This window comes from Pinus tabuliformis, chromosome 8 (genome assembly GCF_031772625.1).
Source record: "Pinus tabuliformis cultivar Carrire ecotype Pingquan chromosome 8, CPIR1, whole genome shotgun sequence".
Taxonomy (NCBI): domain Eukaryota; kingdom Viridiplantae; phylum Streptophyta; class Pinopsida; order Pinales; family Pinaceae; genus Pinus; species Pinus tabuliformis.
Window position 1 is genome coordinate 1898339546 of NC_142294.1, and position 72089 is coordinate 1898411634.

Genomic DNA, 72089 nt, shown 5'->3' on the forward strand with positions numbered 1-72089 from the left:
AATTTAAAATACTTTATTCTTTTATCAATAAAGAAATAAATTCAACAAATTATTTTTATAAGAGATTTAAGATTTAATTTATAACATATTAACTTATGGTAAACTTCATCATAGACCTCATTTAAGTCGTTTAGAAGAAATAATAATAATAACAACAATGAACTTAGATTATGAGCCGAATTGGCCGAGGACTGTGAGTAGTCGGGAGTGTCTAGAGAAATCATTCAAACAACAATGCCGACCTTCAAATTGCTTTTAGTAGGAACCACAAAATAAATATATGCATATAGTTACACATGTTTACAACAACCACCTCTCACTTCATACTCAACATGACCTCCACCTTGCTTCTACGAAGGCCCACAAAACAAACATGTCTCTATAATTTATTATTTTGTATTTTTACATAAGAAATTATTTAATAAATGTAATTTAAAATACCTTATTCTTTTATGAACAAAAATAAATTCCTTTTTTTTATAAGACATTTATTTAAAGAAATTTTAAATAAAGATTATTATTCTTCCTATCTAAAAGTTTAAGATTACAAATCCAAAAACTCCCTACAAATTAAAAGAAAAGTAGGATTAAAATGCTTAAAAGATATGAACATGCCAGCCCTCATCTAAAGAATAAAACAATTTGAATATGGTTCATAAATTACAAAAGCCAAAAATAACTAACTTAAATGTCAGTTGCAACTTCAAGACTGCTCGAACCTAAGACTTTTCCAAGATAGCTCGGAGCTCGGTCTTTTCCTTATGATTCTTCTCCAAAGAGACATTGACTGCCCGACCATGAAGTCGGTCCCGACCTCAGCTATGGGTTTCCTCTGACTCCAAAGAAAATGAAAAAACTGAGATGGAGACAAATGCCCCTATAAATACTCACATACATGAATCTAGAACATAAAAGGCATATAAAAGACTCACATACATGAGTCTGCTAAAACGCAAACATGCGTCAACTTCCTACATCGCAAAGCATTGCGCCCAACTAAGATCAAACTTATCTTCTTCCCGGGCTAATTTTTTATATCAATAGAACTCTGACCCCCCTTGACTATCTAAAACAACACAATGTGCAGTTGGAGTTTCCACCTTTCTCACGAGCCTTCTGAAAATTTAAAGATCCCTATACTCCCGACTTCGTAAGTTTTAGAGTAAATTTTGGGAAATCTTCTCTGTAACCGCTACAGAAAATCATGGAATTGGGGTTAGAAGACCATTTAAAACCATAACATATGGAATCGGGGTCGACACCTTTCCCACGAGAATTTTGCAAATGCAAAGATGAGCTGACTTGCGACTTAGCTTTGGTTAGTGAATATTGGTTTATTCCTAGAACATTGCACCCAAACCATAAGAACTTGAGTTGGAAATGTATTAAAAACTTCTGACCCATTAAACAAGTGTTTGTTGATAGAGAGAACTCAAAAAATTACCAGGTTTCTGTCGTTAGATTCTGACAATCCACTTACCCAAACAACTCTTATGCTCTAAATTTTAAAGTCTCACCTATAAATTATGTGAAACAACGAACCAGTAGAACTCCAAATTAAGCACCATGGTCATTAAACAAGAAAATAATGTTCATACATGAATCGTCGTCGAGAAGGATGGAAAACCTATGTCCTGCCACGTAGCCGAACAAATTCAGCATTCTGCACAAAAAGTTTACTGCTCGCACCTAACAAAGTAAAAAAAACTCACCTTGTAACAAGGAAAACTTGACAATGAAAAGTAATGCCGCACAGAAAACACAGGCACAAAAATAAGAAATCTAGCCTTAATGAGCACCACAACACCAAGAAAAAAATAAAACAACCACTTTGAACAACAAAAACAACCAAATTCTCTTCTTGATGATCCATCAACCATAATAATAAATTCTCCACCAGCACTCTTAAAACGAAATTAATACCACCAAAGCTCAAAGTAAGCCAAGTTAACTCCCAACTATACGAAAGATTTCCCTTCCTTGTACCTACACTGTTAGATCTGATCTACCGTGCATGGTACGATGACGTCAACACTCGAAATCCCAAGTTGGGGATGTGGCTGCACCCTCACATGATGCAAAAAAAATCAGCCAAAAGCCTAATGTTAACTATGGAAATTTGAAAAATTACGTTAGTAGAGACAAACTAATAATTTTAAACGAATAACAGTGACATAATAAATAAAAATTTGGTATATATATATATATGTAATTTTGAAATTTTATGTTACTTCAGATGTGTTTTGAAAAAATTATAATATTAATATTAATATAATATAGATTTTACAATTGAAACATGTTATTTTTATAAATTTAAAATATTTTTATAAATTTAAATATTATATGTTAGATAAAATTAATTTAAAAATTATATTTTAGTTAAAATTAATTTAAAAAATATATATCTATAAAACCAAAATTTAAATTAAGATTTTGAATTTGTTAGAGAGTGTTTGGTGAAAATTTGAGTTGGGAAATAAAAATGCCAAAAATCCGTAGAAGATGGGGTTCACAATGATCCTTGAGGATAGAACTCATAGGTGATGAGAGTTTCGAAGTTTTTTTAGAATATTTTTCTCCAACTAAACTAGGAATTTTCCGTATTGTTATTGCCACGGATGAATGTACGTTATCAGTTATTTTGGATTTATGGAATACTATTAGAAAATAAAAGCACGGTCGATAAAAAAACAAAAGTTGTCAAATTCTAATCTTACTTTTCACAATAAAAACACGCCTCTATCAACTTTTAAAAACATATTTTAAGCGACTGGGTTTGAATTATTGTCAGCTTATGTCGATTCAAAATAACCATCAATTTTGACACTTGGTAGGCCCGAGAGAAGAAAAGTGGCTGATATTTAGTTCAGAATAAAGAGATATTAGGCGACTCAGATCTGTCTTTTAGCTGAATCTTTATGTGCATGGTATATTTAGAAATCTTTTGATGGAATGGGCAACAACGTAACGGTAATATTGTAAGACCACTTCAACAAAATTTTCAATTTTCATTACGACCAAGTCATGGCAGTAATTCTAGAAAAATGCTCGGTGATATTGTGAGACCACTTCAACAAAATTTTCATTTTCCATGAGGACCAAATCATGGCAGTTATTCTAGAAAAATGCTCAGCAGCATTGTTCGTCTACTATGGTACCTAACCCAAGAGACTATGACGATGGTGGTTTTTGATAGGGGTATTTAATTGGGTAGTTTCTTATCATTAGGTTAATTACAATTAAAATTAATTATAATGTTAAATGGAAGCTTAATTTTTCTAATTATAGAATAATATTTTGTAAACTGATGTTATCAAAGTTGCCAAAGGTTTCATTGAATTTGAAAATAAGTAGAATTTTTTTTCTCACAATTGGCTTTAACTCTTCATTCTTCCCAATAAAATTTAAACCCATAATTTTCAATACATTCACACTAAAAACTTTGATTTAAACTAATTTTAATAAGCACTAAATTTTATAGACATTTAAAAAATAATGTATAATCTCGATTTTAATAAACATTAAATTTTATAAACATTTAAAGGATTATATATAATCTCCATTAAATGTTTGTTAATAACATTTGTGATAAATGTATAACATGCATATGCATTTTAATTATGCATATGAAATGTACAATATATATGAATATTAATTATGGACAATAAAAGGTTGGTTGAATTTGAAAAAGGTGAGATTTTTATCCTGCAACTAGATTTCACAATTTCTTGTTCCCAATAGAATTTAAAGATCAAAAGTATCTCTCTATTTTAACGAGCTGAAAGAAAAAAATTAATATAGCAAAGATTAGAACGAATTCTCATGAGCTCCATAGTGAAACAGGTCGTTGGGCAGTTCCTAAAACGCCATGGATGGAAAGGATCTGCCATATATGTGAGAACATGAACATCAAGGATGAAAACCACTTCCTCTTAGAGTGCCCGGGTACAACCATATTAGATCTCAGTTTCACAATCTTTGTTACAATACTGACCTTCCTAGCCTTTTACAATGTCAAAATTATAGTGAGCTCAGGAGGCTTCTCTCCAAGCTTTTTGAGCATAAGAATAAAATCTTAAATCAAAATAAATAATTTGTTTCTTTAGGTCCGATAGACCAATGTTTGGTCTCAGTGAAACCAACCTCAGGACATCGAGGGCCTCAACAGTCTGGGGTGTTTCGATATCGTCATCAGATAGATCATCATAAACCCATGGCTACGAAATATCAACTGCGATAGAATCATGATCTTGATCGAATATGGGAGTAAATGGATCACGACAGCCACGATAAGAAAAATCAATGATTTCATTGAAATTCTCATGATCTGATAAATCAAACAGAGGGGTAGATGAGAAGTGAACAAATTCATCCTCTGTGTTTCCAGAAAAGGCACATGAAAGGTCAAGTGGATTTTCAATGAATAACTTATCCTCTCCATTTTCAGATGATGGAATGATTTTTGGTGTATCCTTCGAGTGATCAACATTGGGTGCTTTCGTAGATGAAGATACACATGCGGAATCATGGATGGCAGGCTCACTAGAGATGTCAAGAAAGAACGGAGGAGGCTCAGACATAAGGGAGTCATCCTTCGTTGAGTGTTGATGCTCAAGCTCCCAGTCATACTCTTCATAAATGATAGCACATGTTGGTTGCCCAACACCAACTCCATCGATGTCTTGTTCCTCATTCACAACAAGTGTAGAGACTGGAATGGAAGAACACAAGACAATATCATCTAGAGGAATAACCGAGTATGAAGACGGAGGTTGTGGTACAAAATTCATATGACAACTCGATGGACTCACAACCAAATATGCGCAAAAATTAAGCGGAGTCATGTTGGGAGGATGTGACAGCTAAACAAATGTGTGAGCATGATCTCTCGCATCACTCTACAGTGGTGGAGCTGTTTGATGAGGGGACAGTAGAAAGTCACTTGTGATAGTGACCGCATTCATCTATGATTGCGTAGCTCCATCAATGAAGAATACTAAGCGAGGCTTGAGTTCAAACTTCTTCTTGGGATGGGAAAATTTCTTCAGACAATACTCAAATCTATCCTAAAGATAGAAAAATTTAATCTGGCTCTTCAGAGCGTGAAATTGAAAATCACGGAAGCATTGCCAAAAATCCATTCGTGACTCATGCAAAGCCTTTCATTGTTGTAACAGTTTTTGGTCAAGATGTTCTGGATCAAATGATAGAAAGTGTTTTCAATGAGATCACAAAAGTTCTCGAGTGTATGTTGTTAGCTGGTAGAGCGCACAACCACCATTGTGGAGATTCGCGAAGTGTGTACAAAAACAACAAACTGGACTGTTCATCACAACATCCATCTTCCTCATGAAGCATGGAAAGGAAGTCATGTAAGAACTCAGGAAAGACCACTTCGCCTTCACCATCATACACGTATGTGGAAAAGAGATAAAAAAAGTCCCTTGTGATGGTAACGGATTCAACATGCAAAAAACATCATGGAGGGAGGAGAGTTCAAGACTCCATGATAGATATGCAAAGGTTCAAAATAGGATGAGAGGAAAGAGCTTGTCATCTGGCCCTCCTTCTTATGCCAGAAATGTTGATGGTGTTGGACCCACCAACATGTCAGGGGATCTCCTAAGTAAGAATTCCCAATTAGACCTCAAATTGTTTGGTGTAGGAGTCCCAGTAGTGGGTCGTATGGTAATTCCTTGACTGCGGTTTCGCACAGAGGCAAGTAAGATGTCCCTATTAGTAGCAATGGTGTGACAGCTGCAGTAAGTTAAGGAAGGCGCATGAGAGGTTCTAACACACTAAGGGTAAGGTGAGTGTTGGTGGGCTCCATTATTATAGCAATAATGCTACAACTCCTGGAACTCCCTTCTTTAATTTTATCAACTCGGCAGTTCGTAACAAACTTGGAAGCGACAGTGCTGTATGCACAAGTACTAGCTCTTGCCGCAGCTGTCACTTGGTCAGCTGGCACAAGTCCGCTAGGGGCTTAAGCCAACTTCTATGAGCTCTTAGAAGAAGCTTGTTAACTGATGGATGAAAGCTAACTCAAAGGAAGTTGATCTACTTGCGGAAAGAAACTGAAAGCCAAAAAGAAACGCAAACCCTAGCAAACCCTAATTCTACCAGCTAGTCCTACTGACGCAAAGGAGAGCATGCAAACTACTAAAAGAGATGCCATTACTTCTATGAAGGTAAAATACATGTGTCTAGACTACCTCTATCTGAAGAAAACATCTTTTTTTTATTTTTGTTTAAGTTGTTGGAATTATCATGCATGTTCTTCTAACTGTTTTTCACTGTGCAGAGGTGGATCAAGGAGGAGAAATGCTTGGGAAAGGTTGGGAAGGTTCAGAGAGGGTCTAAGGGGTCACTAACACCCTTCCAGAGAGTCTCACAAAGTTTGGCTGCCAAGAAACCGTGTTTATGAGCTTCTACAGGAAGTCTGCAGGGGTTCTACAGGATGTTCAGGATTTCTACAAGATGTTCTGTAATTCTTATACAGGATTTTTCGAAATGGGATTTTGGAGCATGGATGGAGGGAAAAAGATGGAGGAATGAGTATGGAGGTGAAATAGGGCTGTGAAGAGGTCTAGGACTTGGTGGATGAGGCTAAGGAGCGATTGGATTTGTTCAAGGATGGAGGAAGCGATGATGCACAAGAATGTAGGAATTAGGGCAAGGTGGGGAAAGTATGGCAAATGAAGGGTACGAATCATGGACTAAGGGTTGGAGCAGATTATCTGATGGATTATGGGTAGATAGAGAGGGATAACAGGTGCTCTGCAAGTTATTTTTCGAATTTAACAAATGAAGACTTGGAAAATCAAGAACCTAATTACCTTGACCTAATCTGACCTAGATAATAGCAAAAGAAATGGAACAGAAGTTTATTTGCACAAAATCAGATGAACTAACTATGCAACTAAGCAATCATAACCCTAAGCATGCAGTCAAAACTGATATCAAGTTTGAAAACTAAGAATCCAACACTAATACTTGCATGGTGAAGCAAAACAACGTTTTTGTGGGCAGCAAGGTCACCTTTGTCCCAACTCACGATCCCACTGAGGGAGAGGTAAGATCAGAGGTGCTCGAGCCCCTTTTTCCAAGGATCCTTTATGTTATTAATCTATCCAAATCAATCTGAACATGAAAATCTACTTTAATCATCAAAAGCAACCTAAATAACACAACAAGTTTTAAATCTAAATAGTAGATTTTACTCTAAGAATGCAGCAAAGACACATGAAAGTAAACAAAGGAGGTATTGGGTGCTTGAGATGGGCCCAACCCCAAGAGCTATAGCCTCCTAAGAGAGATTTTAGAGCTGGTGCAAAGCTGAATTCATCTTTATTGAGCAATAAAGGAAGAGTTACATCAAAACTGTCCACAAGGGAAACTTGAAAAATGAGCTGAAAGCAAAGCTAATCTATTGCCTAAAAATCGAACTACAAAATGACTAACTACTGGCTAACTACCAGCTACAAAAATGACTAACCACTAGCTACAAAATGACTAACCACTAGCTAACCCAAAATGAGGCCCTAAGCCTTCTTATTTATACAAATTGAGGACCCCAACAGTGCTCCTAAACTTTAGGGACTCGGCTACCCAAGACTTGTAGTTAACAGCAGTCCTACTTGACTTGCTTGGCTGCCCTTGTGCTGATTGATTTGGTGGCCCTTGAACTCCGAGCTGATGGTGGAGAATTCGAGGTAAGGGCCCATAAATGAAGGGAACACCTTCCTAAAAATACTCTCCACGAATTTGGCTACCAAGTGCTCATTTCAACCATTGACTTTGTCTCCAAATTAACCAAAAAGGCTACACAAAGCACACATTAGACTTGTTGGCATAATGACTAACCCAATTCACTCTATTAGCATAAATATAATCAAAAACATGCAATAAACTAATGAGAATGGTTGATTAAGTCGAATTAGGAGGTTGAATGAGCCCAGATAATTATCCATTTTTGGGGCTCATCATCACCCCCCTACTGAAAGTGTTGCTCATCCTCTGAGAAACCAATATATCTCCTCATCTTTGATGGCCCTGGTGGCCTCCCTGTCATGCCAAGCTTCTGAAGTGATGCCCTCTTCTTAGTCATGAAACCATGCTTTTCTCTTTGCTTCTTCCCACTGCCTGTGCTTCTTTTCCTAGAGAATTCTCAACTTTGGTATGATTGTGCAAGTATATTCAATATGATGGTGGCAATGGTGGTGAAAGGAGATGAAACCAGTGGAGGATGGAAGAAAAGAGTGGTTGCATGCCTCCTCAACAAACTTCAAGCTTCAAATCCCTCTCCATAATTGATTCTGGCCTGCCCAAAGGCTTCTACAAGATGTTTCTGGTAAAAATACAGAACTTCCTGTAGAAAGTCCTGTAGCTTCCTGTAGAAGGTTGAACCATGACCAGATTGTGTCCAAACCTTGAAAAAATGAGTGTTCACGGAGGGGATGGATGTGCTTAGGGTGGCTAGCATAGGTTCTGTCTCCCTAGCTAAAATCTCGGCCAATTTCTCCTTCTGCTGCCCTCTCCCCAAACTTCCTTGTATGCTAATCCCAAACAACGCAAAGCCTTTGAACTCATTTGATGAAACTTCCTCAAGAGTAATTCCCTTGATGCATCATCTAATTAAACAACTGATCCATCTGCAAGTTGTTGAAAAGCACTCCTTTCAAGCAAATTTTCCATGGTGCCCTTCACTAGCAGATGACTTTGTCCCATTAGTTCCATGACAATAACACCCATGGATTTTCGATCACAATCAAACTCCAATAAAGCCCGCCTCTTTGATCTTTGTATCCACCAATCACAATTGCCCAATTTCACTGTGCCACTGTTGAGAATGGAACTTGTATCACCTGCCATTGGGTCTGTAACTCCCATTTTTTTCAACCAATACCTTCAAGGCTGCCTTAGTGCGAATACCAGTAGCACGGAACTGGTGACCTTGACAAGATATCCCTGCATCATTGCAAACTGCAGCAACTTCTGCCAGAGTTTCTAAATTTTCCCCCATATTATGTGCAGGCCAATCCAATATTTTTCCATCCTCAGGATTATATGTTGTTCCTTTAATAGTAAACTCTCTAAGTGAACCAACATTGTGCCCTATGGCTATATACTCACTGACAGACATCTGATTAGTTGTAAGAGTACCTGTCTTATCAGAGCAAATCACTGTGGTGCAACCCAAAGTCTCCACGCTCGGTAACTTATGCACAATAGCATTCTTTTGTGCCATCTTACAAGTGCCAAGAGCCAAACATGTAGTAATCATAGTAGGCAATCCCTCTGGTATAGCAGCAACTGCCAGAGCAACAGCAATCTTAAAGTAGTACGTACATTTCTCAAAGGAAAACCTGATATTTTTTTGGCCACCCATCTATGACTTCCCATGAAAGAAAATATTTGTAGTTCATGATCCAGACAAGAATACAAATGGCACCAATCACTGTTGTCAGTCTTTCACCAAATTCATCTAACTTTCTTTTCAAAGGGGTATCATGACATTCCATTGAAGCTTCCTGAATTTGTGCCTGAATTTTACCTATTTCTGTAAACATGCCAGTGCTCACAACAATGCATGTGCAGCAGCCATTGGTAACTGTAGTTCCTGCAAACACCATGCATTCTTTTGACTGCAACTCACAGTCACACAAGGTGGCTGGATATGTTCTTTTGACCACAGGCATGCTCTCTCTGGTCAGGGAGCTCTGCTCCATCCTAAAGGTGGATGTCTTGAGGGACACAATTCTCATGTCTGTAGGAACCTTGTCTCCCACCTTCAGTTCCACTATATCTCCTGGAACAAGTTCTCTGGAGGGAAGATCTACAACATAATGTCCATCTCTCAAGACCTTTGCATGATCAGATTGCATTTCTTTGAGAGCTTCCAAAGCCTTCTCAGAATTATTCTCCTGCCATACTCCAACAATGGCATTGAGGATGAGAATCAGGAGAATGACCAGGGGCTCTACATAGGCTGTTATTCCCTCCTCAGAAGACACATTATCACGAAAGTGTTGGAAATAATACTGAGAGGGGGGGTGAATCAGTGTTATCAGATCAATAAAACTTTTTCAATGCTCAGAAACATATACGCTACTTCAGTTAAGTGAACCAGTGTGTACACGCTACTGTGGTATATAGTGAACCTGTGTATACGCGACTTGGTATATAGTGAACCTGCTTGTATACATGACTGGGTATATAGTGAACCAGCGTGTATATATTTTTCTTCATACTTGTAGATTGATCATCAATTCCTTGCTGCTATCCTTCTGCACTATGATTTGTTATCAGTGTGATTTGCCATCAAGGACAATACTTGTCTCATAATGCCAACAATCTCCCCCTTTGGACTTGATGGCAACAACACCAAATCAAATCACTCTCCCCCTTTGTCATCAAGGGCAAAGGGCTGTGCTCCCCCTAAGTACATGCTGATATCCTTGCTTGGCTGTGCTGAAACATGCTCCCTCTGACTGTAGACAAGATCTGCAAAAGATGTTCTTCAAAAGAACCAAGACTTATATACCATTAGGGACCTTCCTATCACCAAAAGACTCAATACATACATCCATACACCCAACCAAGAGGGGATACATCAGAACCAACCAATTATATTACATCATTCATCCCAGGCATAGTGGGGAAACCAACATAGGCCGTTACATGACCTTGACACCATAAAAGAGATATCACAGAAGAGATACATGACATAGAGACAACAAATCTAGACCAAGACTTATGAAAGTCACAAGCAGCATCTGATACACATCTTTTAGATCAGCAACCAAGATTTCCTTCTGAGCTCCTTCTCCTGAAACCAACAACAGTTGTGTACTAGAACCAAAAGCATCTAAATGCCAACAATGCTTTATGATACTTTAAGATGCTCCCCCTGAACCTGTGCCTGCTGCACCCCCTGAAACTGTGCCTGAAGAATTCTGGCATACCCATCTCAGACCTTCTCCAACCGGAGTCTGCCCTTGCTGTTCAGAACTCCATATACGCGACTTCTCCTGCATAAAACAACGTATGCACGCGGATATGATTTCTGCAACACGCGTACAACATACACACGACTTTCCCAGCATAAATCGGCGTATATACGCGGATATCCCTTACGTAACTTGCGTATACCAACTTTTATGTAGAACAGACAAGCTTCAACAGCAGGATGATGCATCAACTACTCCCAGCTTTTGTCTGAGATATTCAAAAGTTTCCCTGGGCAGTGGTTTTGTGAGAATATCAGCAACTTGTTCCTTAGAAGGAACATACTCCAGCTTGACCTTCTGCTCAAGCACTTGTTCCCGAAGAAAATGGTATTTGATTGGTATGTGCTTGGTCTTTGAGTGCATGACTGGATTCTTTGAAATGCTGATTGCACTTGTATTATCACATAAGATAGAGACTGGTGGAGTGCAAGTGATTTGAAAATCCTGCAAGGTCTGCATCATCCAAAGAATTTGTGTGCAACAAGATGCCGCAGCCACATATTCTGCTTCAGCTGTAGATAAGGCAATCGAACTCTATTTCTTGCTGAACCAAGATACTAATCTGGAACCCATGAAGAAAGCACCACCACTTGTGCTTTTCCTATCATCCACACTTCTGGCCCAATCTGCATCTGTGTAAGCATGAAGAGTGAGATCTGTATCTCTAGGATACCATAAGCCATAGTTTTGGGTCCCTTGAAGATACTTGAAGATTCTTTTGACTGCCTGAAGATGAGTTTCCTTTGGGTTGGCTCGAAATCTTCCAACAATTCCTACTGCATGCATAATATCTGGTCGGGTACCTATCAAATAAAGTAAACTCCCAATCATGGATCTATAAGTGGGTTGGTGAACTGTTGCTGATTCGTCATTTGCACTGAGGCTGCAACCTGTAACCATGGGGGTACAAACTGGCTTTGAATCTTCCATGCCATACTTCTTCAAGATCTGCGTGAGGTACTTGGTTTGAGACAAGAAAATACCTCCTTCATTTTGTTGGATTTGCAATCCAAGAAAGTATGTCAATTCTCCAAGTAATGACATTTCAAATTCTTTCTGCATAACCAAGGCAAAGTTCTGACTCATAGCCTCTTCATTGCTACCAAAGATAATGTCATCTACATACACAACAAGTATTAGCAATTTGTTATTTTCAACTTTCATATAGAGATTGCTATCTGCTGATCCTTTTGAAAAACCTTGTTTGTGAAGATATTTGTCCAAACGATAGTACCAAGCCCTTGGAGCTTGTTTGAGACCATAGAGAGCCTTTTTCAATCTGCATACAAGGTTTGGATCATTCCCAAGAATGAAACCATCTGGCTGCTCAATATATACTTCTTCTTCTAAGTCTCCATTCAGAAAGGCTGATTTCACGTCCATTTGGAATACCTTGAAGTTTTGAAAGCTTGAGAGAGCAAGGAACATTCGGATGGCCTCAAGTCTTGCAACAGGAGCAAAGGTCTCTTCAAAATCTATTCCTTCTTGCTGCGCATACCCTTTACAAACAAGTCTGGCCTTGTTTCTAATTACTTCTCCATTTTCATTCAATTTATTTTTGAAGACCCATTTAGTCCCTATGACATTTTTATCTTTTGGTCTAGGAACCAATTCCCAAGTATTGTTCTTTTCGATCTGATCAAGTTCTTCATCCATTGCTTTGACCCAACATTCATCTTTGCATGCCTATTTCACATTTTGTGGTTCAGTGGAAGAGAGTAATGCCGAATAGCTTGAAGCTTCTGCAATTCTTCTTCTTGTTTGTATTCTGGATTCTTTCTGCCCCACAATCTGAGATTCTGGATGATTCTTTTGAACATATCTGGATGGAGTCTTCTCTTCTATTCTTGTCTGCTCCTCTGGTTCTTCTTGAGGTTCTTCTTCTTCTTGGGGTTCTTCTTGAGGTTCTTCTTCTTCATCATTCTGCCTTTGAGGGTAGCCTTCATCTTCTTCAATGTCTTCACGATGAACTTGCCTAGGAATATATCCCTTCTCATCAACCACTACATCAATGTTGTCAACAATTCTGCCAAGTCTTTTGTTGTAGCACTTGTATGCTTTGCTATGTGGAGAATAACCAAGAAGAATGCCTTCATCTGCTCTTGGTTCAAGTTTTCCAAGTTGCTCATCAGTATTCTTAATATAACATTTTCTCCCAAATATTTTGAAATGCTTCACCGAAGGAGTCTCACCACTCCAGAGCTCATGAGGTGTTTGAGTGTTGTTTACTCGGACATTTGTTTTGTTAAGAATAATAACCGCAGCATGTGCAGCCTCACCCCAGAAAGTTGCGGGAGTACCTGATTCATCAAGCATAGCACGAGCCATTTGTTGGATTGTTCTGTTCATTCTTTCCACAACCCCATTTTGCTGAGGAGTTCTAGATGTAGAGAATTCTCTTCTTATCCCATGTTCTTCACAGAAATCGAAAAATTCGTTTAAGGTAAACTCCCCAACTCTGTCAGATCCGAGGCACTTAATTTTGTGTCCTGATTCATTTTCAACCAAAGCTTTGAAGTATTTGAATTTTTCGAATGCTTCATCTTTGTGCTTCATAAGCCCTAACCAGACAAACCTGGAGAAATCGTCAATGAATAATATCAAATATTCTTCTCCTCGAGGTGTCCTTTTCCTAAATGGACCACATACATCTGTATGGACTAGCTCAAGAGGTATGCTGGCTGATCCTTCCTTCTCTGGAAAGTTAGTTCTGGTTTGCTTTCCAAACAGACACGATTTGCATATAGTGTTGTCTGGAATTTTGATATCTGGAAGACCACGAACTGCCTGATATTTGCATGCTTTCCTTATTTGTGAAAAGCTTAGATGCCCCAACCTCCGATGCCATAGCCAGTGTTCATCATCCTTGCTCAAATAGCATTGTTGTGGTCCTTCTTCAAATATGTATAGATTATTTGGAGTCCTTCTTCCTTTGATCACTGTTTTACCTGTATCAAGGTCACGAACACAACATCCATTTGATCTAAATATTACCTCTGTTCCTTGATCGCACATCTGACTGACACTGAGAAGATTATGCTTAAATCCATCAACATACAAAACATTTCCAGCTTTGACCTTATCTTTCAATGGAGCAACACCTTTTCCTTTTATGGCTGCAGAGATATCGTTTCCAAAAGAAACTTTCTTCCCCTTTTCTAATGCGGTATACGACTCAAGCTTTTCTTTGTCCCCTGTCATATGTTTCGAACATCCGCTGTCAATGTACCATAGACTTTCTTGACCTTCTGCATAAAAGGCTATCCCACATCTTTCTGTTGCGGTTCCTTTATTCTCCATGTTCTGACATTTGAGGTTTGTTCCTTCTGAGTTGTCTTCCGGAACCTGCTCCTGCATTCAGAGTCTTCATGACCAAAGTTATTACAAATAGAGCATTCAACTTCATTTTCAAGAACCGAAAAGTTTTTATAAGTCCTTTTCATGGTTCCAGTCATTCTCCCTTGCTTTTGAGCTTCTCTAGTCATGATTGTCTTGTAGGCAACACATTGAGCTGCTTTGTGACCGAAGTTATGGCAAGAAAAGCATTGGCCATTAAAGAAATTTCTGCGATAATCAGATCTATCATCCAACCGATTGTAGCTTCTATTCACATTCATTCTTGGAGCAAATTGGGAAGATCTTACCTGAGGCTGATTGTAGCTTTTGTTTGTCCTTAAGGCAGTTTGTCCCCGAATTTCTTGATGGTCTTTATTTGTTCTTGAGGTAAACTGTCCCTGATTCACCTGATGACTTTTATTTGGCCTTTGCTCGCTTCTCCTTGCTGCATCAAGATAGCTTTTAGAGGTAGAGGCTTGAGATGTTTCTCCATTATATCCAAGACCTGTCTTGATCAGAGGAGATCGCTGCACATTGATAATCTCATCCAAGGTTTCAGATCCTTTAACAAATTTAAGATTAATCGCTTTTGTTTTCTCAATCTCCTTTCTAAGACAAACAATCTCACATTCCAATTTTTCAAGATGTTTTTCCTTTTCAGCTAGTTGACATTGTAGAGAATCAATAATAGCACTCTTCTCTTCTAAGCAAACTTTGAGATCTTTCATTTCTTCACAAAAGCCTTCTACATGTATAGCATCCATATAGTCATCATCTCCAAAAGCCATTAAAAGTTTATATCTATTACCTTGTTCATCTTCATCACTATTTGAAAGACCATCACTATCTTCATGAGTGTAATAGCTTTTCTTCTTTTCATTTTGTTTCTTGTTCCATTTAACAGGTTCCTTTCCCTTGTCATTCTTATTTTTGTGAGGACATCTGGCAGCATAATGACCTACTCTTCCACAAGTAAAGCATTTAAAAGGTAACTTACCTCTGAACCTTCCAGAACCCCTTTGAAGATTTCTGACAAAATTTGATTCCTCTTCTTCATCTTCTGGCACGTGACTTGCTTCATAATAATCTTCTTTGCCTGAAGCCTTGAAGGCAGCTTCTCTTCTGTCTGATGGACCTCCCTTTCTCATTTCATAAGCGGTTAGAATTCCGTGAAGCTGAGACATAGTAAGAATTTGCAGATTTTCCTTTTCTTCTATGGCAGACACTTTAGATTCAAACTTGGGGGACAAAGATCTTAGAACCTTTTCAACCACAATAGCCTCTTTTATTTCTTCACCCAAGTTTTTCATGTAGTTAACAATCTCATCTACCCTAAGGAAATAGTTAGCCACACTTTCATCATTATACATTCTGAGAGTCTCATACTTAATCCTGAGAGTTTGAAGTTTAGCACGCTTTACCTGTTCGTCTCCTTCATAGCTCGTGACAATTTCGTCCCATATTTCTTTTGCAGATTTATAGTGCATTACCTTCTTGAATTCTGATTGAGATATACATCCCAATAGAGTATTGACTGCTTTCGCATTTGTTTCATATTTCTTTTTCTCGGCTGCATCTGTAGGAGTAGCTGAAGGAAAATTGTAGCCTGTCTCTACGATGTCCCAAACTTCTGTACCAAGAGATTGAAGATAGGCAGTAACTCTTACCTTCCAATAATTGAAGTTTGTCCCATCAAAAACCGGTGGCCTGATTGATGCTTCTCTCTCGTAGTTTCTCATGATGAACGATCTACCTTCAAGCGATCAAGCTTCTCTGAAGGACCTGCTCTGATACCAAATTGTTGGAAATAATACTGAGAGGGGGGGTGAATCAGTATTATCAGATCAATAAAACTTTTTCAATGCTCAGAAACATATACGCTACTTCAGTTAAGTGAACCAGCGTGTACACGCTACTGTGGTATATAGCGAACCTGCGTATACGCGACTTGGTATATAGTGAACCTGCTTGTATACGCGACTGGGTATATAGTGAACCAGCGTGTATATATTTTTCTTCATACTTGTAGACTGATCATCAATTCCTTGCTGCTATCCTTCTGCACTATGATTTGTTATCAGTGTGATTTGCCATCAAGGACAATACTTGTCACATAATGCCAACAGAAAGTAGGCGAGAAGAAATGAAATGCCAGCTGCCAGCCGAAGTATTTTAACAACTGTATCATCAAATTGCTCCACTACCAGCTTCCACAAAGGTGTACCATTTTTCTTCTGGAGCTCATTCCATCCATATATTTGACGGCGTTTTTCCACTTCATGAGAATTTAAACCATTCTCTAAGCTCACATCATATTCTTCTAAGCATTCTTCGACAGTTTTAGACCAAGCAGGGAATATCTTATCCTCCATGGACTATGAAATAGATGATCAGATTCTGAATTCAAACAGATTGCTCCACCATTAACAGATCTATAATGCGTTTGAAAAACTCCAAAATCAATACTTTCAAGAACCCTGGTAACCTTGGACACGAGCTTTAACTACTTTTCTCATTTCAAGCTTGAATTTTGACAAAAATCTCGGGTTTTCCTTCTGCAGAGCTGTTTTCTGTGTTTCCTGTAGACGACTTCCTGTAGAAATGCCTGTAGAGTGCCCCTGCACCTCTAAGTGAGCCCGATACGTTGGAGAATTGTGAACCAGGCCACAAAGCTCAATGGAGGACGATGGGTTAATCATTTTGTGGAATCAAAGGATGCATACTTCAGTTGAAAATGTTGCAAGTGCAAGTTAACAGCAGTCTGTGAGTTTCAGCTGAGCGTTCGTCAATTGCTGCGTGATTTGTGGTGAAGGAGTGAGGTGGCCAAGTGTACATGGCCACATGCAGACGACAGTGCTATAATGAGCTGCATGTCCTCTTCTTGTAAATCAGTTGCACTGGAGTTAAAGCCTCTACCACTGTCTGTTTTTTTTTTTTTTTTTTTTTTTTCACGTGAGTTGTCTAACACGTACGTTGCATGATTCCTGGCTGATTAATGGAGAATTGGACAAGGAACTATCAGCTTAATATTTCTATATTCATGGCTCAATTCCACCATTCCATTCATTCATGCAGTTTTTAAATTAGATTTGTGCAATAGAAGAACGAGTTGCAGTCACGTACCTGAAGTCAAATGGCTACTGTGAGGTGCTGAGGCTAGTCATTGCTGCATGCACTGGTTTCTTTGGTTGCATGAGGGATTGGCTGATGATTTTTGCTTGTTTTCCTTGTGCAGGTGTCCTCTGGCTAGATGCATGCTGCAGGAGTTCATTTCCACGCTCAGATCTGCACCTTCAAGCTGCTGCGCTGAATTTTCATAGGACCGAAACTTGTTTTCACCATTGCTCCCAAACGGTAAACCGGATTGATCTGAAACTTGCTGAGCGCATTCCTATCATCATGATGAACCTCCCATAGTAAAATCGTGATCAATGGATGCGCAGATTTCGGGAAAAATGGAAAATGGCTGAATATTTCAGAGATCAATTTCTCGGAAACCGTGCATCGGAATCGGCTGAAACTGCTTGGATAGGTTACTATCACCCATATGCATATCCCCATGAAACAGGTTTTGAAATGGATGCACGGATATGGAGAAAATGCAAAAATGACTGATGGTGATGGAGGCTGATTTCTTGGAAACCGTGCACCGGAATGGCCTGAAACTGCTCGAGCATGTTGCCATCATCCCTATACAATTCTCTGTAAAACAGTTTTTCAAATGGATGCATGGTTTTCAAGTTATGGCAAAAACAAATTTTGTTCTATGTATTTTCTCTTCAAAGCATTTTGCAAGTTTTTGCATGGAAAGAAAAACTGAGCTTGGGCTGTGATGCAGGTATGGAGATGATGGAGGAGGAGTTTGAAGATTGCAAGAGGACTTTTGAACCCTTGAGGAAGCTACCATGTTCGCCAAACCACCTTTTTGAAATCCATTTCTAGCTTCCTACAATTTCTACAGGAACTTCCTGTAGAAGCACAATGAGAAGCACAATGAGGTGGAAAAGATGATGGAAAAGGGTGAGAAATGGTAACATGGATGCTTGCAGGCATAACCAATGGATTCCAAGCTTTAGACCCGCTTCCAAAATCGAATCTGGCTCGCTTGAAGGTTCTATAGGATGTTTCCTGTAGAAATATAGAACTTCCTCTAGAAGGCTCAAAAATTTCTTTGTCTTTGTTTTGAGTGATCCTTCTGACCTGCAATGTCCTTCTTACAACCTACAATTGTTCAATGGAAATTAGCTTTCTTCTTCTTTTTCTTTTTCTCTTTTTTTTTTGAAAAACAACTAGGGCGCCTCATGGAGGTTTTCACCCTAATTGCCTGCCCTGGGCGCCTCCAAGGGAGGTTTTCACCCAGAGATCTTATTCTCTTTTCTCTCTTTTTTCCCAACCCATTGACCGCCTCATGGAGGTTTTCAATCAATGAGCCAATCTAAGGCGCCTCTGAGGAGGTTTTCACCTTAGATTTTTATTTCCCTCTTTTTTCGTTTTTTTTCTTTTTCTTTTTTCTCTTTTTTCTTTTTTTTTTCTTTTTTCTTTTTTCTACCCTACCCTACTTGAAAAACAAAATCGTTCTCAAGTATAAGAATACTTCCAATGGAGCCATGTGCACATTGAGATTAGAGATAAACTGACGTGGAGGCTTGAAATGCATGCTTTGACAACTATCGGGATCTCAGAGACCAAATGATTTGACTTTGAAGGGATCAAACATAGCTGAAGAAGAGAGCACTGCTGCAACTTAGTGACCATCTGAAACCATATCTCAATATAGCTCTGATATCCTTGGTTCTTTTGCTGATCTGGATCATGTTTCATGTCACCTTCTAACATGACTTTCTCATCTTCCTCTTTTTGCTGATCTTTCTCTTGAGTACATGGAGGATTTGATGGTAACCATGAGGGAGCTCTCTCGATCTCTGATTCTGATCTCTTCTCTTCATCAAGTGCAGCCCATGGTTCTTTGATCTCCTCTTTTGAATCTTCTTTTGTCGGATGTGGTCCTTCAATGCTTTCAAGATAATCTCTGCTTTGCAACACTCTTCCTGAGCTATGGTGAAGATCATTGAGCTCAAGAGGAGTCATTTGGACATGTTGTGTCTCAGCATTGCAATTTTGTTGAGCTACTCCATGGTATGGTTTTGGAAATGGTGGTACGGGTAGTTGAGTGGAGGTGTGTATTTGAGATGGATGCGGATGGGGTTGTGGTTGGGTAGGCATTTGGGGTTGCCTTGGTGGAGGAGGAGGCGATGGTTGTGGATGAGCAGGTGGTGGAGGAAAAGAAGCGGGAGGAGTGTTGTATTGGGGCCTCCACCCCTGATGAGGTGCATTCCACTGAGGTTGTGGCTGAGCATAAGAGTGAAATTAATGAGCACCTGGTTGGGCATAAGATGGATCTGTGAAGGAACAAGGAGGAGGTGTGAACCAGGAAGGATGAGTAGGGGGACCCCAAGAAGGCATGAAAGTGGCTTGATAGGTGTCATAATAGGTCTCGGATGTCCCTTGCAGTTCCTGCTGATAAGATCTAGGTTCATGTGGCATCCTTTGGTTCATATAGTAGAGTGATTCAGTAGCTCCTTTTTCCCTCTGATATGCAGCTTTGATTCCAGGCAAGGAAGGGCACTGATTCGTAGGATGGTATTCTTCACAGACGAAACACACCTCTAGGGAGTGCATTGGACATTCGTTCCTAGGATGCTTTCTAGTGCACCTAGGACAAAAAATGGCCAAAGCCCTCTTGGCTTCTTCTTGCTTCTTTTGGATCCGCAAGGTATCCAGTTGCATGGCAAGAAACTGCCTCATATCACTCTTGAAATCTTCGATCTGATTTTCAAATTTGTCTTTGGACAAGGTGCTGCTCCCAACATTTCTGCTTGTAGCCATTTGCTCTAGAGGAATGGTTTCTTCTTCTTCTTCCCTTGAGGTTCTTCAAATATGTCTTGCTGTCCACCTAAGGGTTCTTTAATCACAAGCATCGAAGAAGAGAGAATGTTGGCTGTGTGAAGCAGTGGGGGTGTTGTGAAATCATTTTTCTAACTTATCTCTACTCCTACAAGGCATGAAATGAAATCTTTTTGGTTGATTTTTGTTTTTTCTACTTCTACCTGCAAAACTGAAATAGATTGAACTGCAACTAACTATCTTACTAAAATGAAAATGCGGAATTGAAATGAAAGCAGGAAAGGACTAATCTATTTTGCTCAAATGAAATTGCAGGAATGAAATGCTAGTCTACACTTGCGGAATTGAAATGCTAATCTACGCTTGCAGAAATGAAATTGCGGAATTGAAATGATAATATATGAAAGCGGGAAATGCTAATCTACTATTTCATAAACAAAATTGCATAATGGAAATGAAATAAACTACTTAGCAAAAGATTGTAGTGGAAAATAGAAGAAAAGCGGCAATCACCAATACTCTGACGCTTCCCCGGCAACGGCGCCAAAAAGATGGTGGGCTCCAGTATTGTAGCAATAATGCTACAACTCCTGGAACTCCCTTCTTTAATTTTATCAACCCGGCAATTCGTAACAAACTTGGAAGCGACGGTGCTGTATGCACAAGTACTAGCTCTTGCCGCAGCTGTCACTTGGTCAGCTGGCACAAGTCCGCTAGGGGCTTAAGCCAACTTCTATGAGCTCTTAGAAGAAGCTTGTTAACTGATGGATGAAAGCTAACTCAAAGGAAGTTGATCTACTTGCGGAAAGAAACTGAAAGCCAAAAAGAAATGCAAACCCTAGCAAACCCTAATTCTACCAGCTAGTCCTACTGACGCAAAGGAGAGCATGCAAACTACTAAAAGAGATGCCATTACTTCTATGAAGTTAAAATACATGTGTCTAGACTACCTCTATCTGAAGAAAACATCTTTTTGTATTTTTGTTTAAGTTGTTGGAATTATCATGCATGTGCTTCTAACTGTTTTTTACTGTGCAGAGGTGGATCAAGGAGGAGAAATGCTTGGGAAAGGTTGGGAAGGTTCAGAGAGGGTCTAAGGGGTCCCTAGCACCCTTCCAGAGAGTCTCACAAAGCTTGGCTGCCAAGAAACCTTGTTTATGAGCTTCTACAGGAAGTCTGCAGGGGTTCTACAGGACGTTCAAGATTTCTACAGGATGTTCTGTTTTTCTTCTACAGGATGTTTCGAAATGGGATTTTGGAGCATGGATGGAGGGAAAAAGATGGAGGAATGAGTATGGAGGTGAAATAGGGGTGTGAAGAGGTCTAGGACTTGGTGGATGAGGCTAAGGAGAGATTGGATTTGTTCAAGGATGGAGGAAGCGATGATGCACAAGAATGTAGGAATTAGGGCAAGGTGGGGAAAGTATGGCAAATGAAGGGTACGAATCATGGACTAAGGGTTGGAGCAGATTATCTGATGGATTATGGGTAGATAGAGAGGGATAACAGGTGCTCTGCAAGTTATTTTTCGAATTTAACAAATGAAGACTTGGAAAATCAAGAACCTAATTACCTTGACCTAATCTGACCTATATAATAGCAAAAGAAATGGAACAGAAGTTTATTTGCACAAAATCAGATGAACTAACTATGCAACTAAGCAATCATAACCCTAAGCATGCAGTCAAAACTGATATCAAGTTTGACAACTAAGAATCCAACACTAATACTTGCATGGTGAAGCAAAACAACGTTTTTGTGTGCAGCAACGTCACCTTTGTCCCAACTCATGATCCCACTGAGGGAGAGGTAAGATCAGAGGTGCTCGAGCCCCTTTTTCCAAGGATCCTTTATGTTATTAATCTATCCAAATCAATCTGAACAGGAAACTCTACTTTAATCATCAAAAACAACCTAAATAACACAACAAGTTTTAAATCTAAATAGCAGATTTTACTCTAAGAATGCAACAAAGACACATGAAAGTAAACAAAGGAGGTATTGGGCGCTTGAGATGGGCCCAACCCCAAGAGCTATAGCCTCCTAAGAGAGATTTTAGAGCTGGTGCAAAGCTGGATTCATCTTTATTGAGCAAGAAAGGAAGAGTTACATCAAAACTGTCCACAAGGGAAACTTGAAAAATGAGCTGAAAGCAAAGCTAATCTATTGCCTAAAAATCGAACTGCAAAATGACTAACTACTGGCTAACTACCAGCTACAAAAATGACTAACCACTAGCTACAAAATGACTAACCACTAGCTAACCCAAAATGAGGCCCTAAGCCTTCTTATTTATACAAATTGAGGACCCCAATAGTCCTCCTAAACTTTAGGGACTCGGCTGCCCAAGACTTGTAGTTAACAGCAGTCCTACTTGACTTGCTTGGCTGCCCTTGTGCTGATTGATTTAGTGGCCCTTGAACTCCGAGCTGATGGTGGAGAATTCGAGGTAAGGGCCCATAAATGAAGGGAACACCTTCCTAAAAATACTCTCCACGAATTTGGCTACCAGGTGCTCATTTCAACCATTGACTTTGTCTCCAAATAGACCAAAAAGGCTACACAAAGCACACATTAGACTTGTTGGCATAATGACTAACCCAATTCACTCTATTAGCATAAATATAATAAAAAACATGCAATAAACTAATGAGAATGGTGGATTAAGTCGAATTAGGAGGTTGAATGAGCCCAAATAATTATCCATTTTTGGGGCTCATCAAGTGTGCCCCTTGGAAACCTATAACAATACATGGCTTGGAAGGGAACACACAAGAGAAGATGCATCACAAGCTAGAAAGAAAGTCAGAAAGGAATCCAAAGTGATGGTTAAACCAACAACACATTTCAGAAAGATTCATACATGCTTATACAGAATAGTCCATACATGCATACGTAAGGAAAAAATACATATATCATTTAGAGTAAACAAGATAGCTAGAATACAATACAACATATGCATGAAACATGTTGGATCTTTTATATTAAAAAATGTAAGTACCAGTCATACAATACATCCATGTCCAACCACTAGTTTCGATAGTGGAACGTTACAGCCACGACCACGTGCTCCTCTAAAGAGATATACCAGCTCTGCACAATGGAGAAGCCAAGGCACGTTATAATATTGCCCAAGATTTCTCTAAGATACTCCTATCGAAGCTTGGCTGACCAAAAGCCCTTACAATGAGTTATGAGGGACTATTTATAGCAAAGGGTTGGGTGGCCATTGACATTCCCCTTTGTGACAATTCATCTACCCTCATGATTCTTCATCTACTCTATGACTATTACATCCAACTATCGACACTTGAACTTACCATTGACAAGACGTTACATTACAATGCACATGTACCCATGTGAGAAAAAATGGCTTTAGCAAGCTATGAAAGACATCACTATGACTTGGAAAAATATTGGAAGACCAACTCTTCCACATCCTCACGGTGGTCGACAATAGTGAATTGATGCCAAGAGTGGTAGTCTGTGATGGTTTCCATGTAATCCAAGGTGACATATTTTTGGAACCTGACTCTTGCCTCCATAGCATCTGGGTACACTTCTCAGGCTCCTCTGTCCAACTCGTCTGATAACATGCACATCATTGTCTTTAGTGCGGCCAGACCAACAACATATTTGTGCATGGTTTCTACACTGATTGACAAGTCTGGGTTGGTGGCTATGCACATCAACTCGTCAAAGTATGAGTTAAGGTCTAGTTGGACCTATGCCTTTGTCTTCCCCTGGGTGAGAGTCCCAATAGATGGGATCACATCTGTGTGCACCACGACATCCATACTCTTGAATACACGTGCATGGGAAGCCTATAGATTAGTGATGAGCTGCGAGAGCTCTTCATAGTTTTGGATCTGACTCCAGATGCATGCCTTCAGCTCAACTGGTCTGGGCTTCATAATCTTAGGCAAGTGAACTTGGGCTCCATTGTATCTCATCATCCATGTTTGCATGTAATCCACAACAACATGCACGTTTGAGAAAATACATGCTCTTCTAACACATCACTGTTGTCGTCCGTTGAGATAGACGACTGCCTTATGCATGGTACCAAACTTGGAATACAATGCCCACATGACTGTGTCAAGGGAAAATACTTCATCCAATATTTCCTTCTTCAATTCCGCTCAGGCGAATGTTGTAATGAATTCTCCTCCTTGCTTGGTTGTTTGCAACTCCTTAGCCATTTGCTCGTTCTCGGCTATCAAAAAGCAAACACTCAAGCTAGTGGCTTCAGCATATGCTCTGGTAGCATCAGCCAATGCTACTGGATGTTTACACATATCATACACGATCACTCATTCCTAACACTATGCAGGAGATGTATGATCTTCTAGAGTTTAAACTCTGCGAGATTGCACAACTCTATGTTGAGACTCGTTGAATGAGATGTTGTGCATTTCTCCTTCTGGTTGATCTCCAAGGATCTCAGTGTCTCCTTGGTCGCTTGGGACTCGCTCATCTTCTAGATGTGGTGAAGCTGGTTGGTTGACCTCTTTATGGTGAGGCATTAAGTCAATGTCTTGCTCTAACTCCCACCGCTCCATATCCATATCCATTTGTTCAAGTGCTCGCTCTATCTCCATAGCGAAGTCTTGCTCTTGCGATGGTTCACCCTATTTTCCTCATGCTATCTGTTCTGATGAGTCCACTAACTGTATAGGTGCAGTTTCATCTATCTATACAAGTTTCACCCCCTGTTGTACATATTCTTGTTGCACTTCCTACTCGTGTTTGCGCAGCTCTTGTTCCTTCCGGAGTTTCTCCTTCAGCTCATGCAACTCGTTCTCTGTTTCCACCATTCTTCATTTCTGTCTCTGCCTTTATACGTTTCTCTTGTTGTGTGTTGTCTCTTTGCCTCTATTTCCATAGCTGCTTTCTCCATAAATGGGTCTTCTAGGAACTTGCATCTTTTCTCTTCCTCCATGCGATCGACAACCTTCCTCTTTCCCTTGTCATGCACTGGTTTGTTCACCTCTGCTGCTACTTTTGGTGCTCTCTAGGATGCTGCTTCGCTATCCATTCCACAACGAGGCCGACCATTTTATTGAGTCTGCAGGAGTTGTAACAATATCTCCATGGGTCCTCCTCCGCCCAATGACATGCCCCATGGATCCAGTTGAACTGTACTCTTATGCAGTGAGCTTTCACAAGATAATGCAGGTCATACTGATTGTAACTTCAGAGGTCGAATGGATACTTCTTCATCTACTCTGCTTTGACATCCGCATGATTGGAACTCTATATCTCATATAACTCGATCTGCAAAGGAAGAGCGGGCCAAGGTGCCTTCTTCTTAGGATCTTTACAAAGATACATTGTTGAATTCGATCCATGGAATATTGATTGGAAATAAAAATGAACCCAATAAATATAATGTCCTAGTTACAAAGGTTTTTGAAAAAATGGAACAAACTAATAAATCATATATCTTAGAAATGGGTATATCAATATAAATGACAAAAAAGTCACAAAGGAGGGTTTCAAGTCAATATGTCATCAAAAAGAAATGATTGAAGGTACAATTAACAACTCCAAAATAGAGAAGGGGGTGTATATTGGTTAGACAATAAAGGTATTTTCCTCTATATCTCCTCATCTCCCTTCTATATCCCTTCCTTACTATGGAAAAGATGCTCTTGATTGGTGGTGTTTTGATCACTAAAAAAATACAAGAATTTTGTTTAGGCCACTTCCAAACCCAAAAGCGTCTTCATATAACTTTTTATATATTATAAATTCAGGGTAGTAGAATCACGTATATCTGAGATGGAAAGAGAAACTAAGTAATGTTGGGGATGTATATAGTTTTTACACAAGGAAAAAAATCCATTGATATGTAAACTTCCATGGATATTCCACTTTAATAGTTCATCATAATAATTTTATAATATTCTAAAATCTTAGATTATACAAAATATTTCCTTAGATGAGGGATTAATTAATTATTATACTCATGAAAATTTATGAAATAACTGAAATAGAAATGGAAAGTGCATGATCATAAAAACACCATCCACAAAATAAACAACAAATTTATTTTGGGAAACAAATATTAGGGAGAATGCAAGTGTTAGTTGATGCATATCATGTTCTATCTTTTCTTCAGTTATAAGAATGAAAATATAAAGGAATGAGAAGTCCTATGGAGTTACCTTTCATGATGTGTGCTAAGCGACTACTATATAATATTCTTATCCTATATTATATTTAGAAGATGCCACTCCACACTACAAGGAAAAGACCCTCTAGTGGAAGCTTTTGCAAAAGCCCCTATAAAAATAGCCCAAAAATCCATTTGTAGTAGAGGTCACTAGCAGAGTTGGGTAGGTGGATGTTTTTTAATGATGCGTCTATAATATACTAATGTGCTGGTGTGTTACTATAACTAGATGCACCAATTCTTAATATCATATGGTGCTCCATAACAGATTTATTCTTTATAAAAATAAAAAATATAAACAGTACGCTAATAATATAAGGAATTCAATGTTGGCATTTTGGCACAGGTGTGGCGCTTTGATACAGGTGTTGTCCTTGATGGCAACTCTCTTTGATGACAGATCTCCGTTCAGACTACAGAATAAAGAGAAATCTAATATACGCCGGTTAATCAAGTCCAAGTTGCGTATACACGCTGGTGATATGCATACTAAGTCGCGTATACGCAGGAGAGCTAAATACGAAGGCGCGTATACACGCAGATGCATGAACATAAAAGGGCGTATATGTCGGGAAGTTTCCTTTTGGTCCATGGTAGTTAGTCCTCGGTACTTGTGCCCATGTCTTTGGACCAAAGTACCTCGACAGACGTGTAGATCTCTAGTTTTGAAGTTGATGGTTTTGGATTTCTATGGTTTTGGCTCTTGGTATTGAGCTAGGCCTAAGGCTATATAAGGAGGAGAAGATCATTAGGCAGATCATCAAGAAAAGGCTTGAATATCTGAAGAAGAAAGAGATCTGGTATGCAGGTTCTGGGTTGCTTGATCTAAGCTAAGGAGAGATCACTTCGGTTGATGAAAGACTAGATCTAAAGGATAGATCGGGATCTAATGATTTGAAATGCACTATTATGATATGGTTGATTATGCGTATTTCTAGATCTGCATACTGACGCAATGTTATGTTCTAGGTCTAACTGATGTCTGGTACAGCTGCAAGTTGATAGAATTTATTTTTAGATCTGTACGCAGGTTGGCTTCGGTAAAAGCGCATGTATACGCGGGTTTCTCTCATTGAAGTAGCGTACATATTTTGGAGCTTGATTTTTTTGAGTTACAGTTGGGTCTGACTGTTATTGCAGAGTTCTGTAGTCTGCTCTGTGTTCTGGTAACTGGTGATTGACAGGGTTCAGTGGTTCAGTGATTCAAAATTTGATGATGCTAGTATTTGTTGTTTTATGCTTCAATGATCTGTTGTGAAAGTTGAATGAATTATGGTCTACAGATTGTAATGTTGTGCTTCAGGAATATCCAGTCTGAAAATGTATGAAAGGTGGTACCTGAAAGAAAGAAGATTGTAGGTCAGCACCTACGTACTAGTATCTTAGCTAGTACAAGAGCAAAGGGGGTTGGAGCTCCCTTCCAAGGAAGTTTGGAGAACAAGAGAAGGTTGTAGCCTTCTGCAGGTTGTAGCCTGCGTACTGGTATAAGGCTGCACCAGTACAAAAAGATTGTAAACTGAAGTTTCATATTAAAGAAAGATAGAGACGACTTGCAGCAGGTGGTTTTCACCCACATTGGGTTTCCACCTTATATCTTGGTGTTCATATGTGTGGTTTCTGTGTGATCTGTTCTACTGCATCTGTTTACTCTTAATATGGTGAATAATGTCCTCATGCACTTAACTGAAGATAAACTGACTGAATTATAAGATTTCTAGTTATACGCTGTTTTCTTTATTCACAGTTGCGTGTACACGCTGGTTCACTTAACGAAAGTAGCGTATATGTTTCTGAGCATTGAAAAAGTTTTATAGTTCTGATAATACTGATTCACCCCCCCCCCTCTCAGTATTATTTCCAACAATTGGTATCAGAGCAGGTCCTTCAGAGAAGCTTGATCGCTTGAAGGTAGATCGTTCATCATGAGCAACTACGAGAGAGAAGCATCAATCAGGCCACCGATTTTTGATGGGACAAACTTCAATTATTGGAAGGTAAGAGTTACTGCATATCTTCAATCTCTTGGTACAGAAGTTTGGGACATTGTAGAAACAGGCTATGCTTTTCCTTCAGCTACTCCTACAGATCCAGCTGAGAAAAAGAAGTATGAAACAAATGCAAAAGCAGTCAGTACTCTATTAGGAAGTATATCCCAAACAGAATTCATGAAGGTAATGCACTTCAAATCAGCAAAAGAGATATGGGACAAAATGGTCACGAGCTATGAAGGAGATGAACAGGTAAAACAAGCTAAACTTCAAACTCTCAGGATTCAATATGAGACTCTCAAGATGTATAATGATGAAAGTGTTGCTAATTATTTTCTTCGGGTAGATGAGATTGTTAATTGTATGAAAAATTTGGGTGAAGAAATAAAAGAGGCTATAGTAGTTCAAAAGATTCTAAGATCATTATCCCCCAAGTTTGAATCTAAAGTATCTGCAATAGAAGAAAAGGAAAATCTCCGTGTTCTCACTATGTCTCAGCTACATGGAATTCTAACTGCTTATGAAATGAGAAAGGGAGGTCCATCAGACAGAAGGGAAGCTGCTTTTAAGGCATCAGGCAAAGAAGATTACTATGAAGCAAGCCATGTTCCAGAAGAAGAGGAAGAAGAATCAAATTTTGTCAGAAATCTTCAAAGGGGTTCTGGAAGGTTCAGAGGTAAGCTACCTTTCAAATGCTTTGCTTGTGGAAGAGTAGGTCATTATGCTGCAAAATGTCCTTATAAGGATAAAGGAAATGAACCTGCTAGATGGAACAAGAAACAAAGTGCAAATAAGAAAAGCTACTACACCCATGAAGATAGTGATGGTTTATCAAACAGTGATGAAGATGAACAAGGTAATAAATATAAGTTGTTAATGGCATTTGAAGATGATGATTATGAGGATGCTGTAGATGTGAATAACCTCTATGATGAAATTACTAGACTCAAGAGATGTATAGAAGAAAAGAATGTGATCATTGATACTCTACAATTTCAAATTGATGAAAAAGAAAAACATCTTGAAAATCTAGAAGGTGAAATTGTTGGTCTCAGAAAAGAAATTGAGAAAACAAAAGCTATTAATCTTAAGTTTGTCAAAGGATCTGAAACTTTGGATGAGATTATCAATGTGCAGCGGTCTCCTCTAAACAAGACAGGTTTGGGTTACAATGGATAAACCTCTCAAGCATCCACCTCAAAAAGTTATCTTGATGCGGCAAGAAGAAATGAGCAGAAGAATAATGAAGATAATCAGGTAAAGCAGGGACAAAATACAAACAGAAACTATCAGGGGCAATCCATCTTAAGGGTGAACAAAAGCTACAACCAGCCACAGGTAAAATCTTCTCAGTTTGGTTCAAGAATAGATGAAAATAGAAATTACAATCAGTTGGCAGGTAGATTCAATAACCGCAGAAGCTTCTTCAATGGACAATGCTTTTCTTGCCATAATTTTGGTCACAAAGTAGCTCAATGTGTTGCATATAAAACAATCATGACTAGGGAAGCTCAAAAACAAAGAAGTATGACAGGGATGACAAAAAGGACCTATAACAACTTTTCGGTTCTTGAAAATGAAGTCGAATGTTCTATTTGCAATAACTTTGGTCATGAAGAATCTGAATGCAGGAGCAAGTTTCAGCAGAAAAAGGAGCAAGCCTCAAGCACCAAAACATGGAGAATAAAGGAACCTCAAACAGAAAGATGTGGAATAGCATTTTATGCAGAGGGACAGGAAAATCTATGGTACATTGATAGTGGATGTTCGAAGCATATGACAGGTGATAAAGAAAAACTTGAATCTTATTCTGTTCTAGAAAAAGGAAAGAAAGTCTCTTTTGGAAACGATACTCCTGCAACTATAAAAGGAAAAGGCATTGCTCAGTTAAAAGGAAAGGTCAAAGCTGGAAATGTTTTGTATGTTGATGGATTGAAGCATAATCTTCTAAGTGTCAGCCAGATGTGTGATCAAAGAACCGAGGTTATTTTCAGATCAAATGGATGTACTGTTCGTGATATTGATACAGGTAAAACAGTACTCAAAGGCAAAAGAACTCCAAATAATCTGTACATATTTGAAGAAGGACAACAACAATGCTATCTAAGCAAGGATGAAGAGCACTGGTTATGGCATCGAAGGTTGGGACATCTAAGCTTTTCACAAATAAGGAAAGCATGCAAATATCAGGCAGTTCGTGGTCTTCCAGATATCAAAATTCCAGACAATACCATATGCAAATCTTGTCAATTTGGAAAGCAAACCAGAACTAACTTTCCAGAGAAGGAAGGATCAGCTAGCATGCCTCTCGAGCTAGTCCATACAGATGTATGTGGTCCATTTAGGGAGAGGACACCTCGAGGAGAAGAATATATGATATTATTCATTGATGATTTCTCCAGATTTGTTTGGTTAGGGCTCATGAAGCACAAAGATGAAGCATTCGAAAAATTCAAATCCTTCAAAGCCTTGGTTGAAAATGAATCAGGACACAAAATTAAGTGCCTCAGATCTGACAGAGGTGGGGAATTTACCTCAAACGAATTTTTCGATTTCTGTGAAGAACATGGGATAAGAAGAGAATTCTCTACAGCTAGAGCTCCTCAGCAAAATGGGGTTGTGGAAAGAATGAACAGAACAATCCAACAAATGGCTCGTGCTATGCTTAATGAATCAGGTACTCCCGCAACCTTCTGGGGTGAAGCTGCACATGCTGCGGTTATTATTCTTAACAAAACAAATGTCCGAGTAAACAGCACTCAAACACCTCATGAGCTCTGGAGTGGTGAGACTCCTTCGGTGAAGCACTTCAAAATCTTTGGGAGCAAATGTTATATTAAAAATACTGATGAGCAACTTGGCAAACTTGAACCAAGAGCAGATGAGGGCATTCTTCTTGGTTATTCTCCACATAGCAAAGCATACAAGTGCTACAATAAAAGACTTGGCAAAATTGTTGACAGCATTGATGTAGTGGTTGATGAGAAGGGATATATTCCTAGGCAAGTTCACCATGAAGACATTGAAGAAGATGAAGGCTACCCTCAAAGATGGAATGATGAAGAAGAAGAACCTCAAGAAGAAGAAGAACCTCAAGAAGAACCAGAGGAGCAGACAAGAATAGAAGAGAAGACTCCATCCAGATATGTTCAAAAGAATCATCCGGAATCTCAGATTGTGGGGCAGAAAGAAGCAGGAGTACAAACAAGAAGGACACTTGCAGAAGCTTCAAGCTATTTGGCATTACTCTCCTCCACTGAACCACAAAATGTGAAAGAGGCATGCAAGGATGAATGTTGGGTCAAAGCAATGGATGAAGAACTTGAGCAGATCGAAAAGAACAGCACTTGGGAATTAGTTCCTAGACCAAAAGATAAAAATGTAATAGGAACGAAATGGGTCTTCAAGAATAAATTGAATGAAAATGGAGAAGTAATTAGGAACAAGGCCAGACTCGTTGTAAAGGGTATGCACAGCAAGAAGGAATAGATTTTGAAGAGACCTTTGCTCCTGTGGCAAGACTTGAGGCTATCCGAATGTTCCTTGCTCTCTCAAGCTTTCAAAACTTCAAGGTATTTCAAATGGATGTGAAATCAGCCTTTCTGAATGGAGACTTAGAAGAAGAAGTATATATTGAGCAGCCAGATGGTTTCATTCTTGGGAATGATCCAAACCTTGTATGCAGATTGAAAAAGGCTCTCTATGGACTCAAACAAGCTCCAAGGGCTTGGTACTATCGGTTGGACAAATATCTTCACCAACAAGGCTTTTCAAAAGGATCAGCAGATAGCAATCTCTATATAAAAGTTGAAAATAACAAATTGCTAATTCTTGTTGTTTATTTAGATGATATTATCTTTGGCAGCAATGAAGAGACTATGAGTCAAAACTTTGCCTCGGTTATGCAGAAAGAATTCGAAATGTCACTACTTGGAGAATTGACATATTTTCTTGGATTGCAAATTCAACAAAATGAAGGAGGTATCTTCTTGTCTCAAACCAAATACCTCAAGCAGATCTTGAGGAAGTATGGCATGGAAGAGTCAAAGCCAGTATGTACACCCATGGTTACAGGATGCAGCCTCAGTGCAAATGATGAATCAGCAGCAGTTCACCAACCCACTTATAGATCCATGATTGGGAGTTTGCTCTATTTGACAGGTACCCGACCAGATATTACACATGCAGTAGGAATTGTTGGAAGATTTCAAGCCAACCCAAAGGAAACTCATCTTCAGGCAGTCAAAAGAATCTTCAAGTATCTTCAAGGGACCCAAAACTATGGCTTATGGTATCCTAGAAATACAGATCTCACTCTTCATGCTTACACAGATGCAGATTGGGCTGGAAGTGTGGATGATAGGAAAAGCACAAGTGGTGGTGCTTTCTTCATGGGTTCCAGATTAGTATCTTGGTTCAGCAAGAAACAGAGTTCGATTGCCTTATCTACAGCTGAAGCAGAATATGTGGCTGCGGCATCTTGTTGCACACAACTTCTTTGGATGATGCAGACCTTGCAGGACTTTCAAATCACTTGCACTCCACCAGTTTCTATCTTATGTGATAATACTAGTGCAATCAGCATTTCAAAGAATCCAGTCATGCACTCAAAGACCAAGCACATACCAATCAAGTACCATTTTCTCCGGGAACAAGTGCTTGAGAAGAAGGTCAAGTTGGAGTATGTTCCTTCTAAGGAACAAGTTGCTGATATTCTCACAAAACCACTGCCCAGGGAAACTTTTGAATATCTCAGACAAAAGCTGGGAGTAGTTGATGCTTCATCCTGCTGATGAAGCTTGTCTGTTCTACAGAAAAGTTGGTATACGCAAGTTACGAAAGGTATATACGCGTATACACGCGGATTTATGCTGGGAAAGTCGCGTGTATGGTGTACGCTTGTTGCAGAGAGTATATCCGCGTCCATACGCAATTTTGTGTAGGATAAATCGCGTATATGGAATTCTGAGCAGCAAGGGCAAACTCTGGTTTGAAAAGGTCTGAGATGGGTATGTCAGAATCCTTCAGACACAGTTTCAGGAGGTGCAGCAGGCACAGGTTCAGGGGGAGCAGCTTAAAAGTCTCATAAAGCATTGTTGGCATTTAGATGTTTTGGTTATTGGTTTCAGGAGAAGGAGCTCAGAAAGAAATCCTGGTTGCTGATCTAAAAGATGTTTATCAGATGCTGCTGATGACTTTCATAAGTCTTGGTCTAGATCTGTTGTCTCTATGTCATGTATCTCTTTTGTGATATCTCTTTTATGATGTCAAGGTCATGTAACGGCCTATGTTGGTTTCCCCACAATGCCTGGGATGATTGATGTAATATAATTGGTTGTTTCTGATGTGTCCCCTCTTGGTAGGGAGTATGGATGTATGTATTGAGTCTTTTGGTGATAGGAAGGTTCCTTATGGTGTAGAAGTCTTGGTTCTTGTTGAAGAACATCTTTTACAGATCTGGCCTACAGTCAGGGGGAGCATGATTCAGCACAGCCAAGCAGAGGTATCAGCATGTCCTCAGGGGGAGCATAGCCCTTTGCCCTTGATGACAAAGGGGGAGAATGATTCTAAGGATCTTGAGGTTGCCATCAAGTCCAAAGGGGGAGATTGTTGGCATTTTGGCACAGGTGTGGCGCTTTGATACAGGTGTTGTCCTTGATGGCAACTCTCTTTGATGACAGATCTCCGTTCAGACTACAGAATAAAGAGAAATCTAATATACGCCGGTTAATCAAGTCCAAGTTGCGTATACACGCTGGTGATATGCATACTAAGTCGCGTATACGTAGGAGAGCTAAATACGAAGGCGCGTATACACGCAGATGCATGAACAGAAAAGGGCGTATATGTCGGGAAGTTTCCTTTTGGTCCATGGTAGTTAGTCCTCGGTACTTGTGCCCATGTCTTTGGACCAAAGTACCTCGACAGACGTGTAGATCTCTAGTTTTGAAGTTGATGGTTTTGGATTTCTATGGTTTTGGCTCTTGGTATTGAGCTAGGCCTAAGGCTATATAAGGAGGAGAAGATCATTAGGCAGATCATCAAGAAAAGGCTTGAATATCTGAAGAAGAAAGAGATCTGGTATGCAGGTTCTGGGTTGCTTGATCTAAGCTAAGGAGAGATCACTTTGGTTGATGAAAGACTAGATCTAAAGGATAGATCGGGATCTAATGATTTGAAATGCACTATTATGATATGGTTGATTATGCGTATTTCTAGATCTGCATACTGACGCAATGTTATGTTCTGGGTCTAACTGATGTCTGGTACAGCTGCAAGTTGAGAGAATTTATTTTTAGATCTGTACGCAGGTTGGCTTCGGTAAAAGCGCGTGTATACGCGGGTTTCTCTCATTGAAGTAGCGTACATATTTTGGAGCTTGATTTTTTTGAGTTACAGTTGGGTCTGACTGTTATTGCAGAGTTCTGTAGTCTGCTCTGTGTTCTGGTAACTGGTGATTGACAGGGTTCAGTGGTTCAGTGATTCAAAATTTGATGATGCTAGTATTGGTTGTTTTATGCTTCAATGATCTGTTGTGAAAGTTGAATGAATTATGGTCTACAGATTGTAATGTTGTGCTTCAGGAATATCCAGTCTGAAAATGTATGAAAGGTGGTACCTGAAAGAAAGAAGATTGTAGGTCAGCACCTACGTACTAGTATCTTAGCTAGTACAAGAGCAAAGGGGGTTGGAGCTCCCTTCCAAGGAAGTTTGGAGAATGAGAGAAGGTTGTAGCCTTCTGCAAGTTGTAGCCTGCGTACTGGTATAAGGCTGCACCAGTACAAAAAGATTGTAAACTGAAGTTTCATATTAAAGAAAGATAGAGACGACTTGCAGCAGGTGGTTTTCACCCACATTGGGTTTCCACCTTATATCTTGGTGTTCATATGTGTGGTTTCTGTGTGATCTGTTCTACTGCATCTGTTTACTCTTAATATGGTGAATAATGTCCTCATGCACTTAACTGAAGATAAACTGACTGAATTATAAGATTTCTAGTTATACGCTGTTTTCTTTATTCACAGTTGCGTGTACACGCTGGTTCACTTAACGAAAGTAGCGTATATGTTTCTGAGCATTGAAAAAGTTTTATAGTTCTGATAATACTGATTCACCCCCCCCTCTCAGTATTATTTCCAACATTCAATGCCTATACTACTCGATAACATCGAAAAAGGGTTAAATTTAAAAAGATGTTGGTCGTAAAATTAATTTTTTTGAGTCTTGTGCTATATTGTCACGACATCCCAATGCTAAACATGTATGCAAATGCCCTAGTGCATAAACAATATTGTGCACTGTTGTGGGGTTTTTAGTTTAAAAATAGTGGTGTGCTTCTTATGTCATAGCATTATTTTTGTTAATTGAATTGAAGGCTCCAATTCTTAATATAAAGTGGTGCATCGTTGTAGGGTTATTTTCTATACAAATACAAATAATGGGGTGCTACATATATAAGGTGCACCGGTGCATGTACTATTTGATAGCACCAGGAAAGGGTTAAATTTAAAAAAAATTGTTGGTCGTAAAACTTTTTCTTACCATTTTGGTGCTATACTCTCACAAATTGTGTAATAAGTGTTTACGAAATCCCCAGTGCATAAAAAACATAGTGCACCATGGCATGGTTTTTAATTTTAAAAATGTTGGTGTGCTTCTTAGATAATACACATTGGTGTCGTTAGTAGAATTGTACAATTTGGTGCTTAATATACAATTGTTCACCATGGAAGGGTTATTTTTCTTATATATAAAAAAGACAATGCTCTGAATAGAATAGGTGCACCGGTTCACTCGATAGCACTGTGCAAGGGTTAATTTTTTTTTTTTTTTTAAATCAGTCGTAAAATTCATTTTCACTATTTCAGTGTTATACCGTCAAGAAGCATTGGTGCTACCCCTATTTATGAAAGCCCTCATGCATAAACAACATGTTGTACATTGAAGAGATTCTAATTTAAAAATGGTGATCCCTTCGTATAAAATAAGCATTGGTACAATTAATAGAATTGTATTCCTGGTGCCTAACAGAAAATAGTACATTGTGGCAGGTTATTTTTTATAAAAAAAAAAATGGCGCGCTTAGTAAGTTGGCCAACCCGATGTGTATATTAATTGGTAGCACTAGAAAAAGGTTAAATTTTTAAAAAATAATGTCAGTCGTAAAATTAATTTTCACCATTTCGATGCTATACTCACATAAAGCACTGGTGCTTTCCCTTTTTATGAAAGCTTCGGTGGATAAACAACATGGTGCACCATTGTAAGATTTTTAATTTTAAAAACATTGGTGCACTACTCATATAATAAGCATCAGTGCCAACAATAAAATTGTATATCTTGGTGCTTAATAAACAATGTTGTACCTTTCAAGGGTTATTTTTTTAAAAATAAAAAATTACGGTGCACTAAGTAACTATGGAGCACTGATGCATATACTACTCGAGAACATCAGACTAGTGCTAAATTTTAAAAAATGTTGGTCGTAAAATTCATTTTCACCATTCTGGTGCTATAATCTCATGGAGCCTTGGTGCTATTGCATTTTTCGAATGCCATGATGCATATACAACATGGTGCACCATTGTGGGGTTTTTAATTTTGAAATAGATGTAAGTTAGGTGAATCTAGAGCACCGGTGCGTATAATACTTGATAGCACTAGACAAGGGTTAAATTTTAAAAGAAATCGGTCATAAAATTCATTTTCACTATTTCAATGCTACACTCCCACAAAGAACCGATGTTATTTTTTTTTTCTCTGAATGACCTGATGCGTATAAAACATGTTGCACCGTGGAAAGGTTTTTTTATTTAAAATTAGTGGTGCTCTTCCTACATATCTAGTGTTGATGTTGTTAATGAAATGATATCCCCTGGTGCTTAATAAACAATGTTGCATTGTTAGAGGGTTCATTTTTAGAAAATTAGAAAAGAAATGGTGCACTAAGTAAATAGGAAGCTTCAGTGTGTATACCACTCAATAGCCCCAAAAAATTGTTAAATTTAGAAAAATGTTGGTCGTAAAATTCATTTTCACCATTTCAATGCATAAATTCCCTTTAGATTCAAACTGCTAATTGTATTACTAAAACAATAGACTTGAATCTACTCTAATCATCAACATACTTAATTAATCAATCAAGAAATCATGAAGCATACAAGAGAAAGGATTCAATAAACACATTACAAAATTATTTTTTGGTGAAAGCCACAGCTAAAAACCCCCACTATATGTGTATTGCATTAGTCTGAAAATATGAGACGATTACAATGCTTTTCTCAAGCCCGAGCCACCTCTACACTCTCTTTATCTGTCTCACTTCTTCCTAGACAAGCCTAGGCTAATACTTAACCAATTTTTGGCTTGCCCAAGTCCCTATTTCCTTGTGTTGTTTCCTTGGAATTAGCCCCCTATTAATTGGGGAAATTCCTCAATTGGAATTTTGCAATCCATCATAGGCCTTCCTGTTACGACATGCATCACTTGCACAATTTGGATTATCATCCAATTGATAGTACACTTCCCTTGAACTCTAATCTCAACTGTTTAAATCTTAGATATGACATGTATGAGTTATTTATGAGTGAATAATCAGTTAACTGGTTGAACACGTTAAGGAGCACCCCATTGTTTGACCTCCTACTAGTTCCTACATTAGTTGGAACTACTTTAATTGACTTTAACTAAATTAATCTAAATTAATTAATTACAACTCAAAATAAACTCAACCAGAGGTCCTATAAAGTAGGAGACACTCTACATGACTCTAGTTAGACCCTCAACTTGAATTAACTAAGCCAACTAAGTCAAATTAACTTAGTTAACTCATACAAGTTGTATTGCGATGTGGAATTAGAATTTTTTCCTAATTTAATTCAAGTGAGAATTAAATCAAGATTTTTCTTGTTGCATTTTCAACGCTCCCTATCAATAGGAAAGAGATTATCAGATACCCCAACCCTGCCTCTATGGAACTCAAATTTTCCTCTTAACCATGCCTTAGTCAAGAAGTCTATATCTTGTTCCTCTACAAGAATGTACTCGAGCAACATGATTCTCTTATGCACACAATCTCGTAGATGGTGATACCAGATGTCGATATGCTTGGACCGATCATGAAAAATAGGGTTCTCAGAGATTTTAATACAACTTTGATTGTCAAAATAAATCATTGTAGGATCCATCTGCTGACGAAATAGGATAACAAGGATCTTCCTCATCCATATAGCTTCACAAGATACTTGACTAGGAACCATGTACTCTGCTTCTGCTAAACTAGGTGCAACTAATTTCTACTTCCTGATGTACCATGAAACTATTGTTGACCCAATAATAAATATTCCCCCTTATGCTCTCTTCCTGACTCATGGAATCCCCACCCAATTTGTAAATGTGAATCCTTGCAACTTCACTCCCTCTGTCCATTTGTACCAAATACCAAACTGAGTTGTGCCTTTGAGGTATCTCAACACTTTTTTAGCTGCCTTCCAATAGAGTTTGGTTGGCTTAACCATTGCTTGACTAAGCTAGTTAACTGTGAAACATATGTCCAGTCATGTGTTCACCAAGTACATAAGTGAACCCACAAGCTAACTGTAAAAAGTAGCCTCAAATACTTCACCTAAAGTAGCATATTCCTTCCTCCAATTCTCCGCTAGAGGAGTCTCCAGGGATTTTCTACTCTCCATGTGGAACTTCTTCAGTATCATGTTGGAATACTTTCCCTGAGAGAAAAATAGTTCCTCATCTCCTTGCCATACTTCCATATTGAGGAAATAATGCATGAGCCTCAGGTCCATCTCGAATTCTCTTGCAAGATCCTCTTTGCAAGATTTTACTAGCTTCTCATCACCTGTAAGAATTAAATCATTCACATATAATATTATGATCAATAATTTACCTTCAACCACAATATGGTAAAGGTTTGCATCTGCTTCACTTTTCGTGAAGCTGAAACTCATGAAATAGTTGTCAATCCTAGTGTACTAAGCACGAGGTGCTTTTTTCAATCCATACAGTGCTCGCTTGAGTCTGCGCACATGCAACTCTCTGTTAAAGGTCTGAAATCCTTCTCATTGTTCAATGTACACCTCTTCCTCAATCACTCCTTTGAGGAATGTATTCTTCACATCCATTTGACGTATCGTCCAGCCCATCTGCATTGAAAGTGTTAGAATATATTTGGTTTAGGAGTACACTTCTAATATATTTGATTTAAGAGTACATTTCTACTAGAGAACAAGTCTCCTTGTAATCAATTCCCTCCACCTGAGAGAACCCTCTAGCCACAAATATAGAATTGTGTTTCTTGACACTCCCATATATTACTTTCTTTACCTTGTAAAGCCATTTGGAACTCACCACTGACTTGTCTGCTAGTCTTGGGACCACTTCTCAAACAATGTTTCTTATAATAGAGTCATACCTCTCTACCATGGAATCAACCGATATTGGCTTCTACACTGCTTCCTCAAATGAGGATGGCTCAATCTCTACACTCTCGTTGATCATAGCCATGTAGGCAGTGTACCAATCTAGTGACCTCCTCTACCTGCGTTGTGATGTGGGTGATCCCACATTCTATATAGTATCATGCATCAATATGTTAGCTTCTCTGGTGTGCTTCCTTTCATCTCTCGAAGTCTCTACATGAGTGGGTCATTCCACTCTCTGCTCCTCTGCATGTGGCTGCTCCACATCATCCTAAGGTTCTTCCTTTGGAGATAAAATATCCTCATCTACATGTAACTGAAGATCCCTCTCAAGGGAACATGTCATGGCCTTCTCTTCATCAAACTTCACATATCTACAAACCAATGTCATCTTATGAGATCGAAGGTGCACCCAATAGTTGTGAGGTGTATCCATGTACCCCATAAATATGCCCAACTCAACAGTTGGCTCTATATTTTTCCTTACGTCCTTGTTACCATGACAGTAAACTGGTAAACCAAATATTATGAAGTGTGCCACATCTGGTTTCTTACCTGAAAAACCTTATTCTGGTGTACTTATCCTGAGAATCCGATGAGGATTCATATTCTGCACATATACAGTTATGTTGCATGCTTTAGCCCACAAGTGCAATTGTTGGCCCTGATCATGTAACATTACCTATGTAGCTCCCACAATAATTATGTTCTTCCTTTCATCCACCCCATTCTGTTGTGGGTTAGGGGGTGTTATTAACTCTCGTCGAATGCCTTATGATGCATATAACTTCTTGAATTCATTTGACACATATTCTCCACTTTTATCGCTCCTAAGAACCTTCACTTTCATGCTAGTGTGTTTCTCAACAAGTGCTTTATAATTACAAAATTTAGACAACATTTGATCTTTCTTTTGCATGAAGAAAATCTAGCACTTACATGAGAAATCATCTACAAATATTACATAATACATTTTCTTGGTCCTGGAGGCTATCAAGAACGGTCCACACACATTTGAGTGAACTCTTGCAAGGATTGCTTGCGCTCGACTCTCCTTATCATGAAAGGTGTCTTTGGTGTACTTTCCAAATGTACACCCTTTGCATATATCTCTCTTCTCTACTGCACCCTTGGGAAGTCCCGTAGAAATCTTCTACATGATCTTCAAAGATCCAAGGTGAAGATGGCCCAATCTTCTATGCCATAATTCACCGATGTCTCGACTCTGCACCTTATCTGCTTTTGTGCTCAAAGAAACATAGTCTTAGACATCCAATTTGTAAAGGTTCTTCACCTAAACCCGGTCCACTTCACTTGTCCTGTGGCTATGTGATGAAGGAAAGCCTTTCCTTTGATAAATATCACATCGTAGCCACAATCTTCCAACATGGCAACTGAAACTAAATTCTTCCTCAAACCCAAAGAATACATGACATCTTTTAATATGAGAGGAGAACCATAATCCCTCTAAAAATAATAGTAGGGATCTCAATCATGCTATACCTTCCATCACCTCCTATCTCGATGTGCATCTGGAGGTCATCTTGTCCAAGTCGCTGAAAAATTCTTTAATGCCCGTCATATGGAATGAGGCTCAACTATGAAGATACCAGACACTACCCATCACTGATGTCACCATGCATGCAATGAGGTTTAAATACAACTCAAATTGTTAAAATCTTCATCTACACTCTTCATGCGGGCTTCGTGTCGTCCTTCTTGTGCAAACACTTTGTGGCATAGTGTCCTAGCTCATGATAGTGAAAACATTTAATATTCGAAAAATCCTTCTTCTTACCTCCCTGACTGGAATCTCCTTTGGATTTTAATTTCTTTCCTTTCCCTTTCTTTGTCTTTCTAGCTAAGGCACAATTCTCCTCATCATCATGCTTGGATGAGGTTCCATCTTTGGTGCTTCGCCTTATCTCTTTTTTCACCAAGTCGGACCAAAAACACTCCCACTTTGGTAGATTCTCTCTCCCATTTACCAAATCCTAGTAGTTGTGCCAGTTCTTGGGAAGACCTATAAGTGCTAGGATGACCATGTCATCTTTTGAAACTAAAATACCAACACTCCCAATCTCATCCCGAAATTGGGTGAACTTGCTCAAGTATTGTGGTATTATGTCGCCCTTATCCATCTTGATCTTCTAAATCTTGCCCTTCAGTTCCAACTTCCTATGGTTACTACTATTCTGAAACAAGTTGATTGAGGCTTGCCACATTTCATATGGTGTATCCTTCCCATGGAGGTTTAACACAATATGATCTTGAACTCCTTCTAGTATGATCCTTGTCACCTTTACAACACATTTCTTCCACTCTACCATATCTTAAGCATCTATTGTTGCAGGCTTAGGAATATAATTTTCTATGATTTCCTTCAGCCTGTTGTTGTTATATACCTAGGGGAGATTTTTCTTTTTATCTTTTGAAGGATTTTGGGGGCAGCAAGTTTGCAGATCAGATCTGTACATGTTGGTGTGAGATCTACAAAATATAATTGTAGATCTAGATTCTGTGTGAAGAAATACCCAGTTTCAAAAAAGAAATCAGTCGAATCGGAGTTCGAATGAAGGAGATATCGTTGATTTAAAAATCAGAGGGGGTGCAGACAATTTATCGGGGCAGCGAGTTTGCGGCGCAGATCTGGATGTCTTGGTGCAAGATATGTAAAATCTAATTACAAATCTGGATTTTGTGTGAAAAGATACCCAATTTCAAATAAAAAATCAGTCGAAACGGAGTCCAGATGAGGGAGATATCGCTGATTTAAAATCAGCCATTTTTCAGCAATTTTTTGTGATGGCGGGACAATTGCATCATGGATCAGCAATTCCAGTGCCTAGATCGGGATTTCTATCACATGGGCAGACGCAGAATGATTGTTCCATTTCTGAAAATAGGTCATAATAGGGATTCTGAGCAATATTTACTAAACTGTGACAATTTCAAATTTTCGCCCAGTAAGTGAACTTTTTCAAAACCCTCTTCATGGCGGGTTCTATCTTTTACAGGAAAAGATAATGGTCCTACTATTGAAGAATACATAAAATCACAAAAGTCATTATGGGCACATCATTAGAGATTTTTTGTAGTGGGTAATTCTGAAGATGAGGCGGCCACATGGTGGGGATTACTTAACCAAAAGAAGTGTTCCAACCTGCCCGATGAAGAATTTGAAAAATTACTTTTAGACAGATGGTCTCATCCCAGAAAACAAGATAAGGAGAAACCTAAAGGGTTATTTTCTACTGGTATCTCCTTATTACAGGTTCATGGATTGATTCAGAAAGAGAAGATCGTTGTGTCTATAGATCCTAGATACAACCATAATTTTATCAATGTTAATTTGGCAAAAAAATTGCAAGTTCCAGCCAAACACATTGAAAATACACAGGTTGATGATGAGGATGTTCAAGTTTATAAGGATTTGAAGATTTCGGTGGATAAGTATGTGTTGCATTGTGATTTTTATACTTCAGATATGGATAACATGGATGTTGTTTTGGGATACTCTTGGATGTAATTAGTGGGTACTATCAATATTAATGTGCAGAAGAAATTCTTGAAGCTCTGGTATAAATAGAAGAAAATTACATTACAGGATATCTCCATTAATAAAAAGGTAGAGTACATGGAGGCTGAAGCAGAAGATGTTCCAGGGACTGGCATATCAGATGATGAGCCTATGATGATTGACAATCAAACACAAACAGAGGCTGAAGCAGAAAAGGTTACAGGTGCTGATACATCAGATGAGGGCTCAGTGGTTGAAGTAATATTAGAAGATAAGACACCACAACATGCACCACAACAGGCACCACAACATGCACCAGATAACAGTCAGGCTCTAGTAAGGGGTGAATTAAAGAAAAAGACATCGTGGGTTAAAACTTCAACATATCATCACCCACATCACCCCGCAAGGCAACAACCAACAAGATGGCAACCAATTAGCCACAAGGACAACAACCCCCACATGACAGATAGAGTGGAGCGAAGATCCACCTACTACACATCAACACAGAAGAGCTGCCATGGTCAACTTCCATCTCAAGCGAGCGAGGCACCAGCGAGATCGAGGGTTCACCTTTCTCTTGGATGGCTAGATGCACGTACATGGTACCAGTGGACTAATCTTTTGAGTAGATGTTATTATTTGTGTTCTTCCCATGTTTCAGGGATGAAACATGCTAAGGGGGGTGGAATTTTATATACCTAGGGGGGATAATATGGGGTACAAAGGGGGGTACCCAAGGTAATAATGTAATAATGGGATGGGCCATAGTAATAAATAAGGTGGTTAACCCATATCATGTAAGGGACCACAAGTAGTCTGTAAAAATGTAATGGGCCCATGGTTTTAGTTCGATGGTATGAGGGAACCATGGTAATGACCCATGGTATTGTATGTATGAGGCCTATATAGAGGCTAGAGACTCCACATGGAGAGATGTCAAGGAATAGTGTCAAGGATTATTGTATGAACATGCATATAGCTTGTGGAGTGTTCTCCTTCCTTAAGGAGTGAATGTACGGTGTTGCCCTACCCTAAGGGTTTTGATCAATAAAGAGAATCATTTCTATCTATTTCTATCTTATTGTTTCTGGGTATAATTACATTATCATATATTTTCATATCAAATCTATAACAATTGTCTTCCAACACTGCCTCCATCCTGTCCTTCCATGGAATAAAATTTTAACTACCCTTAAGGGCATATTCGAGTCTCAATCCGTAGAACGACATCCTACTGGCTCTGAAGAATGATCCTGCAAATTTGATTTCACTTGAAAATAAAAAATCATATTCTCCTCTTCTAGTGTGATTTTTTCTCTGATACCATGCATAAATTACTTGTAGATTCAAACTTCTAATTGTAATTTACTAAAACAATAGACTTTAATTTACTCGACTCATCAGTGGAAACAATTAATCGATTGAGAAATCACGATGCATACAAGAGAAAGAATTCAATCAACACATTACACAATCATTTCCTTAGTAAAGCCACAAATAAAAAGCCCTTCTATCTGTATATTTCATTAGTCAGAAAATATAAGAAGATTGCAATGTCATTCTCAAGCTTGAGCAACCTCTGTGCTATCTCTATATGTCCCACTACTTCTTATACACGCTTAGGACAACAGCTAACCAATTTTTGGCTTTCCCAAGTCCCTATTTCCTTGCATTGCTTCCTTTGGAATTATCCCCCTATTAATTAGGGAAATTCCTCAATTGGAATTGCGCAATCAATAATAGGATTTCCTTTGACTGCATGCACCACCTGTGCAATTTGGATGACTATACAACTGATGGTACATTTCCCATGAACTTCAATCTCAACTGGGTAACTCTCAGATTTGACATGCATGAGTTATTTATGAGTGAACCATTAGTTAATTGGTTGAACACATGAGGAAGAACCCCACTGTCTGACATCCGACTAGTTCCTCCATCAGTTGGAACTAGTTTAATTGACTTTAACTCGGTTAAACTGAATTAATTAATTACAACTCAAAATAAACTCAATCAAGTCTCCTATAATGTAGGAGACACTATAGATGACTCTAGTTAGACCCTCAAATTGAATTATTTGAGTCAACTAAATCACATTAACTTAGTTAACTGGTACAAGTTGTCTTGTGATGTGGAATTACAATTTTATTCCTAATTTAATTAAAGGGAAAATTAAATCAAGAATTTTCTTGTTGCATTTTCAACATTTAGTGCTATACTCAAATGAAGCATGAGCGTTATTCATTTTTTGAAACACCCTTATGCATAAATAACATGGTGCACTGTGATATGTTTTTTAATTTAAAAAATGGCATTGTGATTCATACATAATCTGCATTGGTGCATCGGGTACTTGAGCGCATCGGAAAAGGGTAAAAAAAAAAAAAAAAAAAACCGCTATAAAATTCATTTTTACCATTTGCAGTGTTGTAGACCTCTCAAGCACAGGTGCTAATTTTTCCTCTGTGAAGCGCCCTCCCATCAATGTTTCCCTTACTTTCCATCATTTCGTCCATTGCACACGACATGCCTTTCAAATTTTGTCAAATAGTGGTAATTTTTTATTTTTTCGATTATGTGGAAACCATGCCTCCCTGACGACCAAATGTCGAAGTAATGTCTATGTTTCTCACCAACTTACTTTTTTAGTAGAGTAGAATTGAAAATTAAGTAATAAAATTCATTGTATTTTAATTTTTGTTTTTCTTTTTTGTGTGGTGAGTTTGAGAGTTTCGGCTTGCACCATTCCTGGTGCATTCCGTAAATTTACTGGGTGGACCATAAATTGGTGTGTAAAAATTAACGCACCATAATTTTTTTAATATTATGTAGTATGTTTGGTCAATGGTAATGCACCGAGCTGTGAAGTTGAATGACGCACTGATTTCAAAGTTTTAATTTTCTAGGTGGTGTGTCAGGTAATGGATCGAAAGCACCTCTAACCGAGATCAATGCACGAGGAAGTTATTTTCAAGGATAGATCGCCGTAAAAATTATTATTTTTTCTACCAGCGCATCTACTAAAAGCAACTTCATGGTGCGTTTATTTTTACCAAACGCACCACATAATATTAAAAAAATATAGATAAGTGCATTCGTTAACCTAAACGTTTCAGTGTGGTGCGTCAACATAAAATTAACGTATGGGTGTAAAATGTTATGTCGACACACTACATTGAAAAATAAAAATATTTAATGTTATATATGTATGCGCATCGAAAGAGGTGCGGCAAGTCAATGTAATTAGTTGTCAATCCCAAAAGTTTAATCTAATTTTAGTAATTCACTTTTAAATTTCTTATAATAAGAATAGAATTTTGATCTTCTTACTTGGATGTCATGATATCTTTATAGCACATTAAATTTCTCTTATTTTATTTTTTTCATTGAAATCGAGTTTATATTTAAATTTAGTTATAATTGTTCTTTTGATTTATCTATATTGTCAATATAAACCTTTTCATCTATCCTCCAATGGTTAACTTAAACCATCATATTTAATCCAAGCTCTTTTAATAATTGTGTCAGTTAATAATATTTAAAGCAATAGTGGAAGCTTTTCTCTCCTCATGTTGATTAGATAGTGTTTATATATAAGTACCTAAAAGATGAGCAAGGAGTGACGATGGGGTGATGGAAACGATTTGAATGGAGGTTTAAATTATGGTTTCAGGGTAGCTTCATAATCTCCAATGGACTGACAAGCATACATTCCACTTTATCAGTGGTCAGAGTATTGACACGGGTGTAGCCTTTGTTTTATATGGATCCTGACTATATGCATGGCTGCCTCACATGACTGACATTGTTCATTTCTCCTAAGAGCTTATTATTTGGGGTTTTATATTGTGCATCATGGATTATTCTGGGTTCTTGGGTTTAAATCTATTGGTATCTGCTCATTTCGAAGGTGTAGTGCGGTCGTCATGGTTTATGTGGAGGAAGTGGATTACAACATGGTGAGCTCTAGTAGGGGCTCCATTACTATCTCAAATGGTGTAGTGGCTACTAACAGTGGTCTCCTCACAGAGTCTTCTAGGTTTGTGGATGTGGGTTCGAACTCGGTTGAAGGTTTATCATGGGACCCTAGCCACATGGTTTTGTGGGGTATCTAGTATTCTTCCACTTGTTTGTTTATCACACTATTGTCAAAAAGTGTTCGGTTCTTCCCTTCCTTGATAGAGTTTCCCCTTCAGGCATTGGTAGGGGTTTTACTCATTCATTTCCTAGTTTTTTAAATGATGGGTATACTGACCTTGCCATGATGCTTATTAGGGGTATAATGGTGGTGGTTTTTATTTTCCTGGATCAAGCAGTGGTTACTCAACCTTCTTATTTCCTCCACAGTTGAAAAATTCAAGCTATCTTGAGGGTTTCTTCCTGGGGGCATCTTTTAGCCCTGTAGATTGTCACATCAAGTTGGGAAGTGCCTAAAATCTTTTTAGCGAGGGATATCCTACCGAGGAAACTATTGTTGGTTTGGGGCTAGAAGTATTAGCACATTGGGTTTATGTCAATGATATTCAGGAGGAAGGGGTCAGTTTCATGTCTTCCTACCAAAATTTAAAAGAAATCTTAATCCCTAAAAGGTCATCTCAATACAGTTCCTTATAGTCTTTATTTGGGGGGATGATGTTGAAATGGAAAATGTGGTATAATTGGAAGAGAAATCACTAATGTTCATGCTCGAGGGTAGAAATTTACATTGGTCACCATCCTAGAGTGGCATGACAAGTACATAACACAAGTGGTTTTTGCTTTTCCTGATGTTTTTCTTTTGTCCATTGGTTGGATTCAACTTCCTTTTAAGAAAAAGGAAGATGTGGGTTGAGTTGTGAAGGATGTTTAGTCCATAGACTCCACTCTAATTATCTTCAAAATATGAATTCCTACCTTTGATGGCTGTAAGGAGTGGATGGATGAAATCCCAATGTGTGTGTGATTTCTAGGCCTCCCCTCAATTATGTGGTATTATGAAAGTTTTACAAATTTGGGAAACATATTGGGGTGTTTCTTGGATGTTGATTATTCCTTCCTATAGAATTAGGATACGTTTGTTGCTATGGATTTGGCTTGCTTGGATTTATGTAGAAAATTGCATGCCACTATGAATATAAGACAAGGGGGAATTCATATTTAGGATATTGACTATTAAAGCCTTCCCTTTCACTACACGAGGTGGTACTAGCTTGGACACTTGGTGAAAATTGTAATCTCTCTTTCAAGGGTTTTTCAAATGAGGTGAATACAACAAAGAAATGGTAGATAGAAGGGGAGGATTTAGGTGCATCCAGTGGGGAACCCTCAATGGATAGTGGATGGGTGTAGGACACAATGACTAGTGTTTCAGCCATCTTGAGCTCGAATATTTTGTCCAATTTTTGTCCATTATTTATGGCTTCTATATCAATGATAGTGACAAGGGTTGAACTATCTCATGCGTTTTCTTTGGATCTTAATAATTCAGTTCCTCTTTCTCTGTAAAATTTACATATTGGTTCTTATTTTACTTCAATTAATATTAGTCCTCCTTTGTTCTTGGATTCGATGTCTATGACAATTTCTATACTTGTTATTTTTCCTTCTTTACAAAAAACTCAATGTTCTATGGCTTATAGATCATCAAGTTACTCTTCTTGGGAAGCCTATGTGATCTCGGGTTACTCTTGGGAGTTGGGTGAGGGAGATATTCTACACAATTTTTGATCTCGTCTTGTGATTTTTAGACCTAGGGGTTAACCTGGTGGTCTGGTTTTGATTCCAATAAAGGAATCTTCTCGTAAAGGGACGGGGAGGAAATCAAACATATCTATGGACATGGAAAAGGATAATTTGGAATTAGCTTCGGGTCATCAAACTTCTATGGATGAGGCACTTAGAGCAATGAAATCCCTTCAGGGGGTTCCCTTTTAAAGATCTTATCACTTAATTTCCATGGGTTAGCAAGTTCTCCTAAAAAACTGGCACTGAAGTGACTGTTCTGATTGGAAATCCCTTATGTGATATTTCTTCAAGAAACGTTTGGGGATGGAGACTATGTGGTAAAAAAAAAAAAATTAAGCCCTTATTACCTTCTTGGTACTTTATTGCAAGTGATGTTTGGGTTCATTTTAGTAGTCTTTCCTTGGAAAGGGATTCTCACAAGATCTAGGCTCATAATTTGTGCAGTGTCCAATCTAGTTTGGGACTCATGTGGTACTCCTCAGATATGGATAAGGTTTTCACATTTATCGAGTTGTATGGGCCACATGATGATAATGTTTCTTTATGGACTTTGTTGTATGAGAAGTCCCTTTTGAGATCTGCAAATCTAATCTTGGGTGGTGACCTAAATTTCTTTTTGGGTGATGCAGAGTCTTGGGGTTCTAGGGTGAGGATGGATTCCTTGACTAATTTATTTACCATAAAATATCAATCTGTCATCTAATTGAAGCCCCCACTATTCAATTGAAACCCACCTAGAATAATAAAAGAGTGGTGGAGGATCAGGTTTCCAAGGTTCATGATTGGGTTTTGGTGGTAAAATCAATTCATTAGTCCTTTTTACTTATTCGGCTATGGGTTGGTTTAGGTGGGATTTTGTATCATTGCTTGATCTATATAGAGATCATAGGAATGATTCGTAAACCTACTATATTTTTTAAAATGAATGCTCATTGGCTAAAATATGAGGCATTTACTATGTTGGTTAAGAAAAAATGGATACCTTATGATGGCAGGCTGGGTGTTTCTGCTGCAGGCAAATTTGCTGATAATGTTCAACATATTAAATCTATGGTAAAATACTGGGAATTTACTTTGCACAAGAGGGAGGAGGTGGATCTATTCGAGGTTGAACAAAATATTGAAGCATTCTCTATGTTGGGGTTAGAGGGCATGCGATCTTAGGAGTCACATGAGATATATCACAAATTCTTCGAGAGGAGAAAGGATATCTTTGTGTAGAAGGAAGATACTTAGAGGCTGAAAAGTAGATCCACTTGGCTAGACAGTGGCAATGAAAACACCAAATTTTTCCATCCCTATAAGAAAGGTAGGAAACTATAAAATAAAATATGGGGGATGAAGGATGGGGAGGGGTGTGCAATATCAAACTTTGATGAAATTTCCAATATGTGTGTCAATCATTTGAGGAGTCTTTTTCAGGAGCCTTGGGGTGTAAATATTGTTGAGATTATTATAGTGGTGCAATTCTTCCTGTGCTTTATGGGTGAAGATGAGAAATAGGAACCACTAATGGATGTTTTAGAAAAGATAAGAGCCCTGGCTCGGATGGTTGACCTACATAATTTTTCACTACTTTTAAAGAGTTTATTGTATCAAATCTTCTCTAGGTTGTGAATGAGTCGCATTGAGATGGTCAAATCCTTCCTATTTTTAAGTTTGACTTTCATTGTACTCATCCCAAAGGTTGACAATCCCGCCTCCTTAAATATATGGGCTTCCACTTAAATTCGAACTCATACATAAAAGATGATTGCGACTGGCTATTGGCCAAGCTAGAAAAAAGGCTCACTTGTTGGTACTTTCAACGGTTGTCTCTGACAACCAGATTGGTGTTGGTTAAATCTGTACTGGAAGTAATACCAATTTATTAGATGTCTTTTGCATGGATTCTTGAGGGTATCCTAGAGAGAGTCTGGAGGTTTTGTTTCAAAGTTCTTTGGGAAGGATTAAAGTATCAATTTTTATTGCTTTAGGTTTGCTGGAGTAGGTTGGAAGTATTGTAACTCCTTGGGGGTTGGGGCCTAAATAAAAAAATTCTTCTCTCAAAATCTCTTGCTACTAAGAGTGCGTGGTGGCTTCTATAAAAAGCCATGGGTTGAGAATATCATGGGAAAAAACCATCGACTAGAGAATTTTATGTTTCTATTTTATTTTGTTTTATTTTAAGTGTTAAATATTACAAATCTCCCCCATACTAAACTAGAGAGCACCTGTAAGCTCCAAAAATATATATATTAATCACTAACCAATTGATATAAAAACCCATATTAATCAAAAACTTAAATATCTATAGCTAGGTGCTCTCGAACTTATTATGGTAGAAATGTTACATAACGTTTAACATTTTGATTAAGTCAAATTACATAAAAATAAATAAATAAATAAATTAAAATTAAATAAAAAGATTAATATAATGTAAACATTTTAAATGGAGCATAATAAAATAAAATGAAATAAAAACAAAAATAACCTTATAAAAATAAAATAAAAATCACCCATAGTATTGAGAACCTATGGTATTGATCTATGGTATTCATGTAGAATATATACATTTATTGATTATTACTTTTATGATTATATTATATAAATTAGAACCATAATAGATTTTTATATCTATATTTTAGCTAACCGTAATTGTATTTATATTTTTATTAATACAATTCTTTTATGTATATATATTTATAGCTATTTAATTTTAATAATATATAATTAGCCATGATTGTTTTTATCATTTATATCCTAATAATTAGTTTTGAAATTTATTTTAAGAAATATGAAATAAAATTAATAGTTTTTTTACATGAGATGTATATAATTATAGCATGTCAGCTTGTCACATGTATGGTTTTTGGATACTGAATTAATAATTAATAATATGTTTAATTTATATTTTTTTAATGGTTGTTGGATATTAAATTATTAATTAATCATGATAATTTATTGAATATGTTTAAATTATATTTTTTAATTAAAATAATTTGTCTAAGTCAACATTATAAAGAATTTAATTAGTTTTTAATTTTTAATGTTGTTAGGTATATAATACAAATATCTAACTAGTTTAGTTATCATTAAGTAATTCTATTATATATACTATGCATTTTTATAAATAAAATGTTTAAAATCTTTTGTAACTTTAAAATTTCAAATTAATTATAACTATTTTGTTTTACTTATAGTTATTTTTCATATTAAAACAAGTGTTGCAGGGAGTTTAGTCTTTGCCACTTAAGTAGATGTTATGTATTTGGAGAAATTGCAAATTGATATATGAAGTAGAAAAGTTAATTGTCTATCAATAAATATGAACTTGCATAATTTTTTGGTGGGTAGTGACCACTACTAAGTTGGAACATTTACACTTTTACTCCTACATGTTAAAGTATTGAAAAAAAAACATAAATAATAACTCTTGATAGGTATATTTATTTATTCATTTTTTATGGAAATACTTGTTTAAATTATGGTGGACCATAAATGATGGTAAATAGTTTATTTACGTGAGTATGAGATATCTTTAAGGATTTTAATTATGAATCTTAGTAATGAAAAATCATTGCACAAATAAATATTGCAATTACATCAAGAAGTTATGGCAAAAAAAGATGGCATAAATATTGCAACTATGTCCAAAAATTATGGCAAAAAAATCTGAGGAAATTATCGACGTGGAACAAAGGCTATTCCTTCAAAATTATGATCCAATCAATTGTTTGAAAAACAAATTTCTTTGTTTTTTAAAGTTAAACATTATAATTTGAATTAGTCAATGCTAAACTAATAGTGGCCAGCAGGCAAATTGATTGCTATAGTCATACCATGGAAAAGGCTAATAAATTGGTGAATAATTATAAAACTAATTCCTATCAAGTAACACATAAAAAAAATTGCATCTTAAAGAAATCAAATTTAACCTCATTTTAACTCAATATAGACATGGAATTTATTTTTTATTCATATTATTGGATAAGATATGATAGTGGTAGAGTAAATTTATTTTGCAATCTTGTGTGTTTTTTAGTATTATAAGATTATTTTCTAGGTTATTAAATACACATAGTATAATATATATATATATATATATATATATATATATATTACATGAAATTGATTTAATTAATTAATTAGATAAATTTAATGCAATGAAACTAATTTTTAAAAGAAAAATATTTCCAACAATATTAAGATTAGCTATATTTTTTTTAGCCACGTAAAATTCATAAATATTACACGAAAATAACTCATAAATATTACACCCACGAAACTATATTTCATATATTATTATTTTTACATAATATCACATATTTACATAGTAAGTTAGGCATTTAGATCGTTTGACTATATTAGCCACAATCTAGTTAGCTGAGTAAATATCTCAACAACACATTAATTTAGGACACACTTTCACATGGTTAGTTGATGATAAGGAAATTGATCTATTGATTTTATACTAGATACCAATTTTATTCTTAATTTTATGTCAATTTCAAAATTAATATAAGTTTGTATTTTTATTTCAATTTGAATATCAATGTATGTTTTTTATTATTTTAATTCTATGTCAATTTAATAAATCATAAGAATGAACATAAAAATCAATAGTATATAATATATAATGTATATTGAAATGTATATTGTATATATATTGAAATGAATGAATTGAAATGTATATTGTATAAATGTAGAATATAAAAATTAATATATATTACTTTTTATTTCTATTTCAATTTCAATTTAAATATTGTTATTTTGTTGGTGTGAGTTATGATGATTTGAATTTTAAATCTCATAATTTACATTATATTTCATAACATAGTAATGATTTTTAATTTCAATATCAATTTATTTCTTAATTTTTGTATTTTATTTTATATAAAAAAAATAAAAAATTAACCTAAATTAGAAACACAATATTTACCCTACAACTTTTACTCAACTCCTTCTACTATTCCATACAAATTTCTATTATTACAAATTTTTTTAAATGTATCTTTATTTCAATTATTATTATTATTATCCTTTTAATTAACCAATTTTATTATGGTTCATACTTACTGATAAAACAAATTTATCTGTAAGCACATTCTGCTAATAAATTAATATCAAAAACAGTTCGTTGATATAAAATGCAACTATACAGTATACTCCACCAAAAAAATCACTATTAAAAACCCCGTACTTCATCACTAAGAATATATCAAATAACTATACAACATACAACACAGATAAATCAATTACCAAACTATTGATCTGAGAAATAATACATTCATGAACAATTTCAGGGATATGACAATAACACAATGCATATTTCTGACATTTAATATTTATAAACATAACCTATAACATTTAAAGATTTTCTAAAATATACAAAATAACAAAAGAGATTGATATTACTATGGTGAGTAATGATCTTGAGAATGACAAGATTGTTGATATGATCTTGAAAGTGACAAGATTGTTGATATTCTAGTGATGTTTACTAAAACTAAGTTGTTATTTAGTTTTTTTATCATAGTTTTCAAGTTAAAAGCTAAGCTTCTTTTCCAATATAAACCCATATTGGTTAGCTACAACATGGCTAATCATAATAATCCTGTAATATTCAAGGCATATAATAATTAGCCACTTATAACTCAAGACTATTACACTCACAAAACCATATTTAAGATATTATTATCTTTACACAATATCTCATATTTATACCGTAAGTTGGGCGTTTAGATAGGTTAACTATATTAACTACAATCTAGTTAGCTGAGTAAATATCTAAACAACACATTAATTTAGGATCACTCAATGTCACAAATTTGCTCATAATAAGGAAATCAATCTATTGGTTTTAGACTAGATAACAATTCCTATTTCAATTTTCAATATCAATGTAAATTTTTATTTTTATTTCAATTTGAATATCAATGTATGTTTATTTATTTATTAATTCTATGTCAATTTAATAAATGAAAAAATAGAAGTAAAAATCAATCCATAGTATATAATATATATTGAAATGAATATATTGGAATATATATTGTATTATTGTAGAATATAAATATTAACACATATTAATTTTAATTTTAATTTTAATTTTAATTTTAATTTAGAGAATTTTCTTTTGTTGGGAGAAGCCACCATCAAGGTTTAAACTTTAAATCTCATAATTTACATCATATTTCATAATAAAGTAATCATTAAACTAGAAATAAGAAATTTTAATTTAAATATCAATTTATTTTTTAATTTTATTTTTTATTCAATATTAAAAAATTTAAGGAAATGATTACCTGACTATCCATTAGAACTTGTTTGTATGGAGTTTTTCATCATTTTCACAAAAAGAGCAGGTCTCTGGGACTTGAGCTCAACTATTTCCACTATTCCATATAATTTTTTATTATTACAATTCTTTTTTAATTTATATGTTTATTATAATTATTATTATAATTTTTTATAATAATAATAATAATAATAATATAATTACCCAGTTTTGCTAACCCTATTGGTACAGCAGATTTATCTGTAAAGACATTCTGTCAATAAATTAATATGAGAAACAATATGTAGATATAAAACGCAACTATACAGCATACTCTACCCAAAAAAAAATAAGTATTAAAAATCCCCGACTTCTAAACTAGTAATATATAAAATAACTATATAACATAGAACACCGATAATACAATATCAAAGCCCCCTATTATCAAACTATTAATCTGAGAAATAAATGCATTCCTGAACCATTTCAGGAATATGGCAATACCACAACGCATATCTCTGACATTTAATCTTTATAAACATAACATATAGTTAACGACAAGTCGAATAATACTTCAATACATTTCATTTATTTTTATTGACTTAATCTTCAAAAAAATGGCACACTCGATTATTGAAGATACAAATACATTGTATATAAGTGTGACTTATTATGGCTGTACCTCTTCATTATGAATTAATAAATCTACAATTGTGACGAATTTCCCCACTTGTCCCAGTTAGGGGTCGATTGTTTCCCATTTTGACCATGGATACTTTGAAGCTGTTGAAGAACGCCTCTTGGTTCCTCATATAAAATTCCACCAACTTCCTAGTACTTCCTCCATTGGAATAAAGCAGCTGGTCTGAATCCAGTAGGCCTTGGCCAGAAGGTAGATTCTCATAATACTGTTTGTCGAAAGTAACCGGAGTCTGCAAATCTAGATCTGTCACAGTGTTGTTATCAAAGCAAAGTTGTTGGAGCGACGTTAAGAACTCTGTTTCAAGAGTGGGATATCGACCTGGCTTGAGTGCCATGAACTTAGAGTTGAATGTTGCACAACGTGCCTTTCCTATTGTATGGGCACCTGCAAAACATGTCAATCACTTAGTAATCAAAAATCCTCAATGACAAGTCCTTCTGAAAAAATTATGAGTTTTTTTTGGTTCCTAATAATAACCCTTTTACAAAATTTAACATTACACTGAAACTTTGTAAATCACAGAATGTTGGATTAGAAGTTGATCATTTTACTGTTTCATATCAATCCCACACACCCTACGCACATGTATATTTCTTGATCCTTTACACAGTTCATGTCTTTAAGCGTGGTTATTAAACGTTTACCCTTCACACTTTTTCATCCTCTGTGTGGCTAAAATAGATAATGTGTTCAGATGAATCTTATAAAGATAAATGGATATATAGATGGGACAACCTGAGAGAGTAACCAGATCATTTTCTGTGAGGCCTACATCCTTAAACTTGGAGATGAGTGTTGAAATATTCGATGTTGGGGGCGGAAGGCTGTTAGCTACTGCTGCTTTGCTTGCTGTTAAGCTATCTCTCCTCCCCAGCGGCACCTCCCAATATGGTCCTCGTGTCTGATCATAACAAAAAGAAAATTCTCCTCTTTTAACTCCAGAATCTCATTTTAACTCTATAATCTTCATAAATATCTGAACAGATAAATGCCCATTTATGAAATTTGAACTTCAGCAATAAAGCAGCAAAATTTTACCAAGACCACAGAATCCCGTGCTGCCATTGCAAGAATATCAGCACATGAAACTTTTCCAGGGCATGCAGATTCAAGCTCTTCTTTGATGTAATCTATGACTTCGAAACCACGAGAAGAGTTCAGGTTGGGACCTGCTGTCTTTTCTCCCTCAAATGTAGCAGTGTCATCCAGCAGCACTGAACCATCACATCCCTACACATAATTTTCATTTCTCTATAAAATATTCATTATAATTTAATCAAATATTTCCGTAACATTAATCCTCTTTATAGTGATAATCTCTACTGGTCCGAATGTGCCATCCATCTCGATAGTGAACGCTTAGCCGTGATTGATATGTCATTTACAAATAATCTGCAAATGCTTATAATTTTTGTGCTAATTCCATTGTAACCATTTTACACAGTGTCATCTATTCTGGTCAGGATCCGGAAACACCAAAAACACTCCGGCGGGGATCCCACTGGTCACGGGGCACTGATTTAACTCGACTTGTTATTTTATTTTTTTTGTATTAAAGAGAATATATTCCCACATAAATACTATGAACAAAATTATAAATTTTCATAAACATTTCTACAATTTTCAGTACAATAATACTAAAATTCCACAGATAGATAGAGTTACTTACATTAACAAAGCAGTCATGAAAATGCAGACGAAGAAGAGAGCCAGCCATGCGTGCCTCCTGAGCTACGGCCCTTTGAACTCCGGCGAAAGCAATGGCTTCAGCCTGTGGACAAGTCCACAGATAGTAATGAGGTCTTAATAATCCAGGAGGGCGTGCTCCGGAGGTTACCCTGCATGCAGACATCAACGCTAAAAGAAAGCAAAATCTGAGAAGAGCAGCCATGATAGAGCCCCTTTCAATGAGTAGAGAACACAGCGAAATACTAGATCTGTCTGATATTCTCCAGTTGGGTATACAGCAATGAATATTTTTGAGTTGTCTTTATATCTGATTTATAGTAAGAAATCTATAAACTTGGTCGTATAGATCGGTTTGGCTCTGGGGTTCAATAGGGTAAGAGCTAGTAAATACAAGGACGCTTTCTTCACACGGATTCCCTCAGCATGCACAAAACTAAGTTGTTCAAGCTCTTAATTTGACATTCGACTTTGTCCAATTATAGATTCATTCATGTGTTCCGGACCCATTCACACTCCAGGGGGATTATAAAGGACCCATTCAACTGTCCGTGTTCTAGATAACCCATCAAAGTTGATTTTTTCCTTTTTAATAATTATCAGATAAAGGTGAGATTGTAACTGAAATTTTGTTTATAATTTTACAGCTGTTACTCTAATTTTATAGTTTTACCATTTTTATTCTAAATTATAGATAATATTAATTATAAATTATATTAAAATTAATACTAACCATTATACACTAAGTTAATGATTGTTTCAATATTTTTTCATCTTATTTATTAAATCTCACTTTATTTCCCCATAAACAAGAACACCAAAATGTAAATACGCTGAACCAATCGATAACCTTGTTACACTAAATTCTGTGTTGGGTATTTTTCGATGGGAAAATACCAAAACCATACCAACAAGCACCACAGAGCCAATGCTCTATTTCATTTCTTCCAGGACCTTTGCACAGCGAAGCTAATAAAACCAATTGACTCATAACAGTCCATTACACAGCATAAAAACATTTCTATTGCTTAAAATATAATGCCTCATACAAACATTCATCCTCTTTGCTGAGAGGAATTCACCAAAAAAAAATTAAGCAAAAACTCTGTTTTCACCCTGAGAAATTACTGAGCTGGGTTTACTGCTGTAAATCCCCTTTTACATTCACTGCAGTGAAAAACACTTTACTGCTGTAAAATAAAATTTACATATGCATACAAATGCGCTCCACCATTTTCCTTATGCACTTCTGTGCAAAACCACACATGGTTTTTCTCACACCTCTGTTTTACAAAATGACACACAAAACATTACAACCCTCTTCTTGTCTTTTTACACACTGCTGTGTGTTTCACCTTTTACTGCACCATCATTTTACAATGCTCCACACAAAAAAAATTCAACCCACGAGCTCTTTTCATTTGGCTCACATTTCATTACAATGAGGAACTAATTTTTATGCACTGCTGTGCAACACTTCAAATTCTAGATTCCCTTTCTGCGTTCCTCCTTTTTACTCTGGTCTGCGTATTGCCCCCATTTTTACTCTACCCCCTATCCTCTTTTCACACGCTACAATACCAAAAAAAATACCACGAGCAGCCACACAACTCTTACATAATATATATAAAAACATATATATAAAAAACGTGGCCCATAATAATATTAAAGGCCCACACCTAAACTACGTACATGCATAAAAATATAATAACGTGCCCATAACCTTTTAAAAGGGCTTCACCAAACAAATACGAACAACATTAAAAAACCATAAGTCCATTCATCCGGCGGTCAACACAAAAGTCGTTTACTCCACGCAAAATTAAATTGACGCAGGCCCGTGCACCTTCAAGGATCGACGGCTGACAACACGCAACCAGATCGGACGGCGGAGGTGAATATCGGAAGCCATACAACTGCTGAGGTTTACCTCCCGAGAACGTGACGTTGCGTTACGTCAGGTCAGAAACACGTGGCGGCTCCAAATTTTCTCGGGTTGAAGAGTACGGAGATTCCCTTCCCCGGAAACTGGCCCGAGAACTCTCCGGCGGGTTTGCTCGACGGTTTCTGGTGTCTGCGTTGAAATTACGATTTCAACACTCCCCTTTAATTTCAACAGCTGGGCATTCAATCATACCCAGACTCTTCCTCTCGTAGAGGGATTCACCAACTGCTTCTGATGCAGTTCACAAACAAACAAAGTTGTCTTCCTCTTAATAGAGGGATTAACCTGAAACTGTGCTTAAGAGCACCTTCCTCATGACAGAGGGATTCACCTGTGACTATGCTGAAAAGCATCATCCTCTTGATAGAGAGATTTACCACACTATGCTGAAAAGCATCTTCCTCTTTCATAGAGGGTTTCACCAAATGACTGTGCTGAAAAGCACCTTCCTCATTAACAGAGGGATTACAAACAGACACTGCTTTGCATGCAATTTCAAAAACAAACAATCATTGCACTGCTGTGTGTGCGAACTCATTACAATGTTCTTTTATACTGCTGCAAATTTTCTGCTGCACTGTTGTGCCATCTTCTTTACTGTGTCTATCCCACACTGCTGTGTCTACACTTGCACTGCTTGTGCACTTTTCAAAGACAAAATACTCTGTCTTTTCTGGAACAATTACACTGTCCCAACTTACAAATTTACACTGCTGTGTGTAAACATTTCTTACACTCACTGCTGTTGCATATATTGCATTTCAATTCAATGAACAACAAATTCATTACATTTACCTTTACTGTTGTAAGGAAAATTTCTTTTGCATGTGCTGCTGTTCAAAACTTCTTGTTGCTGCATTTTTTTTTATTTGCATTGCTGTGTGCTTCTCCTTCTTGCCATCATGCTGCTGTCCATAACTTCTTGCTGCTGCATTGCCTCTGCAATTTGCACTGTCGCTGCCTTTTGTTTCATCATACTGCTGTGTGCCCATACTCTTGGCACTTCATTCTCCACAAAAAAAATAACACAGACTGCTGCCTTTTCTTATGCACCCTTGCTTCACACAATCTTAGTCTTCATTTTTTTTATTTTCACAACGCACTGCTGTGCAATCCCTTTCAATTTTCTGCTGCCTTACACATTCTCATTCATTCCATGTGCATTAAAAATATGCGTTGCCCCTGTTTTTCTTTATGTGATTCTATACATATTGCATTATAAAAAAAATTCAAACTGCTGTTTTATATTTTGTCTTCCCACTGCTGTGAGGGTTTCCAAGCTTTGCATTTTTCTCTTATCTCGTTGCTGCTCTTTACATTTCAGCACTACCATCTTTTCTTCTTTATGCATTCTTGTGCATATTGCATAAACACAAAGCAAAAACATTGCTGATTTCATCACTGCTGCATATTACCTTTTAGAGGGATTAACAAAGATTTCATTTGCAACTACTGCGCTGCAATACATCCTCCATCAACAAATGACTGTTAATACAGTTCAGCAAACACAAAAAAAATTACAAGCTCCCCTTTAATGTGTGCTTGTCTTTTTTTTTTTTTTTTTTTTTTTTTTTGGGCAAGTTTTCTCAAAACAAACTTAGATCAGCTGCGTTGCTTAAGGGGCTTTCACACTGTATTTCTTTTCTTCTCCATACTTGTGTAACTTTCTTCTTTTGCATGGGTCTAGCTTGTGTAAGAGCCCATGTCAAGTTACAGTCACGTGCCATATGCCCAATGTTATGACACTTGAAACATTCAACATTTTTCATGAATGACATTTCATGATTTCTTCTAAAATTGTTTCTTGGAGATTGTCGGGGACCACAACATCTATCTCCATGAAATGCTCTACAATCTTTTGCCATATGACCAAAGTTTGAGCAAGCATAACAATAACCATAAAATGAACTTTGGTACCTGGGAGATGGAGGTTTTCTTGATGCACTTCTGAAGCCTTGCTGCCTTGAGATCCTTTGATGATCACCATTGCCTCTTGCCTCTTTGACATCAGCTACATTTCTTCTTGAAGCTGGTTCTCTTCTTGGAGCAGGATTCCTTCTATTGCAGCCTTCATTTTTCTGCTTGCCTTTGCTGGAACTAGGAGCATCACCATCTCTTTCTGGCTTCTTCACATCTCCTTTGCTTAGAGCATCTTTATTCTTGTTTGAGGGTTCACCTACATACCCAAGTCCTGATTTATCAGATGGAGATCTGTGATAGCTGAGCATGTCATCCAAAGCTTGAGAGCTTTTCATGATCTTGTTCATCCCTTCAACCTTCTTCCTGAGGAGGACAATCTCTTCTTCCAACTTTTCACATTCATTACTTTTCTTTGCTAGTTGTTCCTCAGTTTCTTCCTTGCTACGAGTAGCTTCAGCTGCTACTATTTTGAAGGAGATAATCTCTGTCTTCATTTTGGAGATTTCTTCATCTTTTGCTTGACTGCTCTTCATTTTCTTTTCAGCTCCTTGTGCCTGCTTCTTGGCTTCTTGTAGTTCGGACTTAAGGGAGGAGACCTCTACCTTGTACTGTCCAATCTCTTCTACAAGCTTATTCACTTTCATGTGCCTTTGTTCAAGTTGACTTGTCAAGGCATCTTCCTGCTTCTTTGCTTTGTTCAGCTGATTTGTCATGGATATGACTTCTTCATGATGTTTCCTCTTGCATTGGTCAAGCTCCTTCTTAAGCTTAACTAGCTCTTCATCCCTTTCCTTTACTTGAAGCTTGATGAGGTCAAGCTTTTCATTCTCAGCTTCTATGATGGGTTCTTCTTGACTCATTGTCATGGTCAGTGCTCCCTTTGCATGAAGGTCATGCAGTCTCTCCCATATATCCTTTGCTGATGTATATTTTCCTAGATTCCTCTTCACAGAATCAGGCAGTCCATCCAAGATTAGTTTTTCTGCTTGTGCATCATACTCCATGGATTCTTTATCCATCTTGCTGTCATCAATCACTGACTCCCAGACTTCAATCCCCTCAGACATTAGGAAAGCCCTCATCATTATTTCCCATACATCAAAGTTTCCATCAAACTTTGGGGTTTCAAATAGAATGTATTCTAATGGATTGCCTTCTAGTTTAGTAGAAGATGGAGACACATTTTTAGCAGGCTTGGAGGCTTTCTTCTTTGACCTTGCCATTCTTATCTAGGCTTTAAATACTTGACTGTGTTTTCTTTAAATCACTGACTGTTTCTTCAACAGTAACACAAAAACTTTGAGAAATACCTTACCCCTTTTGGCTGTGGCTTCACACTGCTGGAGAGGTTTGACTGCTGCAACAACACCTTCCTTCAGCTTCTTTGAGTCTTCAAAGAGCCTGGACAAGCTCTGATACCACTGTTGGGTATTTTTCGATGGGAAAATACCAAAACCATACCAACAAGCACCACAGAGCCAATGCTCTATTTCATTTCTTCCAGGACCTTTGCACAGCGAAGCTAATAAAACCAATTGACTCATAACAGTCCATTACACAGCATAAAAACATTTCTATTGCTTAAAATATAATGCCTCATACAAACATTCATCCTCTTTGCTGAGAGGAATTCACCAAAAAAAATTAAGCAAAAACTCTGTTTTCACCCTGAGAAATTACTGAGCTGGGTTTACTGCTGTAAATCCCCTTTTACATTCACTGCAGTGAAAAACACTTTACTGCTGTAAAATAAAATTTACATATGCATACAAATGCGCTCCACCATTTTCCTTATGCACTTCTGTGCAAAACCACACATGGTTTTTCTCACACCTCTGTTTTACAAAATGACACACAAAACATTACAACCCTCTTCTTGTCTTTTTACACACTGCTGTGTGTTTCACCTTTTACTGCACCATCATTTTACAATGCTCCACACAAAAAAAATTCAACCCACGAGCTCTTTTCATTTGGCTCACATTTCATTACAATGAGGAACTAATTTTTATGCACTGCTGTGCAACACTTCAAATTCTAGATTCCCTTTCTACGTTCCTCCTTTTTACTCTGGTCTGCGTATTGCCCCCATTTTTACTCTACCCCCTATCCTCTTTTCACACGCTACAATACCAAAAAAAATACCACGAGCAGCCACACAACTCTTATGTATGAGGGCGCGAACTTACATAATATATATAAAAACATATATATAAAAAACGTGGCCCATAATAATATTAAAGGCCCACACCTAAACTACGTACATGCATAAAAATATAATAACGTGCCCATAACCTTTTAAAAGGGCTTCACCAAACAAATACGAACAACATTAAAAAACCATAAGTCCATTCATCCGGCGGTCAACAAAAAAGTCGTTTACTCCACGCAAAATTAAATTGACGCAGGCCCGTGCACCTTCAAGGATCGACGGCTGACAACACGCAACCAGATCGGACGGCGGAGGTGAATATCGGAAGCCATACAACTGCTGAGGTTTACCTCCCGAGAACGTGACGTTGCGTTACGTCAGGTCAGAAACACGTGGCGGCTCCAAATTTTCTCGGGTTGAAGAGTACAGAGATTCCCTTCCCCGGAAACTGGCCCGAGAACTCTCCGGCGGGTTTGCTCGACGGTTTCTGGTGTCTGCGTTGAAATTACGATTTCAACATTCTGACCAGACATAATTTACAAAAACGACAAAACAAACAAACACATTATTACCCACGTTATAATTTGTACAGTCATATAGTTCATCAATATAAATCATATAGTCCATCGCAAAGATTTGTTTGAAGTGGTCTCACAACAAAACCGTGTTGACAATCCACTTCAAAGGAGGATATTTATCATGGATTTGAAAGTCAATTTGTTGATTTTATTGGATGTTTATTGAATACGGAACCTCTCTTACTTTCTACTTTTATAATTTTTAAATTATAAATTTTGAAGTAGCAAAACTTAGCTGAAAGTATTTCAGAAAGTTATACTGCACCGTATTTTTACTGAAAAGAATATAGAATTTTTAGCATTGGCAATAAGCTCACTGAACTAAGAATGAATGAAAGCTCAATGAACTAAGAATGATAATAATCAGTTAATTTCTCGTTTTCCTCTTTTTGCCTTTTCGTCTTTGGACCATCTGGCAATCGTTTTTGGCTCATCCCCACCGCCGGAGGCTGGGTGGGTTTGATAAAAAAAAAAAAAAAAAAAAAACCCTTTAAAATTATCGCTATGTACGTCCAGGGCTTTACTTTACCCATAACACAGTGGTACTCAGGATTTACTGTAGCATTGGTCTTTCTTTACAATTTTGAAACCATCTATCGGTACTCTTTATAATGTGTCCTCGGGCGTTGTTATGAGTTTACCGCACCGCGACGTTATTATCTAATAACACCGACCCATTTTACTATAGGAAGGATTTCGGTGCTAGCAAGTTAATCAGCCTTGCTTTTGTGTATTTAGTGGACGTAGTTTTTTACTTTAAAAATAAAAATTCTACAGTGCATCATGTTATTGGTAGCACCGGTGCGTTTGAATAATTTAGATCCACTGTCAAGGAAACATTTGTTAAAACATCAGTTAGCTCACTTTCATTAATGATCTTCACTATAAATAGATTTTTGAGCTATTTTTATAAGGGATTTCACAAAAACCTCTTCTAGAAGGCCTTTTCCTTGTAGTGCATTGCTCTAATAGAACATGACAGTATGATAGGACTTGAAACTTGAACACCTCCATGTTGAAGTACAATCATAGCAACTAAATATTAGCAATAAGAAATCCTTTATCTATTACAAGTACAGTGTTCAAAGGAAAACTAGATGTAGTTAAGAGCATAATGCTTTCGCAAGTTAGAGTAGGCAGCTCTTGTGAGGTAAAACTGCATCAAGACAAATGGGGCGCATGCCGGAGCAAAAGTGAGGAGTGAAGGCTCAAAGAAGCTTCAAAGTTCACTATGTGATCAAAGGAAGGGAGAGAGGGGGCTCAAGGGTGAAGGGCACAAGTTGGAGGCTCGAAGGGGAATCACTGTTGGCTTGGGGTGTGCTATGTTCTCAAGGGAAGCCAAGAAGGGCATAGGGCGCAACTCTGGATCACGAAAGGGGCAGAGGCTAAACCCTCCCCTCTGCACTGTGCACTCAAGGAGCCTAAGAACAGTGTAGGGTGAAAGTCCAATGGATGAAGCTTGCATAATGTTGCTTCGTAATGCGCTATGCGCACAAGGAGGGAGCAATTTCTAAGAGTAAGGTGGCTTGATGTTTTGGATTGTGCTAAGGAAAAAGGCCTAGTTTCTTGGGGAGCAATTTTCCACAACAGCAAGACCTTCATATCCAGAAGTGCACTCTTGCTTGAAATGGCTCAAGATCAACTTAAACAAGTTCAACAAGAAGATAAAATGAGTGGAATGCTAGGAGGAAGGATTTGCAAGTACTTAAAGAATTTGTCGCAAGCATGACCAAATTGTGAAGAGTTACAAAATGTGAATGGTCACAAGGAAGCAACTTGTGACTAAATAATGACACTTGTACTAGGAAGAATGGGTCAAAACACTAGCAAAACAAACAAGAATGATGGCACAAATACCAAAAGCAAACAAGAAAAGAAACATACAAGAATTACTTGTAAAGAATATTAATGAGGAGCTCCTTTATTCAAAGCGAGAATGAGAATGATTATGTGAAGAAATTTAACTAGGTTTATTATAAAGAGATTACATGCAAATTTAAGACATGCATGTTCACCACTTGTCAATGGATGAGTGAGTTAGTTAAATTAAGTGAAGTGAGCTCTTATTTTCTAGGATTGTGCCCACATGCAACAAGGAAAGTGCATGCATGAAGATGAGGAGGGCACATTTCTTGAGCTAAAGGGGTGTACTTGCCTAGAGGGCACAGTCACTAAGTCAAAGCATTTCACTCCACTAGGACGCAATTACTTAGCCTAAAGGAGTGTGCTCAACTAGAGCGCAATGCATGTCATCTTAAAATGCACTTTTTCTCAAGGAGGTCGCAGTTTCATCCATGAGTGCCTCTTATAACTGTTGTGTGAACAAAGGTGTGTTTTTCTTAGAAAATATATGATTTTCCTGCATTTGTGTGTGTGATGCATGTCGAAAAAAGCTAGTTGCTAAGCCAATAAAACTTATGCCTTCTCTTGTCATTGGGTAAGATAACACGAGTTCTCATAAAGATAAGATGACAACATTTAGAAAAATTTGACTGAAGAGGAGATGACAATTAGATAAAACACGATGATAGTCAATGAAACAACATGAAATAATAAACGACGTAAACTATGGGAACTGATTCGATTACCCGTTTTGTAGAGGTAGCAAAAAAGTGACCCCATTTTGAAAAGTAGCGATGCAAAATACACATTCTTTTTAGCATAGTTTTTGACTCTTTAAATTTTTTTATGTACATAACCTTTTAGAATGTTAGTGATTTGCATGTTGATTTTGAAAAGTGGTGATTCTGCATCATGCCCTTTTTTTAAAAGACCTATTTTTTTACTTGAAATTTTCTGATGTATGAAATGTGAATAATTATTTTCTAAATTTAACAATTTTTTAGGTGGTATTCTTCTTCATATTTTCTTTTTTTTATTTAATTTTTTTTTTTGATAGTGAGGTTTTTATTGTTTTGCATATTTAAAGAAGGTCGATATTCTAAAGTTTTGATATTCTACATATTTATATATCGTTAATTAATATTACAATGCACTCAAATAATTATCTCTAAAAACCAATAATTTTAACAATTGACATAAAAAGAACCATTTTCAACGTAAATATAACTAAACATTTACACATTTTGACTATTTTTTGCCAGAAATGACATGTCAAAATCATAATTTTTATAGGAAAAATTTAACCAAAAATAGTTAAATAATAGTATTTTTTATGAATTTCATGTCAAAAAAAATAATAATAATCAGTTTTTTTTCAAAAAATAATGATTAACATAAAAATTAATGTGAAAATCGCATAGATATTGAACACAAGAACATTAATTGAATGTTTATTCTTCTAATAAAATGTCAAAGTCAAAACGTTACAAGTATAACTAATTAATAGTTACAAAAAATGAGCTTGATTTCCAAGCATAACTTAAATTTAGTGAACAATATCATGTATCATCATTGTCTTATTCCACAATATTTTCTGCTTCTTTTTACCCATTTTCCTTTTCTAATGGATCTTTCATATTTGCAAAACTCCCAATGTATGCTTTTCCAACCATTCCATGTAATGGTGGTTGAGGTTCCTTTTCCTTTTCTGCCACATGTGATTCACTAAAATCCCATTTCTTCAACCTAATTTCTTGCATTACATCTCGAAGAAATTGAAGAGCATTAATTTTTTGTTGAATAAAATTTCATTGTACTGGATCGTTTTCAATAACAATGCAATTTCTTCCTTTTTATAAGCAACATGCTAGTGTGGTACTTAATTATCAAGCACAAAAGAAATAATGAAGTAAATTAGTATAATGACATAAAAATTAAGAACGAAGATATTGAAATTTAATTCCATTTAATGAAACATCCCCGAGCAAGAAAATAAATCCAGAACCCAATCTCTTTCATTTGAATATATGTCTATAAGATAGTTGATAAATAACTATGGTTTTTTATAAATGTTAAATATCTCTCACTTTGCTTCTTTGTCTTCATAAGTTAGTTTCCTCACAACAACATCATAATCCAGTACTTGGCTATGAGTCTTTCCATCTACCCGATTAAAAGGCATAGACATATAGCTATCGTCTTTTTCTCAACTATCAAAATGGATGAACTCAAAATCATTTATAAATGGTTGATCTTCATGGTTAAGTAGATTTTACTTTTTCCTGTAACATGAAATAGTAAAATTTCAATTAACCTGTACATAAATGATTTTTTTAACAATAATCAAAAATACATTTTCAATGTCTTATCATGTAAGCTACATTTTTGAGTTTGTTTTCCCCTTGAAGCTTGACAATAAAATTGTCAATTGTGTGTTTAAATGAAATGTCACAAATCTCCATAATGGTGATGATGTGACTTCTACAAATCCCGCAACCACTTTACTAAGAGATTGATAAGTATAAGGGTCACTATCATAGTCAATTTTTGGGATATTGAAACCATGTGGAATATCTGCAATAACTAAGGCATAATCCCTTTTAGGTATGAGTTTAGCAATGTCTTAACAGTCACCTTCTATTAATTGATATTGAATAGTGTGAAGCCCATTCCAATTGAAAAGAGTAAGAGTTGGATCAAGTTCAACATTTTTAAGACATTGCTTCTTCAGTATTGTGATCTTAATTTTTTGAATAAAAGTTCTAGAACTATCTGGTGCTCCATTTGCATCTTTCCTCATGTTTAATAAAATAAACAACTGTATGTATAATTTATAAAATAAAAATAGTATGGAGATAAATAAAAATGAATGTATAAATCAACATACCTTTTTAAATGCAAGATAAAAAAAATTAGTGTTGATGTAGAATTTGAATCTGGATAGTTGCGTACAACATCATCCCAACTATCTTCATTCAACAATTTAACCATTTTTTCTTGTATTTTCATGTAAACTTTTTGATTAAATAGATAAAGTAGAAAAATTTAATATAATGATATGTATAACAAATACTACTAAGAACAATATGTTATATTTAAAAGAAAATTATAATCTAGAAATAAGTAAAAATAATTCAACAAACTTACTTTTGAAATTCCTCAAACATTTCCTCTAACGATAATTCCCCTGACCTCACATGAGATAATATTGTTTTGACACGTTTTTTATCCTTCACTCCTTGTAATTCTCTCCAAGGTGTGTTAGTCATATCTTCTAAAAGTTGCTTCATTTCAAGACCTGATTTATTGTTGCTACATATCAATGGTTTAGACATTTTGGTCTTCTCATTTTTAATGCCAATGTTCTCCCACATGCTAAAAATCTCATTAATCAATTCCCATATCTCTCTAGTTCTAAACTCCAATTGGAAAATGTTATCAATACCTTTAATCATATCATTATTTACTCTGTCGCCTTTTGAATTTATTTTCTCCTCAATTTGATAGCCAGTTTCCATAAAACATTCCTTTCGGAAATCTATAATAACATTTAATTTATCCCCACGACATTTTCCTTCAAATTCACTATAAATAAATCTAACCCTTTAGATGGAAGTCATAGACATCCTATACTCATTATGTGAATTATGATCTCATGCCACTAACTTTGCTTCTGTATCTGATAAATTAACATAAATGATACATTCCATTGTTTCAAAATGTGGATTATTGGGATATTCCTCCATCAATTGTCTTTAAGATTCGACAGAATAGTTCCCCCTAAGTACATAATAATTGTATTCAAAACATTTTGACTTATCAAATGCTTATTTGTTGGGAACTTGAATTGGATAAAAAAGAAGCACATAATTAACCACATGAGCATATGGATTGTACCTCATCAATGTCTTCAAGTTGTTAACATGCAGGTGGTGTGACTTTCTAATTTGATATTTACATTTTCCTTCACTTTCCTTATAGATTTGTCTCACATTAAGTTGAAATGTATGACCACCCTCAATTAAGTTTCTCTTTGTCAAGTCTTGCTGAATGGCATTTTGTTTTTTTTTAATAATGCCATCCTCTAAATTAGCTCCTGGTGTAATGATTTCCCTACTTTCTTTTGAAGCTTCACTATGATCTTCACTGTTGGTAATGACTACTTGAGAATGTTCAACTTTACTTTTCTTCCTCCTAACATTCTCATCATTAACTAGAACAGAGACATTCCTGGGCATTGTTACCTTTACTCTTTCATGGCTCTTCTGCATTCTAACATTAGTTCCAATGTCATCCTCTGTAACAGAAACATATTCTTCAATGTCAGTTTTAACTTCCTCGTCTTCAAAAGTAACCTGTCTACCTTTGCTAGATTTATCTACTAGAGGCATTTTTTCTGATCCTTTGGATGTAGTTTTGTAGCATCATGAATTACTACTTTTTGCTTATTTGCCATATCTTCTTTTGACCCTAGATAGAAACTGTTGACAACATTCATAACATCTTGCTCTATGAAATGAATGTTTTCCAACATAATTGAAAGACGTTCAACAAAATTCTGTCAACAAAATATCATATGTCAATAAAAACTAAGTTATAAAAATATAATGAGACAGTTACAATAACACAAAACAAAAAAATAAATAACAATACCTACAATATCTTGTGTAATCTCATTTACGATTTGTTTACACGAATTTGTAGATACCTCTCTCGTGTCATACAATGAATATAATAACTGATATTTAATCATGTCATGTGACTTGGGCATTTTTGTAAGTATATAAACAACTTCAATGTTCGATACCAAACACATGTCTATGACCTTTCCTAGTACCTCATAAATTCCACTATCATTAGGGATATCAACATATAGATATATCTGCATATCTTCACCTTTTCTTTCTTTCACATACCATATATTTTCTGGAAGTCTCACCTCTTTTGATTTCTTCCAGTATGAAATTGTCTTCCTATCATTTGAGGCACTTGAAAGGTTTTTAGCTATCAGCTCAGGTTTAGTTTGTTCAACATTGCTTTTTGAAAATCCACCTTTAATTTTAGCAGTCATTGGTTCAGAAAGATTCACAGAAATCTTCTTTGATGCTATTTTTCTACAAAAAACATACACATATATAAATCAATAAATTACAAAAAAAATAATAGCTTAAATTAACAAAAAAATGATAAATAATAATTGATTTTGTAAAACATAAAAATTTAAAAATAAAAAATAAAAAATAGTAAGAAATTGAAAAAATACAGCCCCCTACCACCCTACCCCAGAAAATCGGCCTACCACTTGGGCCGGTTCCCGACCCCCCACCCCACCACAGTGGCCCAACATCTCGCCACCTGGGTCAGCTCCCGGCCCCCCGCACTACCCCGATGGCCCAACGGCCCACCACCAAGGACTGTCGTTGGGATATCGGGATGGGGTGGGGGGGCTGGTTCCCAGCGTCCCACCCCACCCTTGTTGGTCACTGGGCCACCGTGGTGGGGCGAGGGGGCTGACACCCAAGCCCCCGCCACTCTCCCACGGGCCCATTGGGCCGTTGGGGAGCATGACTAGACCCACCATGCCCACTGAAGACGTAGTGGGTAAATTTGAATCATTTAAATTTTTAGTTTCTAAAAAAAAAAATATTCATTAAATGTATTGATTTTTAGACTTGCACACGACAAAAGAAAAACTAAACTTTCAAATGCAATAATATTCCATTGAATATGTTGTTGATAGCAATGTAGTTGATCCACAAATTCTCTCCAAGTCTTTTAACAGACCTTGAAAGACCTTGATGTGATGTGAGGAAAAGAGATAATGAAATTTATGTTATAGCAGAAATTACGGAATTGTTTTACCGCATAGCTAATGTGGGACTAATTTATTTTTATAAAAACTTTAAC

At 36.8% G+C, this 72089-nt stretch overlaps 1 protein-coding gene and 1 pseudogene across 1 annotated transcript; both read right to left on the minus strand.

Moving 5' to 3' along the window:
- Positions 1–8502: 8502 nt before the first annotated feature.
- Positions 8503–16720, minus strand: LOC149243985 (calcium-transporting ATPase, endoplasmic reticulum-type pseudogene; annotated as a pseudogene).
- A 39325-nt stretch (positions 16721–56045) lies between these two features.
- On the minus strand, positions 56046–58095 carry LOC149243986 (peroxidase A2-like). The gene is made up of 4 exons (XM_089367898.1): positions 57729–58095; positions 57098–57289; positions 56795–56960; positions 56046–56443 (listed from the first exon to the last, which is right to left on the minus strand). Exons 1-4 carry the CDS (start codon positions 57948–57950, stop codon positions 56046–56048), a joined length of 978 nt encoding a protein of 325 aa, XP_089224024.1. The 5' UTR covers positions 57951–58095.
- Between the last annotated feature and the right edge of the window lie 13994 nt (positions 58096–72089).

Excerpts from the sequence above, each read along its gene's own strand:
- LOC149243986 (XM_089367898.1), bottom strand. The coding sequence starts at position 57,950 with ATGGCTGCTCTTCTCAGATTTTGCTTTCTTTTAGCGTTGATGTCTGCA. Across the intron at positions 57,290-57,728 it reads TTCATGACTGCTTTGTTAAT|GGATGTGATGGTTCAGTGCT; the intron begins GTAAGTAACTCT and ends AATTATGTGTAG. Across the intron at positions 56,961-57,097 it reads CACGGGATTCTGTGGTCTTG|ACACGAGGACCATATTGGGA; the intron begins GTAAAATTTTGC and ends TGTTATGATCAG.